The sequence below is a fragment of the Pollachius pollachius genome (genome assembly GCF_949987615.1).
Source record: "Pollachius pollachius genome assembly, chromosome: 4".
NCBI lineage: Eukaryota > Metazoa > Chordata > Actinopteri > Gadiformes > Gadidae > Pollachius > Pollachius pollachius.
This window is the reverse complement of record NC_136937.1, coordinates 26813335-26885423: the sequence shown is the minus strand read 5'-3', so window position 1 is coordinate 26885423 and position 72089 is coordinate 26813335. Positions and strand designations below refer to the sequence as shown.

Here is a 72089-nt window from a genome sequence, read left to right as displayed (position 1 = left end):
TTGGATCTCGCATTGACATGTTTACGTGACAACTTCATTTGACAAGCACTCAGCGGCCCCCCCTTCTCGACGCGTGCGCCTTCAAAAGAACTCCCCGCGAAACGCACACACGCGCGCACGCACACACGCACCCACACACACACACGGGCTCACGCACGCACACACACACACACACACACACAGACATACACACGGAAGCACGCACACACACACAAGGAAGCACACACACACACAAGCACACGCACACACACACACACACACACGTGCACACACACACACAAACACACACACACATACACGCACGCAAAAATGCACACACGCATACAAACAAACACACACACACACGAACATGCACACAAACACAGACAAATACATACACTTAAACACACACACACGCGTGCACGGATCTTCTGTCAAAGAAAAAACTAAACATATATAGGGGTTTCTTTATTTTCTCCCTGACACACAAAGCTGCGAGTTGGGGGAACAAACCCGTTTTGTGAAGGCTAAGAGACGGTAGCATTTGAATCATCGCAGACCTCCATTTTGTAGCGACGCTGCCGGAGAATGACAGCTGGTGGCGTAGTTTGAACCACGCAATGCCCAAATGTACGACCACAGCGGGCAGTGAGGACATACGATACAGCCATATATCAACACAAGAAACAGGAAGGAAATGAGCACAGACTGGATTAACGAATTGATCGCTGAGTAAAGTATGAAGAGGCCTTGACCAAATTTGCAGTCTTGGATGAGGAGTAAATTTGATCTAAAACCTCAGTGTTTCCATCTTGTTCTGTCTGTTGTTTGGTTTGTTCCATGTCTCCTCTAGGATTTCTGCTATTTTATCATCCAAAAATAAAACATCAGTCTCTGAGGCATGCACTGTGTTTTGCCTACTCACTCAACACAACACCAAAACCAAACAGAAATGGACACAATGGAATTCAGGGCTGGATGTATCATCTACCACTTGATATTGATATGAAGCTTCATATTGATATGAAGCTGTTACCGTCTACACCGACTGTTTATGCCATCTTTTTATACCAGATGCTCATACCTGATTGTATTTGGTGTTCCACTCGCACTTTGCTGTTTATCTATGATTGGCCACTTTGGCAATTGCTTGTGTTTGTAATGCTTTCAGTAAGTAGTTGTTAATGTTGTCTAATCATTTTGTCGCTCTTCCTTTGTTGTGTATTCACTCTGATGTATGTTGGGACCTCGCGAGAAGATACATCTCAATGGGTCTACCCTCACAAACACATTCGAAGATAACGGTAATCTTCACAGTTTTTATCAGTTAAGTGACAACTTCCCGGCCCTCTATGCGTTGTTTAAATATTTAACTGCCGGCCTTTTGTTTTTTTTCCTTAAAATAAATAAATAAATAAAGCAATTGCCCGTATCTCCGGCCTTAAAATCCACAGGCACACACGAGACTACTGCTCTCTCCTGCTACATTACCGCGGCGACCGGACTGTGTGTGTGTATGTGTGTGTGTGTGTGTGTGGGAGGAAGAGGGGGGGAGGGGTGTGGGGTTGGGGCGGGAGATATCCAATCTCCTGTGGGAGGCCAGAGTTCACGGGGGCCTTTCAGCCCCTCGTTGAATAGCGCCCCGCTGGGCAGCGTGCTGTAATGGCGAGCGCAGGGGAGGGGAATGAGAAAAACCACAGGCGCCTGAGTGGCTCTCGGCCTTCCGACCGGCCCCTCCCCCTTTTCTAGATGGGGGGGGGCCTTCATTGTGGCCCCGACTCAATGTGCAACAGGCCAGGAAACCGCGGCACTAAAAGACATGGCTCGTTCGGTACGATGACCCCGGCGCAGGGATGTGTTGTGTGGTGCATGCTGGGAGATAATTCCTTCCTCTGTAAACACGTATTGGATCCAAGCTGGCCCAAGAGGGGTTTCAGAAGGAAAACATTAATGACTGCTACAGAAAAAAATGAATGCATGTTGGGGGATTTACAAAACTATACAAACCGTTCCATAGAAAAGCCCGTCACAACGACCTCCCATTGGCGGGGCTGAATGTCCGCTGTCACACCTGGGGGAGAAATCTGAACCCTGCAAAAAAAAAAAAAGCCATGAAATGTGAAAGGAAGAGCGTTATTCAATTAAAAACTTCGGGAACTCTGGAGCTATTTAGAGAATGTGCCGTTCTTTTTGAGCAGATTGGTGCTTAATACCAGTGGCTGAAGGCTGTTCCTGCACACGGATCATTCTAGAAAGAGTGTTGCCAATGGGGAATATTTAACACAGGGAGATGGATTAATTCCATCGCGGGTCTCAGTTCAAATGAAAATTAGAGGGGATATTAGAAAAGACACACAACCTTTCATTGCAAATAAATACTAACTTACGATGTGTTACCCAACTCACAAAACATGTCTCTCTTGTCGGACAATAGCATGATCCACTGCACGTTGCTCGCAAAGACAAAATACGATTGAGTGCAAACTTTCGATTTCAAAAATCCGATGTCTAGTGGATGCATATGGCCTCACCATACAGCGTTGAGCCCGGCTGAGGAATTTTATCATTAGACCGCAAAAGTACTGATGGTATGTGTGCTTTTAAAATTAATGAGTGAAGCACTCTGACTTTTAGTCTGTCTAAAAATTTCATTAAGTTGCATTATTCACGCGTCTCGGTGGCCTTGAATTAATAAAACCGCAGGTATCATACTATGAATTCATATTACGGTCTGAGCGGAGGGTCGGGTTTGGTGCTATAGGTTTCTTTATACAATATCCTAAGAGACATGCAGCGGAAAAAGTTCACAGACGTCTTCATTTGAATCTGAACTTTTGTAGGTAAAGGGCTCGTCTTGTAAAAGAGTCGCACACATACACACACACAAACACACACACTTGCGCGCATATATGCATGCAAGCATACATCTCTCTCATGCCTCCTTTTACACAGACACACACAGACACACGCACATGCAAATACGATAGATCGATAGAGCGATAGATCACTGGAAAATAATATCTATGGGGACTATAGAGTCTGCTTTAACCAGTGGTACGCCTTTTTGGTAAAATCTCCAATATATTCATAATTCTAGATATTTTTGATTTAATATTTACTTTCTTTAACCTGGCAGTGTGCCAGTTGAAACTTCCTCCTTGACGGTCTGTATTTGCACTCAACATCTTAACACGCTGTGGTTGAACCCAAAAACAAACAAATCTGTTTATCTTAATACCTCATCTTCCAGATACTGTTATTTATTTTTTTGCCTGTGGAGACTAAGACGGTATTCAGTCGCCAGAAAACTGCCTGGCTCTCCCCCAATACATTCCACTCCCTTCAAGATAACATTACAAAATATCACTGATATATATATATATATATATTTGTTTTAGCTAGCTTGTTGCTACCGCGTTGAGAATGTCATGTCTGAAGCCCCCCGAGGTTAAACAAAAAGAATTTTACGACCATCACAGAACGAGAAGAAGAAGGTTCGAGCAGATAAAACAACTCCATGACCCACTGTATTTTTTTCAGTTTATTTCTTTCCATTTATTTACCTTTATTTTTCTCTGAAAAACAATATCTGTCAAACTCTTGGAAAGGTAAACAGCCTTTCTCCTGACAAAGAAGGGAATGCAAGATGACAGCTGTGTTTTTTGACTCAATGAGCTCAGAAGGGAAACATAGCATCTAGCGCCAGGATTCGATTAAATAAAATTAAGACGCAACAAATTAAATGTTGGGCATAGCCACGAGGTGGAAGAAAGTAAGTAAGGACAATAATCAAGACGATTTTATTTGTATAGCCCTTAATCACAGTTACAGTCTCAAGGGCGGCAGAAGCCCAACATTTGAGACGACCGCTATCCCTTAGCCCTATAAAGGGCAGAGGAAACCTACCTTAACCCAAAGGGAGAGAGGGAACCTGGAGAAGGAATACAGCCGGGGGTAACCGGGAACCGTAAGGACCGGGGGAAAAGTAAAGACAAAATAAAAGGCGGGAAAAGCAAACGGAAAATGCTAATAAATATATTTATGGGACCTATTCACTGCCTAGCTACGGGGCTTTGGCTAAAATAGAGACTAAGTTATAGGAGAATAGAGCTGATAGGCCGGAGCATAATGTCTATAAATATGACTGTTGTGCTAGTGATACAAGAAAGAGATATAAATGTAAAAATCAATGGGTAATGTCTGCCAGACACGGAGCAAGAAAACCATGGAGGAGAAACGTGGGCCTTTATTCCAATGTTTGATCCTTTATCATACTTTATTAAGTCAACTGTGTATGTTCACCTAAGTGTGTGCATTGGGTGTGTATATGTATGTGTGTGTGTGGGTAAAAAACATTCTATTTTTACAGATACACACACACACACACACACATTCTCTCTCTCTCTCTCTCTCTCTCTCTCTCTCTCTCTCTCTCTCTCCCTGTCTCTCTCATTAAACCCATGCACACACACACTATCTCTCTCTCACACACACTCTAATGGAAAGACCTCATAGTCGTGGACCTCAGAGTTGTGGACCCACCGCCATTAAAAACTAAAAACTAATCGTCACATGACCTCGGACCAGGGTGTGTACACGTGTTAGTGCGTGTGTGTGCGTGTGTGCATGTGCGTGTGTGTGTGGGGGGCTCATATGGGAGCCAATAATGGTGGCTAATTGCAGCTGGCATTGTCCTTCTCCTTCCTCTCCCTTGCCTTTGCTTGACGGCTGTGAAGTGAATGAGTCAGGGGCCCCGCGGTGGCGTAATGCAGGAGCAGCAGTTCAGATGCCCGCTCAGGGGCCCCTGGCCCCACGGCCGTGGGGGGGGAGGGGGCGACAGAGGGAGAGAGATTTAAGGCGAGTCAGCGGAGTCAATAGACACGGCGGTGAACAGAATTGGCACCACGTAGCCGACGTGTGTGTGTGTGTGTGTGCTTGTGTGTGTGTGTGTGTGTGTGTGTGTGTGTGTGTGTGTGTATCCTTAAATGTCACCCACATGCGCGCACCCATATGAGCGCACAAACACATACACACATGCGGGCACACACACACATACACACATGCGCGTACACACACACCCACACACACATGCGTGCACATGAGCGCACACACACACATACACACATGGGCGCACATGAGCACACATACACAAACACACACACACACACACACACACAAATGGGCCTTCACGCAAACACACACGCACAAACAGAACCCTAACCCTGAAAATACAGACGTCTTAATGTATCACACACACAGTAATGGCCATAATAAGCCTGAGTAAATTGCACTCACAAATTAGTCACGTAATCTTCCATTTGAGGAAGCTCTAATTCGTGTAATTGGGCTTTTATGACTTATATAAAACTCAATGTTCCTCTTTTGTCTTTCTAGTCTCTCTTTCTCTCTCTCTCTCTCCGTATATATTTTTTTCTTCTCTCCTTCCTCTCGGCGTTTGTTTTGTGACACCGCGTGGCTCCTGTCGGGGGGCCTCTGTATCGTCTCACTCCAGTGCACATCTCACTGTCCCCCCCCCCTTCCTCCCCCTCCAGACAATGAGCTTTTGACTGAATACATTATCTGAGCTGTTGTTCTGTTTGTTGTTGTTTTAGCATCGAGGAAAAGCGAATGAATTATTAATGGCAGGCAGACCAAAAAAAGAAAGAAAGAAAAACAATAGCCTACAACTCTGCTGTTGTTGTTATTATTATATTTATATTTTACTTTCTTTTCTTTTTTTTATGCACCGGAAACTTTTCGAGTCCACCAGCTCCATCCAGAGGCCTATTAGACCCAACACGCAGAACTGTTTGGTAATAAACAATCGTTTTGAAGGACCCTTTCTTGGAGACGACGGGAACATAACATGCTACAAAAGAAGTACGACGTTGATGGGAAATTGTGAGTGAATTGAATTGGATGTAAACATCTCAGATTAAACGAAAAAATGAAAGAGGCTACAAATTGAAGACAATGAACGGCGGACAGGCGCGGAGCAGCTCGCCCATTGGACCAGACGCACCTTATTGTTTTGTTTATGCAAATTACTCAAATAACCTCCTTGCATTGGAGAGATAACCGTGTGGAGTTACGTTTAGTAGGACTACGTGTGCTCGGCGAGAGTTGAGAGAGTTAACGGCGTTGTCACAAATAATTTTATAATAAATTAATATTTATTATGATTATTATGTAAATACATCAATGATATAATTTAAATAAAAAAAACGTGTGTCACGGAAATATGCATATATTACAAAAGAAATGTGGCCTATGCGTCCATATCAGATGGTTGAGAGTAAATTCTAGGCCAGGGAATCACACAGAGGGACTGATAGGTATGTCTAGACGACAGACAAAGCAAGTTGACATCTTTAAAATGCGACACACAGTTACAGCAACCGTTTCTGTCATGATGAACAATAACGTCACATTATTGTCACATCAAACATCTTTGTTTAATTCAACTTTATCCCCCCATTACGTGTGATGCGCCAATGAACGCCAATCTAAAGCAGTGATTGCTCTGCCCCCTCTTGGTTCTGAAGCGGTACTGCACCATAAACTCTAGAGTAACCTATGCATTTCTTTAAAAGGGAAGTCAACGTTTGATGGGGAGTTTATAAAAATAATTGGCTACCGTCAACAATTGAAGAGGAAAAATACGTGTTTTTTTCCATAATGAAACTGCAGTAGGTTAAAATGCAATTAAAATTTGATATTTTATTGTTGGTTGACATCACCAACATAACTTTTATTTCTTTGTCTGTTGAAGGGAAGATAAAACGAAATACTGCATCCATCTATCAATTGCCCATTCAAATACTCCCGTTGTGTTTTCTCCTTTGTTAAAAAACACACACACACACCACTTAAACCAAAACAAAACCAAAGTTGTACTGGTTGTCGTAGGTCAACCAGAACCACGGAAACAACCAGTCCTGGGAAAACGAAAAAACCAACATGAGTATCCTCCCAAGTCCCGCATCTTCCACTCTCCACCAGAGGTCACGTCTGCAAGGTTCAGAGACGGACCCTGAACGCCACTTCCCCCCTCGCGTTTGACCTGTGGACCGGAAGCAGCCCAGCGCTGCGCCACGTAGCGTATCGCTCTGTAGCATTCTGGCTCAGGCCGCGGTGGCGTTGGCACCGGCCGCGGCCTGCGCTGAATGTGGTTCCTCCCACTCCGCCCCAAACCGGCGCCAAAATAGGGAATCGTGTGAACGCGAGTGTGTTCGGAGGTCAAAGGTCAACCTCTCTCTCTCTCTCTCTCTCTCTCTCTCTCTCTGTGCGGTGATGGGGTTGGTGGAGGAAGTTGTTGAGGTGGTGGTGGAGGGAGATGTGCTTGAATGGGTAAGAATGGTGTGTGTGTGCGTGTGTGTGTGTGTAAGGGGGTTGGGGGGGGGGGGGATTCACGTATCGATTATTCCAGAGGAGCTGAGGCGCAGAGAGGTGTCATCATGTAAACAACAACCATACGTTAGCATGAGCCCCGCGGTTAACACACACACACACACACACACACACACACACGTAAACACACACGTTCCCCCAGGGGAACGTGTGCCTGCAGGCCTTCTGTGTGTGTGTGTGTTTGTCTGTGTGTGCGTGTGCTTTTGTGTTTCAGCGCGGTTCCTTACGACCTCAAGCATCCTGCGGGCAGGTCCCGGGCGCGTTAGCGTAGCGCCAGCTAGCGGTGGTGGATGGCGGGCCACATGAGTGCGCCGTCGGTGGGGAACAAGCAGGAATACATGCATGATTAACGGGCATTACCTCCGCCGCCGTGGGGGCCAGCTGGTGGTTAGCGAGCCTATGTGTGCGTGAGCGTGTCGGTGAATGTGTGTGTTTGTTCAGCGTGCGTGGGTGTTAGTGCGGGTAAGTGTGTGTGTTGTTGTGTAGTGTGGGTTTGTGTGTGTGTGCGTGTAGCATGCATGGGTGTTGGTGTGTAGTGTTGGTTGGTGTGGGTTGGTGTGTGTTAGTGTGCAGTTTAGGTTTGTGTGTGTGTATAGCGTGCGTGGGTGTGGGTTTGTGTGTGTTGGTGTGTAGTGTGGGTTTGTGTGTGTATGCAGGTTAGGTGTGTGTGTGTGTGGCGTGAGTGGGTGTTGGTGTGTAGTGTGGGTTTGCGTGTGTGTGATGGTGTTTAGCTTGGGTTTGTGTGCGTTGGTATGCAGGTTAGGTTTGTGTATGTGTGTGTTGCGTGCGTGTGATGGTGTTTAGCTTGGGTTTGTGTGCGTTGGTATGCAGGTTAGGTTTGTGTATGTGTGTGTTGCGTGCGTCGGTGTGTAGTGTGCGTTTGTGTGCGTGTTGAGGTTTAGCTTGGGCTTGTTTGTGTTGATATGCAGTTTAGGTTTGTGTGTCTTTCTTTGTCAGTGTGCATGTTTCTACAAGTCTCTCTCTCTCCATCTATAGGTCTCTCTATCTAACATCCGAGCCATGACATTGCGTTTGATTATCTAAATGTCGCACACGCTGCTCTACGGTTCATCACTCGGCCAATGATAATCTGATGTCCCACGAAAGAACGGAGGGTGAAAACACGCTACCTTTGCGCGTGTTGTGTTGAATCAGCATACAGTGGTGATCTCACACACACACAAACACACACGTAAGGCCAGAGTTGCCACTAACATTAAGATCATCTTTATCTCCCTTCTGGGCGTGCAAGCTTCCCTTCCAGCTCTCTCTCTCTCGGGAGCTCTCCTCCCTTCGGGACACTAATGGCATTCTCCATGACAACAGCCGCATGACACTGGCGTGCCCTTGAGGTCCAGGTGACCCCTCCTGGGGAGGGCTGCCGCCGTGGCAACCCAACAGCAGGGGTCGGAGGTCACGTCCTGTCATTCCATCGCATCACCCTTCCGAGATGGGGAGAGAGAGAGAGATAGAGAGACAAAGGATTGGAAAGAGAAAGAGAGAGGATTGGAGAGAGAGAGAGAGACAGAGACAGAGAGACAGAAAGGATTGGAAAGAGAGAGAGAGAGAGAGAGAGAGAGAGAGAGAGAGAGAGAGAGAGAGACAGAGAGAGAGAGAGAGAGAGAGAGACAGAGAGAGAGAGAGACTTGAAGCTTGCCCACCCGGGAAGCCGAGCAGGGTTTTAGCCAGGGGCGGTTTTGGCTCTGGACTCGCGTACCGGCGCTCCGCACCGTGGCTCCCAGGCCAGGGCCAGAAAATCAATACCTAGAAATAATACCGCAGATTTCTTTTGGCACCCTCGAATAGGCCAACTTCCCTAGCATCGCCTCAAGTGTTCCGGTCAGTTAGACGCACACCAGTGTGTGAAACAATATTATAAATAAAGAAGGAAAAGTGGAATTTATTCAGTGTTCAAATTCATGGACTAAACTTCAAACTTGGCTCATTGTTGTTATATTGGTATATTTATTTTTTTGCCATCATCACATTTATTCACGTCCACCATGAAGTTTATTAGTCTACATTTATATGTGAATATGTATATGTGTAATCTCTTTGCAATATTGCATGGACATGGAAAAGTGCTTTGAAAGGAAATTAGAGTGCATTTTTTACACATTGCATATAATGCTTTACTTAGGCCAACACTGAAAGACGCTGTAAATATATAAGGCCCTAACCAGTGTCTCTGGAAGCTTTCATACGACACATGATCCCCACATTCATCAGCAGCCAACACTGCCATCCAGTGGCTGAAAACACACTTGCATTATATCGCCTTGGATGTTAAACATAGGTTCACTTCCTTTCTATTTTACAGCATGAATAACAAAATGCAAATGCATTCTCGAAAGCAACATTTGACCTCAGGTCCACATTGTGTTTGTCTTGAAACACAAGAAATGCCCCCGAAACAAAACAAAATAAATACTTTCATGTCACGCATACATTCTCTTAAGAGAAACTGAAACAGGAAGTAAAAGGAGCAAACAGGAAGTGAGACTCTAACAGGAAGCTATGCGCTCAGCCTCTAGCGTGCCATGCCTTTGGTCATGTTGATAACAAAAAGTAATGTTTACGTTCCCCGTGTGAACAAGAGTCACAAACACGGGACGGGACATTCCATAGCGTGCCAAAATTAAAAAGGTTAAGAAAAGGAAAAACATTTCAATGATGACGGACATTTTGAATGAAGTCACCCGAGGCTACTCGGGTGAGGCTCTGTCTCCATGGCGACCTGTGGCCCACTTCAGGTCACCCTGGGCAGGAGCCGCTGTTGACCGAAGACTGGGGGAGCCAGGAGGGCACCTGAGAGAGAGTGAGAGAGAGATCTGTAACGCATATTAGAAAAAAAAAAATCGATGTAGGCTATGCATCTTTATATCCATCTCTATCGATACAATAGATATCTAGGCTAAATCATTCCAAATGAGTGGCGTTGTAGTCATGAAATTAAGATGTTTACTTATTGCATCAATATGAATTTTGACTCAAAGAGAAAATGCCCTAACAAGTTTTACTTACCCTACCTCAACATATACTACCACCAAACTATTAACGTAATGAAAAGTCAGTTGGACACTCAAAACATCATGTGCTTTATATCAATCTTAAAAAGTCTTCATATTTATTGCCATGAATACATTAAAAAAAACGTCCATAACCAACGATAAAATCAGAGGGCCCTTACTGGGTTGGCCCCGGAGCGGCTCCTGAACAGGCTCCCATAGCCACGCCCCTGGACCTGGGCCGAGCGCGTCCTCTGCACCGCCTGGGCCACTGCCTGGGCGAAGCGGGACGGGGCCGTGCTCACCCTCTTCAGGGGGGACGAGGCATCCTTCGCTGGGGTCCCCGGACCCTCAGGGGTCTGGGTGGAAGAGGATAGTGGGGGAGGGGGAGGAAGCGCGGAAGACGACTGGAGCAGGGCGGATCGTTCGTCTGGCACGCCGTCCTGGCCGTCGTAGGCAACGGGCGGAGGAGGCGGGGGGAACTGCTCGTCGTCTTCATCTGGGACTTCGTCGTAGTCCCCCTCCTCCTGGATCTCCTCCTTTTGGACCCCCTCGTCTTTCACCACCGCCTCCTCATGGGCCGACACCTTGGCCTCCGTGTCACGGATCTCCTCGTCCTCCTCCACCTCGCCCTCCTGGACAGCCCGTGTCTCAGGTTCAGGACTGGGCCGGTCCCCCTCCGCGCTCCCGTCTTGAGATCCAGAGTGCGGCGGGGAGGGACCGGCCGGCTCCGCCTGAGAGAGGTCTACCTCTCCCTGGACCCCGTCCGAGTCAGCGCTCAGCGAGGTCTGGGCCTCCCCGTCGGCCACGGGACCCCCAGCGGCCCCATCGGCTTGAGAAGAGGTCCGGGGCTCCGGGCTCCTTGGGGGGTCACCGTCGGCCCGACTCTCCCCGACCTCCGGGTCCCTTCTGGGGGTCGATATCCGGTCGTCCGGGACCACCAGGCCCTGATCCACCTCGTAGAGGCAGTGCTTCTTTGCGGGCACCACCTTGAACGTGGTCATCCCCTTCCTCTGCAACGCATCCCCCCACACCTCTGGGTGTGGGGGTACCTCGCCACCTCGCCCACCAACCAGACACCTGGGCCCCAGCAATGGCTCATGGTTAAGGGAGTCATCCTCGTCGCCTTCATTGCCGGGTGATCTAGAGAAGGAAGCGTCGCCACGACGTCGGTTCGGGAGCTTCCCATTGGACAGGGAGGAGTGGATGATCTGGGAGAGGACGGAGTGACCCTGAGAGAACTCTTTGCCCGCACGCTGGAGTTCGGGCAAAGAGCTTCGGCCTGAGACGCAGCCGTCATCCTGGGGTGGTGGCAGGAGCCGGGTGGAAGAGGAGGAGATGGTCGAAGAGGAGGAGGTCGATGAAAGGGAGGGGAGAGGGGAGCCCGTTCTGCTGCTGTTGGCGGAGTCTCCCTGCGTCCTCAACTCCCAAGTGCAATTGGAGTTAGAAAGCCCTGAAAGGCAAGGGACAGTTTCAAAACATAATAGGGATACAGTGAGTGTTGTGTTGTTAATGTCGCTTGAGAATTGGTTGGATAACCATACCACCTTGACAGTTTTGTTTCATTAAGTCAGTTTAGATGAGATTTTCATTCATGAAACATTAAGACAGATAAACCTTCATCATAGTACTCAGAAAAGACATGCAATTGATCACGATATCTATATCCTATAATTCAAATTCGATTTTTTTACTTGCTAAATTACTTCCGATTTATCAATTTACTTCCCAATTTATCAATTCAGTTAAGTTAAAAAAAAACATTTTTTTTAACTTCATCCAACTCAAGGCAATTAAAATATTCATCATTATGGTTCTGTAGGCGTGCCAGTGCCAATAATTAACACATCATCCTATTCCAGTGGAAACACGTTTCAGTGCCATTAGGCTGATTCATAGTCAACTCAGCACCTGAATAGGAAAATGTAAAATGTAGTCTCTTTTAATGAAGACATCAGCTGAATGACTAAACTTAAATTAATTAATGTTTTAAACATGATCGCCTCGATTTCCAGTCTCTTCTTGTGGTCGTACAAGAGAGCCTGGAGGAGGAACCTAACAGTGAGGGCTGGCCTATCACTACTTGTGATTGGGCGGATTGTTCTAGACAATGGTGGAAGGGAGGAACGGGCAGCTGGATGGACCAATGACTGGCTGACACCATGGGTCTGAAGGGCAATGACAGTCAGAGGCTGAACGGTAAAAGCCACACATCGGGTCAGGCGAGAAACTTGACAAGTTGGGATCTGGTTTGTGAAGTCTTGATCTCTTTTTATTAACATTAGATCACCTTAGGGTACATGATTCTAACACTCTTTAAAAAGAACAAATGGTCAAATGCACAATGTTCCCTTGGATGTAAGAAAAGGCAAAAAGAAAGAAAAGCTGTTCTATTGTTTTCCATCTTGATCCAAAAAAAGGCAACAGTCCACCAGAGTGAGAAATGTCGAAGAACTTTTACAAAATAATAAGCAAGCAAAATACATTGAGGAAAAGCAGTTGCAAATCAGTTAGACAAACAATAAAAACTAACAAAAAGCAAGGGGCGCTGACAGTACACCACACAATGGTAGAAGCCTCAAAATAAACCACAAAAAGAAATCAACCTAAACCACACACACACACAGACACACACACACACGACGGCATGAGAAGGACAAAGCAGACACAGGAGGAGACCACAGCAGCATGCGAGTGAAGACCGAGAGGAGAGGAGGAGGAGGAGGAGGAGGAGGAGGAGGTGCTGGAGGAGGAGGAGGAGGCGGTGCTTGGACAGGAGCATCAGAGGAGGTTGGAGGAGGAGAAAAAAGGAGACAGCAGGAGCAACCCCCCGCCCCTCCTCATTCAACCCCCCCTTAGGGATACATCTGAGTCTGGAAGGAGAAAAACACCCGATTATGGACGGACACCACCACCTCCCCACAACCACCACAGCAGTCAAGAATGTCTGTGGTTATTGCTGCTGTATGTTCGGCCCTTGTAATTACCTCAATGTTTGTTTTTCTATACTTAATACTTTACTTCTAAAATGTACCGTTTGTTTGGAAGGGTTCATGTGCAGTGAAAATGGCCCTTGGTCATCGCCGTTGATTCAACTCGATACTTTTCATGATTTAATAATTTAGTAATGCAATAAGAGCGGTTAAGAACGTTAGCTTGTGGCTAAAGCCGACGCGCCAAGAAGGTCCGCAAAAATGTTGCGTTTCCCGCCAGAGCAGAAGCGAGTTCACAAAGCCAGGTCACGCTTGTTGGCTACGGTACATAGCTGAACCCCGCTTTAATGAAGAAGGCATCCATGGTGGACCGCTAGCCAAAGTATTCAACAGTGTGTACTCCCAGTCTCAGCGGCTGGTCACACATGTGTAGGAGTACGAGCTTGTAGGAGAGCTAGGTGGAAGAGTGATCAACAAGTAGGGAGATGGGAGTCACATTTTCACAATGGATTTGTGCCAACGCAATGGTTTGACGATGTCACACGCACGCACACACACGCACGCACGCACGCACGCACGCACGCACGCACGCACGCACGCACAATTGCTGTGGCAATTAGAACAAGCGATTGCTGTAGCAATTATAACGAACTCTATAGGAGAACCAAAAAAAAAACAGATCTAGCTAATTATATTTAACCCAATGGCAAACGGCCCTGCCTTGAGCAGCACGAGGCTATGAATCAATGAATAAAACAGTCAAACGAACAAGAGCGGGGTAAAGAAAAGGCACATCAGATTTAGTTAGGCATGAGGATTTACAGCCTCAGACAAAAGACAGATTAATCTTGACCTCGGCTTGGACCTCAAACATTTCATGAACCGCCCTCGGGTGGGGGGGGGGGGGCTCAATGTGATGGGGTTAAAGGGGTCACCTGACAGAATGCCATGCAGTCAAGTGGATTTAAACTCCTTACTCTGCAATTTGGTGCCATTTGGCATGACATTTTAATCTTTATTAAACTTCTGCCCCTCCGCCTTCATGACCTCATGTAACTCTAGTGTGAGTTGGGGGGGGGGGGGATGAGCTTTGAAACGCACCACTCCAAATAGACCTTTCCTCAGATTACTGTTAAAACGATCTATGCCGATTAGGCGTTGGCTGCATTTCATCTGCAATGTTCCCCCCCACCACCAGGGGGCGTGTGGTAAGTGGCAGGCTGCTTGTGTAATAAAACCACACCGTATTTACCATCAAGTCCTTTAGCAGTTTCACTCATCCATATAACTTTACGCATATTGCCGAAAGATGCCTACAGGCGGGCTGCAGGGCAGACATTGGAGCTCCGAGAACCTTTCTGGGACTGGGTCCAACACTCCCACTCCCAACATTAATTTAGACTTTGCTTTACCGAACCTTGTGATTAAAACATATACTTATTGTCGAAACATACACACTCACACGCACACACACACACACACACACACAAAATGGTCACATACAAGACGCCCTCGTGGATGTAAGAAAATAGAAAAAAAATAAGCTATTCTATTGTTTTCTAAAAAAAAGGCAACATTCCACCAGAGTGAGAAATGTTAAAGGGGACATCTCATACCACCAGGTGTGAGTGTGATTAGCCATTACAAGCAGGTTTGAAAATGTGCGGCATTGTGACATCACAGGTTGGCGTGTCCATCTATCCGTCACACATCTAGATGGACACGCCCACCTGTGATGTCACAATGCTGCACATTTTGAAAACGGCTTGTACTGGCTAATCACACTCACACCTGGTGGTATGAGATGTCCCCTTTAACCAACTTCTACAACATAATAAATTTGTTATTACAACTTGGGTACAGCATGTTCTGCGGAGCTTAAACCAACACAAGGCCCCTTTAGAGAAGGCTCCTCCATGGCCACGGTCGACGGTTTGTTTACCTTCACTCCCTTCAGTGTCGGCAGGCAGGCTGGCATGGGAATTGGCACAGGGGGGTAGCGGTGCTTTCCTCTTAATCCTCCTCAAGGTCGTGTTGGCTGAGCTCTGGACGCACAGTAGACAGACAGACAGTCGGAGCGTCACCAACACTGGTTTCGTAGCAGTAACAATCTATTTTAATGTCTTTCAGTTCGGATTGCTAACGTGACATTAATCGCCGCCTTTCGGTGGGGTGTTGAGATCTTGGCTGATATTTACAGAAACACTCATTTTAATACTGGTACTGTAGGTGCCATTTTATATGCATGAGACAAATGTCATATTCTAAATGTACAAATATTTGAGTACAGTTCAAACACAAAGTTATTATCCAAAGATACATGCTGTTCTCACCATGGCAACTACAAGGTATGAACCCTAACTTGAAGCGATGCATCAAAAAACCCTGCCAAAAACCCTTAGCACCTCTAAAACAATATTTAAAACACAAAAACAATGTCTCATTCATTTGAAACTTAACATCTCATGAAAACCATTGGAAACTACAAGACGAGTCACAACCAGCATTAATCCAATACCTACATTTAACCATTACAAATGCATTATTGGAAGTGTACACCCTTAACCATTTAAACTGTAATGACTACATTTAATCGCCTAATCCTAACAACCCATCATCCAACACCTAAACCTAAACCTTTCAAATGAATCATGTGAAATGGACACTTAATTAAGTGTTTTGTTTAACACACACACACTTATGTCCTACAATGTTGTCCAATGCCAAAATGTACCAAACTTGCCCAATGAGCCAACCCAGTTACCTGGAGCTCTGTGACCCGGAGGCTGCTGATGTTGTCAGGCACGCTCTGGGACGCCATGACTGGTGGCCGCGGGGCGGGCCTCTTCTTGGTGGTGCAGGGCGTGGACGGGTCAGCGGAGCAGAGCCCCAGGGTGCTGGCCCTGACTGACGGAGCTTCCTGGAGATCCTGAGCTACAGGCATGTACACCCGGCCGTCCTACAGAGCAGGGAGAGCATAGCGCTTAGTCCTGCAGGTAAAACCAATTTACCATTCAGGTTGCCATGTTGGAGAGATGCTAGCAGGCAAGCCTTGTTGTGAAGTGTTATTATTCTACTGATCACAAGAGCAAGACAGAGTCAAATATAGTTTGGGTCGACTTGGAGATAACTGCGGTGGGGTTTGTTGTTATTGTTTGTGAATATCCCGACATAAAAGGGGAACACAAGTAAAATGATATGTTTTGAATATTATCAAAGGAAAAATTTGCATTCGGTCTGAATTCGGTCGCCTACCTTGTCCTTCTTTCTCCGGAACAAACTGAGGAATCCGATGTTTCCCCCCCTTTTCTTCTCGTCTCGGGAAGGCTGCTGGCCCTCCCCACACCCTGTGTCAAACACGTCAACGACTACTAAACGTTTATCCAGCAGCCTTTAAAGACGTATCACTCAATAAAACACGCTCACATCAACATGCCCTCACACTACAACACATCTGGCAAAATATGGCAAGTGTGTGGTACCTGTTGGTGGATGCGTCTTGGGGTTCTCGGTTGCGTGGAGGACCTCGATTGACGCTTCTGCTGCTGCCGTTTCAGAGCAGAAGGACAACTTGATTAGTATTCAGGTGTGTGTGTTTGCATAGTGCTATACACTTGTGTGGAAATATTTCCAAGGCGTTGCATCAACTGCATTGTCCCCAAAAAAGGAAGGCTATGTGTTTTTTTGGCAACATCCATAAAATGAAAATACTTTTTGTAAAAAAATAGGTGTATTCTATTTTTTCAACTAGTTGAGAGGTTAAGAAGGAACTGTTTGAAATAGATGCTTTCAGAGGACATCACCGCCAGCATACACCATCACAAGCCGGTATTCTACACACACACACACACATATATATACACACACACACACATATATATATACACACACACATATATATATATATATACATACATACATACATACATATATATACACATACATATATATACACACACACACACACACACACACACACACACACACACACACACACACACACACACACACACACACACACACACACACACACACACACACACACACACACACACACATATACATAAACAACAGGGCTTGTAAATCAGAATTCAACAAAGGGGTTTAGTTAGTGATCTTCCACCATTTTGAGAGCACTCAAGAGAGCTGCATTACTGTAAAAACGTAAATATACCTAAATATACACAATAACCCAGGCTAATGAAAATGTAATTGTGCTACCTCTAGCATGAGAAAGGTTTTGGCAGTCCACACAACATTGTCTCTCCATAATGACAAATAATTTATGATTTAATACTAAACAATGCCCAACATTTTTTAATACCAAAACAATAACTAACATTCAAATGCTCTTATGCTTCCAAGATGGAGGCGGTCCTCGTACAAGCCCTGTACTTCTTAGTGGGCAACATTAGTGTTCAAACAGCTCACCGGCTGTATCTTTGGCAAACAGTTCCCTGATCCCCAGGTCATTAAGGGACTTGCTCAGGTCCAAAGGCTCCTGGGTCAGGGAGTCTCTCAGCAGAGCTGTCGACGCCGGCCGGAACTCGCACTTCTGGCTGATGGCCGACACCAGGTCCTCTAGCGGCACGCGGGGACTCACACGCACCACCGTCTTATGGGACTTCCTGTAGTTCACCAGGAGACGGACCGTCGCCTGTGAACAGTTAGAACTACTTTAGACTTTCAGTTGCACAGGTAAACTCGCTTATAATCATAAAACTATAACTGTATTTATATAAAGATTTACATTATTCTGACACTTCACTTTGTGTGGAACACTAGCTAAAACTATAAATATATTATGAAAATTAAGACTTATTTACTAATGAAAGTTACTGGAAAAGTTCAGGGAATTTGCATACACTGTATTAATGATTGAATTAGCTTACTGGAAATATGTCTTTAATCAATTTATATATATCTATATAGAAACATATATACATACATATATCTACAGAAATGCGCGCACACACACACACACACACAGTATTCCTTATTATAAGGTATTTTGGGGTAAAAAGGTTACGGTTGGTTGACCTCCGGCGTGTAAGGCCTCCTGGCCTTGTCCTCGGACACTTTAGGTTTCAGCACGATGGTGTCTGCCTCCAGCGAGCCAATGAGAGAGCTGGGTTTGAAGCAGACGTTGTTCTTGTTGTGCGACAGGATCTCCACGGTGTGGTCGGAGGGGTTGAGGTGGTACTTTGCACACAGCGTGACTAGCAGGTCTATCACGGGTTTACTGTGGACACACGATTCATGTCGTCACCTAGCTATTAGCAACGGAGCATTAATGTTGTAACCTGCATGGCTAAAGCAACACGCAAATACAGTCAGCTATAGTAGTAGCAAGGCAGATGAACAACTGATCTTTATCTGGATGATAAGTTGTATGATAACGTTTGCTAAATGTAATTTAGGTCTATAGGTCTAATGTTGAAATGTAAGGCAGGGTCTTATTACAATTGTGTGAAATAATAACTCATAGTCCATCTTAGGATATTGATGAATTTAGAAATTATATTAGAAAAACAGTAACAGACGTATGCAACGTTTTCACTACTGTTGGCCTAATGTCAGGCCATGTAGCCTATAATTGTAAACGACTAAACAAAATACTACCCTGCATATCTTACAACAATGACAACCATTATACAATTCATCCTCACACTAAATGGGCACTAAACAACAGATATTAGCACATTTTGTGTACAATCATTAACATAACATTAACAAAGAGGCGTTGGGCAGCCGAAAAAGCCGGCTCTGGTGAACAGAGGCCAATGAGACGACTCACTGAAGAGAGCCAGACCGCCCATCAGTGAGACAAAAAAGGTGAGTTCCGAACTTCCGCTCCAACACGTGTTGCTGCCTGCTGGCCGGACCTAATTGCTTAACACATTGCAGTCGTACTACTACCGAACTTACCGGACAGCCTATCATTACGAGAGAGTACAAAACAACAATTACGCGAGCAATTATTATCGTTTCTCTCTACCGGAGCAGAGGTATGCCTACCTGCCGTGCACCGTGACGGTCCTCTCCAGCCCCGAGGGCAGCACCACGGACAGACCGTGGTCCCTCTCCACGGGATCCCCCTGGTCCTCCATAGCGACATGCAGATCGGGCTGCTACCGTCGCGGCCTATCTGGTACACCTGACGGCAGGGGAGTGAGAGGGTCGTCGTGAGCTTACTATGTGTTTTGTTTATACTATTTATGTACCCGTCCGCTTTAGTAGCGTGATAGAAAGGTCCGACCCAGCTGGTCTGTGCCGGGTGTGAACGTCAGTGTGAGATGCCTTTTATCAACTTCCGACACTGATTTTGAAGGAGCAAGGCCTGCTCTTTATGGGCTTGTACAACATCAATGCATCATGGGAGTTAACGTTAGAACCGGGAGTTGTAATATCAACGCGTAAATCGACGTGAATATACCGTCACCAAGGCTACTACGAACTCTGTTTTGCCATGTCTCCCATGAGAAACGCTTTGACCGATCATTTCACATTAATAACTAAACTAAATTAGCAAAATAAACATGATTACAATCACAATAACTGCCTATGCTTCCAAAATGAAGGCCGCCATTGCGATGTGACGTCATGCTGTACAAGCTCTTTTTATCTTGTTTGGAGTTTCTCACTATGGAATAATTCCTGGCTTACTGCAGAGAGACAGTGCCACCCGTTTATATTTATCAATTTGTACCTTGTTTGTTGCTTCCCTTAAGGCGTTAACTAGAACTGTGCGAACCAGTCGGACTGAACCAGTTGGACTGATTGCAATGCCCAACATTTAATGTCAATGTGGAAGCCAAGGCTTCCTGGGCGAATGCCAATTACCTAGATTACCAGAAGCAACTTCAATTCAACGTTTTACCCCAAAAAGTAAGCAAATTGTGTGTGTGTGTGTGTGTATGTATATATGTATATGTATGTGTGTGTGTGTGTGTATATATATATATATATATATATATATATATATATATATATATATATATATATATATATATATATATATATATATATATATATATATTAATACTTTGAGGCTTTGACATTATGAAAATGTATAAATGGGATGTGATTCTTACTATGTGGGCCATCCCACATGGTAAGATATAACAATTAACTGATCAAATCACTCATCGCTGCTGCCTATGTGACCGCACCCCGGTCAGGTTCACTAGAGCATGTTTTCACAGTCAGCTGTTCAAATTAAATCATGTGTTCATGGCCTAACACCCTGCTGCCAAGGTGCAGGCATGGCTGAACGCACGCCACTGATAACCCACAACCTGGGGAACTAGAATTGCACCTCCCGTTTGAAATGGGTTGAACAGTTGAATAGGTAGAAAATCCTGTTAACACTTGTTAAAAAGGAAAGTCAAACGTTAACGCTTTAGAAGCGATTGTTATTTAATGACTGTAATTAAATATCACATGTTACAACCAGAAGTCACAATAAACACTTAACTAACTAACTTTAACCATCCACTGACCATTGCCAAATAGTCTAGAAGAGAGCCATGTTGTCTTCAACCATGCTGGTCGAGGACTGTCTAACTCAGGACTCTAGACAAGATTATGGTTCCTCGAGTAAGAAGGATTAGTGTTTTCCTTTTTTTAAGTTCACACATGTCTCTTTGGTTTAGTGTTGTATAGACAATACATTTTAGCCTACTTAAAGCGCCGTAAATTAAAAATATAAGTCTTACATGCTTACCTGTATGAGGCGATGTTTTCCATTTTCAGTTGACAGCTGTTGGGTGTTACCAAAGTGGTCGGGGCCGGAGAGAAAGAGAGCAAGTGTTCCTTCCCACTAATCCTTGTTTATCCATGCCTTCCACATAGTCTGCCTCCTCCCACTCAAGGGATGACATCACTGACTCAATGTGATTTGCGTGTCTCACACACACACACACACACACACACACACACACACAGAAGATAACATGCTGTTATCTACTCCCTTTTGACAATGCCCATTGTAATTTGCCACGATGTATTTAAAGTTGGGCTCTTCTGTGATAATCTTAAGCATTTTATAAATACAAGTGGATAAATGGTTTACTAAGTTTGTGCAAATAATTGAATGAATCATGAAATGACTTATTTCAGATGAGAGAACGATGATTCAAATTTTTTGCTTACATTCAATTTATTCACATTTATGTTTTTTATTTTGTTTGGAGGGTTTTCAATACATTTTGGGATGGGCAATGGTCGAACGATAAATAGTTACAATACCAGATGAATAAGCCCTAAGCTTTGAAGATGGCTGACCTGAGGGGGAACAGCCATATATTTGATTAATATTTGTTTGTTCAATGGTATATGTACTTTTCCCAATTCCGCTAAAGATAGTGAGTTGTAACATAATATATGGGGTACTTAATAATTGCAAATGCTTACGTGCCAATGGCAGTAAATATTTGACACGTGGCTGTGTCCTTCATAAAAATACATTACAGAGCTGGTGGCCCCCCGAGTGAGCACTACATTAGGTTTTAATCATGTTAAGCATACGGAGCACAGGTTCACAAGGTATTTTGATCATATAATCCTATTTCTGTGAGTGTACAGAGCTAGTCAGGCTAAGATAACAGATTGCAACGACTGACCAGCTGGTCTCACTAAATACTTAGGTTTAGCCCTACCTATACTAAATCATCAACACTTAACACTTTAGTTATGATTCAAGTGCTCTATTTCTGGTGTTTAGGAAATCAAAGTGGCAGCCAAAGGCCCTTGGTATGTAATATTATTATCCACTAAAAACCTGCTATTGTCTGACAAGGCTCATGTTTACATTAATCTGCGTCATTCCAGTGCGAGTTCTGCCACCCACATGCAAACTCCGGAAAGATGTTTCCATTCATCTTGAACTGTGTGTCCACTCAGGCACACGCCTGTTTGCATCTACAGAAACAACATGGGGTTGTGAGTAGAAGGAGAACATATAGCCACTTACGTTGGCCTTTAGATGTCTGGTGGAAGACTGTGGTGGTTTGATTTTTAATGTAGAGTATATTGGCCTTTAGAAAATGGATAAAATATTTCTGTATGTCAATAAATGAGCTCACGAAAAGGACAGTGTAGTCAATGACCTAGCCGAAGGTTCAAATCCTAATGTCCGCACCCCAAATGAAGTCACCCTTGAGCAAATTAAATTATAAGTCACTTGGGATAAAATCGTGTGCCAAAATAACATCTAATGGAATAGAGCAGTTTAATTTCAGTTCGTATTGTCTTTTAAAATTGTACAGAGTGATTGAATGAGCGCGGGTGTAGTAGCTCCTCTAAATAGCAATAGCAGTGTATAATGTTGGGCTGCACGCCCTAAACCTGGTTGGCAAATTCCCCACTCCACTTCTAATTAAACCCTTGCTGGTCACAAGCAGGAGCAAAGAGTGTGGAGGACACATGAATACATAGATGGAATAGTTTGCTTCAACTTAGCGCATATATTATATATGGAGGGTTATTTTGTGTACTTTATAATAATGTTAATAGTTTTTCAAACTGCTTTGTTATAAAGCTTTAGAGATCTATTGCAATGTTGTATGCAACTATGAACTCAACCCCTTATTAAGATCTGTTTGGCGGATAGATATTGATGTTTACTTTTTACTTTTTTATACTTTTTTCTTTTTTAGATATAGGCTATATGTTTATGTACACCACCGAAACATAATGTAGGCCTACGATAGGCTATTGTTTACATATAAATTGTACTAATAGAATGCCCGAAGTATTTTCAAATGCTCACTAAAGTAGGTATTTTTGGAGGATTTCTTTTTGTTTATTGGAGTCAATGAAACTCGACAGAACAGTTATTTATTATGTGACGCAAATGAAAACAACTGAGTGATGAATCTCTTCAGTGTATCCACTAGTGGGCGTGTGTTGCGCGTGTAATTGAACAACCCCACCACCAGATGGCGTAGTTTACAAAAAGTAAAACAAGCTCAAGGACGCGCTGGGGCGTGGGCGCGCTCCATCACCTTTTTCTAACTGCTTGCCTTCCGAATTCACCCTGGGTTTTCGCATAGCCTATGCCAATAATTTTGAAATTGCACACGTTTTAATATTCAGTTTTTATTAAAAACATGTATGCTCTCAATCCCCGTATAACGCAACAAGTGTGTGAACATGTGATATTGGAAAACAACACTCCGTTCAGCTTTTTATTGAGGCAATTTTAGTAATAAGGCCTACCTAAGACTAGTAATATATTGGTGTGTCAATTTCAATAAACGTATTATAGCCAACGACTATAAGACCCTTTGTTTTAACTTGTGTTGTTCTGAAGTTAGTTGCCATCTTAATTTCGTTGGCATTTCAGTTGTAAATGGCTGCAACCTGGTTTGTCATCGTTTTGTCGTTTAACTCCTAGTGTCCTTCTGCAAGAACAAAAACGATGATAACACATAAGGAGTTTATTCATTGCTTTGATTTCAAAGCATGAACTTTAGGTCTGAAGAAGAGATGAGATTAATTTTCAGCAGAGGATCCATGGAGGTAATATGCGGTGGGAGGGCCTGGACATCAAGGGGGAGGACCTGGCCATCTTGAACCGGGGCTGTGACATCCCCACCCTGCGTGCGACGCCTTCACAACCGGAAACGCGGATCGATTTTTTTCTCTGTTGCTGCCGCTGTATGCATGGGCATTGTGTTGACCAAACAACACGAGTGCACTCGGATGTCGCTGTCATCCGTCCAGTGATAAGTGGAGAGAACCTATTCAAACACCTGATCCGTGGCTCTGAAGGGATTTGTTCTCCCCCCGGGATGGGGTCTACATTGAGGACCGACCTGTTGGGCACCGTGAGGCGGGTGAGTCACCGGGAACACGACGCTCCCCACCATTCAGGGTTTATTTCATGGGGACTGAAGCCTTTTTTATTTTTTAGTAAGGATGTCATTTAACGAGGACAAACGTCGAGTACACATACACATACACACACACACACACACCACATCCAGCACCATCATGTCAGGGGTTTCTCGATTGTTCTTCGCAGTTTATAACCTGTAGCGATTCAATCCAGTAGTTTAATATTTTATTTTGTTTTTGTCTGTTAGGTTATAAGATCAACTGACACGTGTTGATGGTGACAACTAGGTCCATGTTTATAACCAGCCTATATTTTAATATGGGAGGAGCTGATTGCCAAACCGAGATTTTAACCGACCCAGAGAATAAAAAAATAATTACTTTTAACAGTCGACCTGCTTTACACACATGTTGCCCCCTTACAACATGCAAATGTTACTGATGTTACAGCACCCAGGCTGTTATAGATTGAGAACAAACAATCCCAGGCTAGCCATTAGCCCAACACACACACACACACACACACACACACACACACACACACACACACAGGAGAAAGAAGCCCACAGCCATTTCATTTTATTGGTTTTGTTTCGGGGATAACTATTGGATTTGTCACTCGTGGACACTCACTCACTCAGACAGACAGACAGACACACACACACACACACAGACACACACACACACACACACACACACACACACACACACACACACACACACACACACACATCTGGGACCAGGTCACGCCCAGACGGGCCCATCATTAGGGTCCATTTAGGGGGCTTCAGGAATGACTGGGAGCGGCTGCTGACGCGGTCCCCACCTTCAGTGCCTTCGGTTGGCTACTTTGTGCGATCATCACTGGAGATCGCAACGTTTGCTTCTCTTATCAGTACATCTGATCATACTCGGAAGGGTGGCGCTTGTTGTTGTGGTGGAGTAGGAGGGGTGAGAGGGTGGTGGAGACGCTGGGAAAACGCGGAGACATCAACATGGCGACCGCCTGCTGCCCCCCGGCACGGCTCCGTTTGAACACAGCGACCATTAAGGTATTCTTTTTCCCCTCAACCCGACTGTCGTCACGCCGTGGATGGGGGTCGTTTTCCCCCCCGATGTCCCTCGAGGGTTTATCGTTTCTTTCTGATTTCGCGACGATCGCATCCTCATCAAGTTTTTGCCGCCACCTTTTGTCCCCCAGCCATGCGTGAATGACCGATTCGATGTACTGCTTGGCCGGCGGTGTTCCGGCTAGACTGCGAGGCGCTGTTCCGGTCTTTGAGGGAAAAGGGATTGATCCCACAGAACCGGTTTTGCAACGCTCTCCTCTTTCAGCACCACGGACAGCGGAGCTGAGGTCTTTCCGGTGCTTTCTCTGTCCACAGCACGACGATGAGTGCTGCCAATCATTAGTCAGGAGGAACCAGGATAAACGTCGTTCAGGAAATAGAGTGGTAGCCATCTCGCACGTCTCATGTTGACCCACCCCACCCTACCACCTCCACCACCCAGAGGGGAACACTCTTGAGTTGGGTACCCATGCAGTCAGTGTATGGAGGCTGTTGCTGCAGGCCCAGAGTGGAGTCGATGAGACACACTTCGTGTACACTAGCCCCCCCTCCCCCCTCGCCTCTCCTCCTGCTCCACCGCCTCCATCTATGACCCTAAATATCATGCCAGACACACCGTTGCACCACGCACGTCTAAACACTGTGTCCGGGGGCAGGGTGCAGGGATGTAACAGCAGATGCCTGTGTGTCTGTGTGTTCTGTTAATAGAGCGGCTCCGTCCAATGAAATGAGGGCATTAACTCACTGATTGAGCATTGATTGTTTATAGGGAGACTTTGTGGTTTACGGTGTCCAGTGCCTGGCGGTCTTGGTGGTGGAATGATGGATTTGTGGCCGTTTAAATGATGATAATGATGGAAGATGGATATGATAAAATGTAGCACTTTTAGTGTTTAGTGTTTTATACAGAACAGGTTTTAGTTGTTTACTTTTTCAAGCGTAGCAACCAGCAATGTACCGGTTACTAGTGTTTGAACACAGAACGTGTTGACAGGTAGTTAAACACCCTTTCCTGCCTGTTTGTCATTGAATAATATTATGTATTTGAGTATAATGGAACTCATGCGTCACAGAGATACCTAACGGAACTTAGTATAAATTCTTCACAAATTTTACAGTGCCACTTTTGAAGTAGTTCTAGTGTCAACTTTGTCAGCCGAATGAAAACTAGTACTTACTAGTACAGCTAAGATCGAAACGAAATACGAAACGAAAAAACAAAGTTGTGATGACATGAAGCCTGTTTTGTATCATGGACAACAGGTGTCCCTCGTCTCCAACGGAAAAGCAACAGTAACTCAGCAGGACACAGCAGGACACTCGAATGAAACGTCACCATATCATTCGAGGGTCCTGTGTAACTGTTGCTTTTTCGATTGTGAGCAGAGACAACCTGTTGCCATCGGTTGAAATTTTTCAACCGATTTCAGTGGTTCCCTGTATCCGCCACCCAATCAGAGCCTATTACCTTGCTAAAGCAAGCGACGACGTCATCCGCCAATTGTGGTCTAGCATTGATGTCATCGTCGGAGGGGGCGGGGGTTGTATTGATGTCATCATAATAAGACTGGTCACCATCCAGCCTGCGTTAAACAAATAAGGAGAGACCGACCCAGCCATGAGATGTGGGAGATATCGCTGGCCCAGGGGGACAGATTGCATCCTAAGGAGCAGCAGCAACAGGGAAAGCGAGAGAGCAGTGGAATGAGAGAACGAGGAGGAGAGAGAGAGAGAGAGAGAGCGTTAATAATAGGTCTCCGGGGAATGCTTTTTGTTTTTTGGCGGATTAGTGATCTTGTTTGTGTCTTCAGCCGTCTATTGGTGGAACATGCTAGGCCTTTTGGAAGAGAGACACAGACAGACATGGAAAGAGAGGGCTGTGTTTATGGTGGCGAGGGGAGGCAAGCCGTGCGTCGTGGCGGGGTCACTTGAGACGTGAATCGATGTTCAATGCGGCGTATGTCTTCACAAAGACCGCTAATGTGTGCTAATTTACTGCAGACTAGAGTGGAGTAACTACGTAGTGTAAATGTTGTTCACCAAATCCCATCATCGTCGAATTAGGATGGGACTCCATGCAACACTGTGTGTGTGTGTGTGTGTGTGTGTGTGTGTGTCTGTCTGTGGGGTGATTGCATTGAATCAATTTTAAATGTAATGTAGTTTAAATCTCAGAGTTTAAAAATTGTGTCATTTGATGCAGTTTAATCATCCTGGTGTTGAAACATCTTGAAGTTGAACAATCCTGTCCTTCAAATGTCCTATAGGTCAAATCTCCTGGCACTTGTATACAAATGTACTTAGCATTGTGTAGCATCTTATCCTAGCTATCCTATTGTATACGGGGAATGGGTAAACCTATCAATTGCAAATACACTTGTTGTATGAATATCTTTACTGTACAGACAGCAATACATTGTTTCACTTTCTTCTGACAAATGTTCTTACTGTAAGCCACTTTGGATGGAAGCTTCTGCTAAATGCCCTTCATGTAATTGTTATATGTGATGTTTTGTACCAAAGTGCCCTGTACTTGAAGAGTCCTGTAGTAGAAATAGCCTGTCGTGAAAACATTGTGTTGACTGTTTTCCCTCGCTGGTTAGGTTTCCTGTCCCCTGCGGTCATGGCTAATTCGTGTTATCGGAGTTCCTCAGTTTCTGTCCCTAGTCCTTCGTTCTATTTTTGTATTTGTGTATTCTCTTCCTGGCGTTCTCTGTGAAGAACTCTAGCGTTTGCCTTGTGTAGCTTTATATCATCTAAACTCCCAGCAAAGTTCTGTTCATTTTGGTCTAGTATTAGCCCTGATATTGCTAAGTGTAAACATTGTTTCATTTCACAGACCTGTAGTTGAAAAGCATTGTGTGGTTGGGAAGAAAATAACATACTTTCTGTCCTTGGGCCTTCAACAGCTTCTCCTCCATAAACATTGTGAGGCCTGTGCATGTTCTGGAACAGGCTCTGCTTGCTTGGCTTGAGGGTGCCGGGTCCCCAGCTTTCTGGTCAGGGTTGGACTGGGAGAAACAGCCTATGCTATGGGACATGGTCCACGATTAGGCTATTCATTTCAGTGATCAGTTGTGTAATCCTTAATACTTCCTTTGTTGTGCTTTGTTGTTAGTTGAGGATGCTCATCGGTCTGTTTTTGTGTTGGCAGAAATAATTTGGATTGTGCATTATGTAGATACGATTTTTGACTTCTTGCGTAAGAAGAGCATTTATTATCTGAAGTGTTTGGTTTTTAACCACTGGTATTGGAGGTTGTTCTTTGTACATCAGATAATGATGTTCCGTGTCATCCATTGCAAGCTCACTTCATTCCAGTTCTTCGGTTGAACACTATTCCTTCAATGGGTGGAGTCTATTGTCTTTCTAGGCTACGGTGCCAAGCGGGTGACCATTTACCGTAGACACGTAGACATGATGTTTCGGGCTTTGAGGAAGAAAACTGCACAAACCAGCAAGGGGGGGCTGGGGAGGTTCAGACCACACCCATACTATCCTGAGTCTCTCTGTGACTGAGTTCATAAGCTGACTTTGAAATGTTTATTTATTTGTCATTCTGATATTTGTCATGCTCTGTAGTGGATACATCCCTCAGTGATATGTAATGGGGGGGTTTTATGTTTTGAGACCCTGTTGCCAAGCACTTTAAATACCTACGCTAATTTGGCTAGCCTACTCTGATTGACCTACTTATCTCTTTTCAACTTGACCTCCCTTACCTTTTTCCTTCCTTCCTTCCTCCCTTCCCTTCCCTTCGTGACGTCATCATCACTGCCCCCCTCCCTCCCTCCTTCAGCTCTCCACCTCCTGCTAAACCCACATCACACCACCCTCGACCTCCTGCACCCCCGACCCCCAACACGCCCGCTCCTCCACCCCGTCTACACCCTCCCCCTTCTCCCCCGCCCGCCGCCCCAAAGCCAAGCAGCAGGATGTCAAGATGGCCCAGCTGCTTGTACCGACGGGTCCCGACAGCTTCCGCCCCTTCTTACCCGAGTCGCTGGCCGCCATCGAGAGGCACATCGCCGAGGAGCTGGCCCGCCGGCCGCGGGCGGAGCGCCGCGGGGCCGACGGCGCCGGTGGAGACGAGGACGACGAGCCGCGGCCAAACGGCGACCTGGAGGCGGGGAAGTCCCTGCCCTTCATCTACGGGGACGTGCCCCCGCGCCTGGTGTCCACGCCGCTGGAGGACCTCGACTCCTTCTACTGCAACCAGAAGGTGGGCGGGCTGACGCGCACACACATGCGTGAGCACATGCACACGCACACGCACACGTACGCACTGCACAAAGTCCTATTGATCACGCCTGGCCCATCAGAGAACTAGCTCCTCCCACTGAGTACTTTTCTATATGTGTGGGTTGTAATGGCGCCCTGTGTGTCTCTTCTTGTTTCTCTGGCCCTCCCCCTCCCTCTCTCTCTCTCTCTCTCTCTCTCCCTCCCTCTCTCTCTCTCTCTCTCTCTCTCTCTCTCTCTCTCTCTCTCTCTCTCTCTCTCTCTCTCTCTCTCTCTCTCTCTCTCTCTCTCTCTCTCTCTCTCTCTCTCTCTCTCTCTCTCTCTCTCTCTCTCTCTCTCTCTCTCTCTCTCTCTCTCTCCCCGGCCTCCAGACCTTTATAGTATTGAACCGTGGGAAGGCCCTCTTCCGCTTCAACGCCACGCCTGCCTTGTACATCCTCAGCCCCTTCAACCCTCTGCGGCGGATCTCCATCAGAGTCCTGGTTCACTCATATCCTTCCACCGGCAGAGGGGCGGGCCTGGGGAGACAGGGGGCGGGGCTTACGATACACATGGGGAAAAAGAGGGCGGAGCTGGCACGCCTGGGGAAACAGGGGGCGGGCCAATGTGCTTTGGGGTTGGGGGGGCGGGGCCTACACACCTGGGGAGGCACAGGGGATGGGCATCAACACGGGTGGAGCAGATACACCTGATGAGACACCTGGCAGGAGGTCTATGGGGATTACTATAATATTTCATTTTTATTTCTTTTGCCTAAGAAGTCTGGTAATTGATTAACACACTGTGGGGCACAGTGACTCAGCATTTCTTAGTGTGTGTGTGTGTGTGTGTGTGTGTGTGTGTGTGTGTGTGTGTGTGTGTGTGTGTTCACATGCATCTGTGTGTGTGCTTTGTACATTCCTTTAGCGATTATAATGATTGTGTGTTGATCATGTGTTATACTTCCTTGACCTGTCGGCCGTGCACGATGTTCAGCGTGTTGATCATGTTCACCATCCTGACCAACTGTGCGTTCATGACCCTTAGCAACCCCCCCGACTGGGCCAAGAATGTGGAGTAAGTTCTCTGCCCTCTCTTCTGCTCTTTTATCTCCGAGTTGCTAACACCAAAGCCCTCAGCCTTATATACAGTTTACATACATTTGTATGTAAATTTATAATCTCACACTGTATGCTTTTGAGTTAAGGCTGTTTACATGGCATGTCATTCCCAAATGTCCTGTCTAGAATTATTTCAGGTTCCTCTTCAGGTTTTTAGGATTATGATTATTAAGGTTTTTCATACTTTATCAGGCAGAGGTGACACCAAAACAGAATTTTGCCTGTACTTCGCAGTGTGAACACCGTGCACACCTTTTAAAAAATGGGATAGATTCACACTTTGCCTATTCATATCATGTTGAATGTAGTACTGAAGTCAAAGATTAGGCCAAATGGTTTATTAAGATGGGATTTAAGCTTAGCCCGCCAAAAAAAAGCTAAAGTAGACTACTCACTGATAGCCTATTGTATATGATTGGCCATTTCTGCTTATGGTATATAGTCAGAAATAGGCACTGTACCTGGAAAGCAGGGGTGTGTAGTCACCCTAATATATAATATATATAATATAAAGGAATCAAGTTAATGGTGACTGTGTCTTCCTGTTTTCTCCAAGTGTCTGGTAGAGTGTCTGGGTCAAAGCTGACTCACACTCCTCTTCTCTCTGTCTCTCGTCTTCTCGCTTCTTAACCTCTCACTCTCGCTCTCTCTCTTGCCCTTCTCCGTCAGATACACTTTCACAGGGATCTACACCTTTGAGTCACTCATCAAGATCCTGGCCAGGGGCTTCTGTGTGGGCAAGTTTACGTTCTTACGCGACCCCTGGAACTGGCTGGACTTCAGTGTTATCCTCATGGCGTAAGTATCGCACGCCACCTTAGCACCCTGCTTGCGTCCACGTTAGTATCTTAGCTCACCCCTATGCGTCTGCTCGTACCTGCGTTAGCAGCTGTTAGCTTTTGAATTCCTTATTAGCACCCTGCTAGGGTCCACGTTAGAATCCTGCTAGCCCCTATGCACCTGCTTGTGCCAGCAATAGCACCTGTTTGCTTTTGTAAAACTTATTAGCATCCTGCTAGCATCCACGTTAGCATCCTGCTAGCCCTTATGCGTCTGCTCGTGCCCGCGTTATCATCTGCCAGCACTCATCAGCATCCTGCCCGTGCCCATGGGTGAAGCAACCACTGGCGCCTGTGTTAGCATTTGTTAGCATCCACTCGCATCTGCACTGTCATCCGTTAGCTTCCACAAGCACTTATTAGCATCCTGCTTGTGTCCATGGGTGTAGCATCCACTAGTTGGTATCCGTTAGCATTCAAACATTAGTGCCTTCTAGCGCTCAATTGCATCCCGTTTGCACCGTGGTAGCGTACTGCTAGCACCGTATTGGCAGCTGTATCCTCTGAGATATCTCTCAGATAAATTGCCTCCAAGTAAGGGATAACATACAGTGAGATCATTATTGCATAATAATAATCATACAATAATACATGTAATGATTACATGACATAATCTCCTGTATTGGACCCCAAACCCATATATGGGTTGGTTGCTGTCAACGTGTACACCCTCCGGTCATCACTTTATTCAAAGGTATTAGGAAAATATGATATGTAAAATGTGAGCATCTCTAAACACAAGAATATCTGACTCTGCAGGTATATATACTGTATACTGTACACTATTTGATGTATTGTGTGTCTGACACTGCATATATATATATATATATATATATATATATATATATATATATATATATATATATATACAAACACACCCATAAAATTCTGTTGTGTTTGATGTATATATACTATATGTACTTTGTGTATCTGCCCCTGCATGTATACATATACAATGTGTGTTTACCGTATTTCATATATTGATGGTATATATACAGTATATGATGACACTATTTGATGTACTGTGAGTACCTGACCCTGCAGTATACCACGTGGGCATTTAATGTATTGACAGTATATATACTGTATATAATGACAGTATTTGATGTACTGTTTGTATCTGACCCTGCAGGTATATATACTGTATACAATGACAGTATTTGATTTAATGTGTGTGTCTGACCCTGCAGGTATACGTATATACAGTATATAAAGTGTGTGTTTACCGTATTTAACCTATTGATGGTATATATACTGTACATAATGATGCACTATATATATATTGATGTCCTGTGTGTATCTGACCCTGCAGGTATGTAACAGAGTTTGTAAACCTAGGCAATGTTTCCGCTCTGCGTACGTTCAGAGTGTTGCGAGCTTTGAAAACTATCTCAGTCATCCCAGGTAAGGCCGTCCTCCGAGACCTCCGCTCGCCCTCCTGTTCGTTTGTGACGGTTTGTCGTTCCCTCCTCTCCCTCCCCCCTCCCTCCCCCCCCTCCCTCCCCCCTCTCTGTCTCGTCCCTGCCTGTGTGTGTGTGTGTGTGTGTGTGTGTGTGTGTGTGTGTGTGTGTGTGCGTGCCCCAACCCCACCCACGCCCCGCCTACCGGACAATTACCTCTTCCTCCCACCCACTTGCTACCTTACCCTTTCGTCCGAATCCCCCCTCTGACTCCCTCACCCTGCTACCTCACCCAAACCCCTCCCATACCTGTCCCCCCTCCCCCTGCTACCTCACCCATACACCCCCCCTCCCCCCCCCCCTCCCCCCCCCCCCCCCCTCCCCTCCCCCCTACCCCCTGCAGATATGTCACAGAGTTTGTGGACCTGGGCAATGTCTCAGCACTGCGAACCTTCAGGGTTCTGAGGGCCCTGAAAACTATTTCTGTCATCCCAGGTGAGAGGGAGCTTGACCGAGCCCACCCCCCCCCATTACCAGGGGTCAAAAGGGCTCATGAAATGCTAACGGCTAACCGCTAGCATTTTGGTGTTTCGCTAACATCCGAGCAAAACCACCTTTGCCCCCCCCCCCCCCCCAAACCACCTCCATCTACTCCTGCCTCCTCCTATCTCTCTGCCTCCTCCTATCTCTCTGCCTCCTCCTATCTCTCTGCCTCCTCCTATCTCTCTGCCTCCTCCTATCTCTCTGTCTCCTCCTATCTCTCTGCCTCCTCCTATCTCTCTGTCTCCTCCTATCTCTCTGCCTCCTCCTATCTCTCTGCCTCCTCCTATCTCTCTGCCTCCTCCTATCTCTCTGCCTCCTCCTATCTCTCTGCCTCCTCCTATCTCTCTGCCTCCTCCTATCTCTCTGCCTCCTCCTATCTCTCTGTCTCCTCCTATCTCTCTGCCTCCTCCTATCTCTCTGTCTCCTCCTATCTCTCTGCCTCCTCCTATCTCTCTGCGTCCTCCTATCTCTCTGTCTCCTCCTATCTCTCTGCCTCCTCCTATCTCTCTGCCTCCTCCTATCTCTCTGCCTCCTCCTATCTCTCTGTCTCCTCCTATCTCTCTGTCTCAATCTTGCAAACCTCTCTCTCTCTCTCTCTCTCTCTGTCTCTCTCTCTCTCTCTCTCTCTCTCTCTCTCTCTCCTCTATCCCAAGGTCAGTAAAAGCTGGAATCTAGCTCTAATCTACACGGATTGGCTGATTCGTAGCTTTTAGATTTACATTCGCTACCAACCAAATTCCCTGTAGAGGAAATCTGCTCTTGCCTTGGGACTCTCACTTAGAGTTGTAGTTTAAAGTTTTATTTTGCGTCCATTTTCTGCATGAGACATTGCAAAAGGCTATCATCTGTTGGCAAACGCTCCTCCTCTCCTCGTTTCCATGTGGCCGTTTCCTTGAATGTCGTGTGGTTGTGTGTGTTTTTGGGGACATTTGGGTGGTGACATGACAACACATTGTAAACATCAACGAATCATTTACCTAACTGCTATCTAACTGTTTGTTCGTTTAAAAGTGTAACTGGACAGAAATTGGATCCGTATCATTATTTCTTTATTTTCACCATTGATAAATATATATGTGGAAAATAAGACCAACATGCTGTATATATATATATATATATATATATATATATATATATATATATATATATGTGTGTTGAAAAGCACAATGTACCACTATAATGAAAAGGAAATGTATTTATATCTATAATAGATGTAAGTATAGATATAGGTGTATCTAGATATATTGAATTGAATTGAACTTTGATTGTCATTGCAGCAGAAAATTACAATTTAAGATACAATCTGTATCTGTATTAGAAAATAAGCTTTAGCAATGTTACCATCAACACATTTAATATCAGCAAATTTTGCATTAGCAAATTGTTGATTACCAAATTTTGCATTAGCAAAAGGCAAAATGTATCTTGTGCCAACACACATCTGGCAATGTTTCATCAGTGCTAGCATTTGGCTAGTGCTAGCCACCAACAGCAGTACTAAGCAGCCAGTAATGTCCCTGTGTTCCCATCCTTTCACCCCCCGGCCCCAGGCCTGAAGACCATCGTGGGGGCTCTTATACAGTCGGTCAAGAAGCTGTCGGACGTCATGATCCTCACTGTCTTCTGCCTCAGTGTGTTCGCCCTCATCGGCCTGCAGCTCTTCATGGGCAACCTGCGCCAGAAGTGCGTGCGTTTCCCGGTCTGGTACAACTCCTCTGACAGCGACACCCTCGACAGCCTGAGCGATAGCCTGCTGCTGAACCACAGCCTAGCGCTCACCGATAGCCTAGCGCTCAACGATAGCCTAGCACTGAACGGGACCTTCAACTGGACCAAGTACATGAACGACGACAGTGAGTAGGAAAAGCTTTCGGTGCGCGTCCCTCCACTTGACCCCTCCTTATTATTCCCCCCCCCCCCCGGGCGGTGTTAGGGCGCTGAGGCCCCGGGCAAGGGGGATGGAGGAGGAGGGGAAGGAGAGGGGGAAGGGGTCTTGGTACTTGGCCGTCGCAGCTGACCTGTTATAGGGAGTGACGGCGGCCGCCCGGAGCTGTGGGTCATCGCTCGCTAGTGAAGGGCTGGTTGGTAATGTGGTAAATGTGGCGGATAATCGCCCGCACAGATTATCCGCTAGTCGCCGTGTGTGTGTGTGTGTGTGTGTGTGTGTGTGTGTGTGTGTGTGTGTGTGTGTGTGTGTGTGTGTGTGCGTGTCAGAGAGAGATGAAGAGGAGGTGATGAGGAGAGAGTGATGAAGGAGGAGAGAAGGAGAAGAGAGTGATGAAGGAGGAGAGACTGATGAAGGAGAAGATAGGGAGGAGGAGAGAGTGGTGAGGGAGCGAGTGATGAAGGAGGCGAGGGTGATGAGGAGAAGAGGTGAGAGTGAAGGAGGAGAAGAGGAGAGAGTGAGGGAGGATAAAAGGAGAGAGGGAGAAGTTCAGACTGATTCTAAAACATAAACTCTTTTGGTAATCCTTTCCGTGACATAGCAACAGTGTGTCAGCTGATAAGTCCAGAAATCCCAGTGAGGCGAGATCTTGAGAAACGCCCTAGGTGGCCATTAATCCATATCCTCATCAAAGCATCATCATAACGAGCATAATCGCAAAATACTGTACCAGCCCCAAGTGGCGTTGCCGTGATCTCAACTGACACTCCGTTTCTATGGCAACGAAGGGGAGGGGGGTCACCAGGCACCTGTTGAGGCTGACGTTAAGAGCCTACAGCGCAATAGCCATAAAAAGACCCTCCATGTTGCTTATTCCGCTGTTGGTGTTAACAACCAGAAGGAGTGACTCACAACCACAGCTAATGCTAAGAGAGCCCGACCTGCCACAACACCCCACCATTATAACCACGATCAGTTTTTTCTTTGTTTGGGTCTGTCCGTCTACTCCACCGCCTACTCCCCCATCCCACACACAGGTTTTTAAAGCTTAAACCTTTTCAAAGGACTGCCGGGGAACACCTGCAAATTACCTGCACTGAAATCTGCCTTTCTGTATTGTTTGGATAAATATTATCAGAAAATCTGGTAGCACTTAAGTCGGCCGACAATCTACGCTTTAGATATTAGCCGTAGGCTTAGTGGAAAAATGGAGTTGCTTTATCGTTGCCAGTCGCACGCATTATGACCTAGCAAAAACATGTCTCGTTTGGTGGACCACAATGTCACTGTTGCCAGATCTGGCGAGTAAAAAACAAGTTTTGTCATCTCCCGAAAAAGATCGTAATTTTCCGTAGCTTGTTCCAAAAAACATAACTCCTCTCTTTTTCTTTTTTCTTTCCCTCTTTGTCTCCTCTGTCTGTCTGTCCGTCCGTCCGTCCGTCTGTCCGTGATTCCCTGTCTAGGTAATTACTACAGCCTCCCCAACCGCCGGGACCCGCTACTCTGCGGAAACGGCACTGGCGCCGGGTAAGCCTCAGCGTCCTTTATCTGACCGCTCAGACACAACCTCAGATCTCTCAGGCGCCATGAAGAGATTAAAAAAAAACATAAAACGCCTTTGAATTCAAAATGGCGGATTAAAGATTTCCATTACGGCCGTGTGCTACTTTGTCTTTGTTCTTGCTTTATAGCCAAGTAAGGGATTTATTTGCTCTTATTTTCCACTTGACGTTATTGTAACTGTTTACTTACGCCCCAACCCCACCTAATGGGTCCAAACCGGTTATGGCCGGCTTAATGTGGTTATTCAGAGAGGAGGGTATCAAGTGGGCCACTCGTGGCAGCACTAGAAAGATTTTGACTGAGCCATAATGAGCATGGTCTTTACACCGCGAGCAGCACTGCACGCTCAACAACAACTTCATCACTCAGTCCTGAGGACTAAAACAGAAACGCATCACATACAACGATTACATTTCCCACCACAGATCTTGCCTACAGACTCAAATAACATTATAACATTAAAGAATGTGATCTATTGATGATATTGCAATAAACGTGTGTCATTTGGGCCACTTTATTTATTGGTAATGGCACTGGGCCACTTTCCAATTTATACCGTTTAGAATGTTTGCCCTGTTCGTTCTGTTTGTCCTTACTTTTGCATTTACTTTAGCACTACTTATTTACTTATTTATTTATAGTATTTTTATTGTATTGTATGATAGCCTGTGTCTTCCACTGCTGCTGTGCTGTAACACAGGAATTTATTCATAAAGTTTGATCTGATCTTATCTTATTTCCCCCTGCCAGGGTATGTCCGGAGGGCTACATTTGCCTGAAGGTGGGCCGTAACCCAGACTACGGCTACACCAGCTTCGACTCCTTCAGCTGGGCCTTCCTTTCATTGTTCCGCCTGATGACCCAGGACTACTGGGAGAACCTGTACCAGCAGGTAGGCAGGGACCCCCCCAGACTGGGCCCCCCCGATCCCCCGACCCACAGCCTGGGCTCACTGATCAGACCTCATTTGTATCTTAAAGGTGACATATCATGCCACCAGGTGTGAGTGTGATTAGCCGTTTTGAAAATCTGCCTCTACTGACATGTGCCAACCTAGATGTGTGCTGCATAGATCAGTCTACCAGCCTACCAACTGGACTGTAGCAAACGTTGCTCATCTATCTGTCATACATCTAGGTGGACACACCCACTTCTGAGGTCACTAGAGGCCGATTTTCAAAACGGCTTGTAACTGCTAATCACACTCACCTGGTGGTATAAACCATCGTGGGGGCTCTGATCCAGTAGGTCAAGAAGCTATAATCACCTTTAAGTTGACAGCAGACGCAGGGAATTTCTTTAGTTTTTTCATATTTGTTCTGACAAATCTTGTTGCTGGAGGTGTCTAGGATCTGTATCTGTATCCTTAGTTGTATCTGTATCTGTATCTATCTGTATCTGGAATCCTATCTGTGTCTGTGTCTGTATCTGTAACTATCTGTGTCTGTATATGCATCTGTAACTATCTGTATCTGTATTCCTATCTGTAATTATCTGTGTCAGTATCTGCATCTGTATCCCTATCTGTATTCCTATCCTAATCTGTATCTGTATCCTTAGTTGTATCTGTATCTGTATCTATCTGTATCTGGAATCCTATCTGTCTGTGTCTGTATCTGTAACTATCTGTGTCTGTATTCCTATCTGTAACTATCTGTGTCTGTATCTGCATCTGTAACTATCTGTATCTGTATTCCTGTCTGTATTCCTATCCTAATCTGTATCTTTATCCCTATCTGTATCTGTAGCGCGTCATCATCTTCTCTTCTCTTCTTTTTTTTAATCCTTTATTTAACCAGTCCGATCATTAAGAACAAGTCCTTATTTACAGTGATGGCCTGACAAAAAGCCTGTCTCCTCTTCCCCCCCCCCCCCCCCACAGACGCTGCGGGCGGCCGGTAAGCCCTACATGATCTTCTTCGTGCTGGTCATCTTCCTGGGCTCCTTCTACCTGGTCAACCTGATCCTGGCCGTGGTGGCCATGGCCTACGACGAGCAGAACCAGGCCACCATCGAGGAGAACCAGCAGAAGGAGGACGAGTTCCAGGCCATGCTGGAGCAGCTGAAGAGACAGCAGGAGGAGGCACAGGTAAGGAACCCCCCGAGTCACGTCTCTCTGCTCCGTCCGCGCGTCGAATCTCTGGCCTCTCACTCAATGTCCTACCCTGGAAACGTAGTGTCTTTTTTTTTTTGGGAGCTAATTTTGGACCTTTTTATGTGCACCATGCTTAAATATTTTACACCTTTTCTAAAGTACCTGTCCTACTCTAGCCTGGGGTTTCATTCATTATCACCGCTGTGCGTGTTTTCCTTTTCACTATGTAGTCGACTCTCATGTTCCCATGAGAATTCATTTGCATTCATATTTACATTTAAGGCATTTAGCAGACGCTTTCATCCAAAGCGACCTTCAACGGTTAATGCACACGTTCACACACCGACGGCGGAGTCACCCACGCAGGGGACAGCCTGCTCATCAGGAGCAGTTAGGGTGAGGCGTCTTTGCTAAGGGACACCTCAACACTCAGCTAGGAGGAGCCGGGGATCCAACTAGCAACCTTTCCCGTTACCAGCCTACCCGCTCTACCTCCTGAGCTGAGCCGCCCCAATACCAGAATACCAGCCAGAAAGACCACGTAATACCGCACATTATTTGACTGGAAAACGCTTAATAACGGCCTCCATGTTTTAGCCCTTGAATCCACGGTGGGTCTTAAGTCTGCGGCCCCTAATCCGTCTCCGCCGGAGCCCTCCTCCTACAACTCTTTAACGAGACCCTCCGGCCCCGAGTGCGTCTCGATGACAGTGTGCGTCCCGATTGGCCAGCAGGTTGCCGCGGCAGCAGTGGCAGGGCCGGAGGAGGAGAGCGGGGAGTACAGCGAGCGAGGGGAAGGGGGAGGAGGAGGAGGAGGAGGAGGAGGGAGAGGAGGAGCCGCCGTCACCTCAGAGTCCTCGTCCCTGGCGTCCAAGCTCAGCTCCAAGAGCGCCAAGGAGCGGCGGAACCGGCGCAAGAAGCGCCGTCAGCGGGAGGAGGAGGAGGAGAGGGGCCGGCGGGGCACAGTCCGCAAGTCCGAGTCTGAGGACAGCATCAAGAGGTCAAGCTTCCGCTTCTCCATCGACGCGAACCGCCTCTCCTACGAGAAGAGGTGCTCCTCGCCCAATCAGGTACGGAACAACAATAACCCTAGCAAAGCCGGTGTCGGCGGAGAACTGGTTAAAGCCGTTGAGGCTGATGTTGTTGTTGTAGTTGTTTTGATGTTGACTTTCACATGTCTTAAAAAAAACCTGACCATCTAGTTATTCTCCTGATTCGGGTATTTACGTTGCAAAGTTCTCTCTCTCTCTCTCTCTCTCTCTCTCACTCACTCACTCACTCACTCACTCACTCACTCACTCACTCACTCTTTTACAACCTCCCCACCCTTTCTGTGTTTCTCTCCCCCACCCACCACCATCACCACTTCCACCGCCCACAGTCCCTGCTCAGCATCCGGGGCTCGGTCTTCTCGCCGCGCCGCAACAGCCGCGCCAGCCTCTTCAGCTTCCGGGGCCGGGCCCGCGACGCCGGCTCGGAGAACGACTTCGCCGACGACGAGCACAGCACGCTGGAGGAGGGGCCGTGCGGCGGCGACGACAGCCGGCGCGGATCGCTTTTCGTGCCGCGGCGGGCCGAGCGCCGCTACAGCACAGCCAGCCAGGGGAGCATGTGCAGCGGCACCGCGCCGCGCGACAGGCGTCTGCCCGCCAACGGGAAGATGCACTGCGCCGTCGACTGCAACGGCGTGGTGACGCTGGTGGCCGGCGCCGCGGGGGGGCTGCCGCTGCCTCTGCCACCGCCCACCCCCCCGACCGGCCGTCTCCTGCTCCCCCATGAGGTGATGACTCTCCCCCCCCCCCCCCCCCCCCCCCCTCGCGTTCTGGAGCTCTCACTGTGGCAGTTTCCCCCAACATGAGGTGTAGAGAGACAGATAGTGGGAGTGGCTTGGATGTTTGACTCCACCCCCGTCCCCACTCCCTGTTCCCTGTGCTGCTTGGAGGTTGGAGAGCTCAAAATGGCCGCCCTCGTTGGTTAACGATGTCAAAATACGACTCTCAAATACAATATTTGTTGAGATGTAGGCAGCCCTAGTGCTCTCTCAATTTATTATGTAATATCAGGCTGGATAGTTTCTTAAATCGTCAATATCAACCAAATCAAATAGCTGCAAAATGGACCCAATTGAACTTCAATGGGCCAATTTTTCGGCTATTTCACTTGGTTGATTTTGTGATTGAAGCTTAACCTTTTTATTCCCAACAAAAAGGGTCAATCAGTCTCGGTCTCTGGTCCTGAACTTGTCCTATCTCTTCAGGGGACCACGACGATGGACACGGAGCTCAAGAAGAGGTGCTCCAGCTTCCGCAAGGCGTCCATGGACTACCTGGAGGAGCCGGGCGCCCGGCAGAGAGCCCTGAGCATCGCCAGCATCCTCACCAACACCATGGAGGGTAAGGGAGGACTCAGGTGCTCTTCTCCTTCTCAGGACAAGAATTGGTATAAAGGATAATAGGATATTTAACAATTATTCGCAAAAGGCAAAGTGAATAGAGGGGAATAGCCCCCTCTTCGGTCTCGGGGGCTATTCCCCTCTTTTCACTTCACCTTCTGCGAAGGGTAAGTGAGCCCCCATCTATTCACGGAGCCTGAGGTGAATAATTGGTTTAATATACTACACGTGAACGCTCCAAAAATAAACAAGATAACACATTTTGCCGGGATTTATTGGTTTTTAGTAGCGGTTTATTTGTTTTTATTAGTGTGAGGAGACGACCGTCACTCAATATCCCGACTTTGAGGTCTCAATCATGTCAGATAGCGAACCAATCACATGGCGCCATCTTAGGAGGTTCACGTGTAGCATATACTAATAGGATTTATACGTCCAGGCAATTAATGTAAGCACTTAGTGTCTGTTGTACGTCCTGGCACTAGCATCTTATCCTAGCTATCTTTGTTGTATACGTGGAATGGGTTAACCTCGCAATTGTAAGTGCTTGGCACTTGTTTCTATGAACATCTTTACTGTACCGACAGCAATATATTGACAAATGTACTTATTGTAAGTCGCTTTGGATAAAAGCATCTGCTAAATGCCCTAAATGTAAATGTAAATGTGAAAGCATAAAGTGGGTTTCTTATTGGTGTTCCTTACATCCCCTCATGAAATATTGAGCTAAACAACAAGTGTTTTACTTGCCTTTAAGGCCATGTTTAGAGTTTCCGCATGAGTTTCATTGTACAGAATCACCATGTTTGACTGCACCTTTATTAGTGGATAGACCTTGAATTCCTTGGTTGTTTCAAAGAGCTGTAGCATTTCAACACAACTCACTCACTCAATCACTCACTCATCCTCGTTGCACCGGCCGGGGCATAGGGCATTCAACAACAACACACAACGTCCCAATTTCGGCACAATACATTTTGAAACATATATTTATTATCCAATATATAATATTATCAGATGAATACTATATATTGATACATGTTGTATTATTTATATTTACGTCTATCCTCCTCTTTACCCAGAACTGGAAGAGTCCAGGCAGAATTGCCCACCCTGCTGGTACAAGTTCGCCAACTCCTACCTGATCTGGGACTGCCACCCCGCCTGGCTGTGGTTCAAGGAGGTGGTGAACATGGTGGTGATGGACCCCTTCGTGGACCTGGCCATCACCATCTGCATCGTCCTCAACACGCTCTTCATGGCCATGGAGCACTACCCCATGACCACCGAGTTCGACAACGTGCTGTCGGTGGGGAACCTGGTAAGTCGAGGGCCGACGCCAAATGACAAACGATCGCAGAGCTTCAAAGGTGAAATATTACACCAACAGGTGTGAGCGTGATTAGCCGTTACAAGCCGTTTTGAAAATCTGCCTCTTCTGACATCACAAATGGGCGTGTCCACCTAGATGTGTGCTGGATAGATTAGTCTACCAGCCTACCCAGTGGACTGTAGAAAACGTTGCTCATCTATCCGTCATACATCAAGGTGGACATGCCCACTTGTGATATCAGAAGAGACAGATTTTCAAAACAGCTAATCAAACTCGCACCTGGTGGTATAAAAATAAATATCGACCACCGTTAATGCTTGTTTATTTTCCGATGTTCAAAGAAACGGTTTGTGGCACTTCCTGTGGAGTGTCGTAACCGGTAGTTTGCGTGACGCTGATGGCGACGTGACGTTTGAAGCAGAGCCTCGGGGTTCGTCCTTTAGCACAGCGGTTTTCAAATTGTGGGGGCGCCAATCATGGATTGGTCGCACCAGGGGAGCGAGTGAGACTCGGGTCCGGCACAGTAAACGTTTTGTAAAGTCTGGGTGAGCAACAGGGAAACTAGGACTCAAAAGCACGACTCGGAGGCAAAAGTCTGTGTAGAAAGAATGGTATTCATTAGAAGATAGGTTATCAGTTGTTCATCAGGCAAACAATCCGGGAGAAGGCAAAGGTGTAGGCGGGGTAAACGGGCAGGAATCAGAAAAATGGGAATTGTAATAATCACTTGGAAAATGCTGGGACGCTTGAAACAAAGAACAAAGACAAACTGGCACAGAGGAAGGGAAACACGCTGATACGCTTTGAGGGGAATGTTAATGAGGGACGGGTGAAAACAATCAAGGTGAGTGAGGACAATCACAGGTGCGGGAAACACAAGGACAGGGCGAGATATAATACATTTAAACATTTAAAAAAGACATAGAACATACCAGAAACAAACATGCATGCCTGCATCATTACTTCTGTTTATTTTACATTTAATTTGAATGTTTGAGCACCGAAAAGAGGAGAAACAATACAAAATTATTTTGATACGGCAATGACGGATCCCTTTAATGTACTGCCCGAGATATGTGGCGGGTCCTGGGCCTGCTGTACATCCATAGCTGGGTCAGGGCATGAACATGTTTGGAAACCCCTTAATTAATGAGCAGATTGGGGGTAAGGGCATCTTGATGAAGGATGTATTCAGGATAAGCTGTGGAAGAAAAAAAACAGTGCCTTGCTTTAAAAAACTCTTGCCTTCCATTTTGATGTATGGGCCTTTTGAGACTTGAGCCAAACGTCTGCGATGAAGCCAAGTATATTTCTTTTAATTTCCCTTCGATCTACTTCCCTTTCTAGGTTTTCTAGTTCCCCCCCTGCGGTCCATCAATCGTTACAAATCAATCAATACTTATTTTCTCCCTCTGTGGTTGGTGTCAAAAACTCCTTCTCAAGATTGGTTTGTCACCACATGGTGCAGACACTTTCTTTTCCAACCCATTCTTTTTTCATTTTCACTCTCTCTTTGTAATTACCGGTTTGCAAAGCACATCCTCCTTCAGTCGATGTTTCCTTCATCTCTGTACACCAATTAGGTCTGTGGAAGGGGGAAAAAAAGTGCGAAAAATCCACATTGTTAACAAAAGGGTCGACTTCAGCCAATGAAAAAGAGGCGAGGTTTTAAACAAGCGCTGGATTTGAAACCTGACACAAGTGGGGAGGCTGATGGCTTCCTGTCCCCTCGCTCTCGGCAGGTGTTCACGGTCATCTTCACCGCCGAAATGTGCTTCAAGATCATCGCTCTGGACCCCTACTACTACTTCCAGCAAGGCTGGAACATCTTCGACAGCATCATCGTCAGCCTCAGTCTGATGGAGCTCGGCCTGGCCAACGTGGAGGGGCTGTCTGTGCTGAGGTCCTTCCGATTGGTGAGTCTGAACCCGACACTTTAATGATTAATAGAAATCAAATCGGTGTATCAAATTGCGGTGTAAAACAACGCGATTTGCAAATCGCTATGGCTGCAATTAAAACAAATATAATGGGGGGGGGGGGGGGGAGATTTGTTACTGTTACTGTCTGGGGATCAGTAAGATTTGTATTTATTTTATCTTTTACAATTCAATAGTTAAATAAAGTTGTTATAATATGAATTCATGCATCAATTCTTGTCAAAACATAGGCCTGGCCTAAAGGAAAGAGCAGTTTATATGTTGAATACTTCCAATGTTGTGTTGGTCATGCTTTAGAACGATTTATTGCTTGTTTAGTGAATAATACAGAACATAAGGAACATAAGAACATACATTTTCAAAATAAAAATATCATGTTAAATCGTAATCGCAATATTGGTCGAAATAATCACAATTTGATTATTTCCCCGAATCATTCAGCCCTACCGACACTTGTAATCAATGTTGATCGGGAAAAGTTTGAAAAATATTGTATCGGGGAAATATCCGAATGTCTGACACCAAGGACATACGTTGAAAATGGCTGATGTTGAAGGTCCCATGGCATGCTACTTTATGGATGCTTTAGTATAGATATTAGTGGGCCCTTTGCACAGTATTTGAAGCCGTTCCCATTTAGCTTTCCCCAAACGCGCTGTTTTGGTGTCTGTAGCTTTAATGCAAATGAGGAGGAGAGAGGCGGGTCAAGGAGGCGGGTGGGGGTGTGGCCTTGAGCAGCTTGCCATGCGCCCTGTTTACAGTAGATGTATCACAATGGCGAGGCGCACACAGCCTTTGGCCGTGTTCTGTAAACATTCTAGAACACTCCGGGTGCTCCGGCGGGAGTCCTGGAGCTCTATATCAAAATAATATCATATTATGCATAGATATCTATATTGTATCACGGCCAAAAGTTGTGTGCGCCTCCAGACGATATTATGAATCTCAAATGACTACGTCGGAGAACGTTCTCCGACGTCTCTGGTTTTCCACGTCCACATCAATCTGAAGTAGACTGAACCACGATATGGAGGAGAAAGGGATTGTTGACCGCGATTGTCTCCCGCCGGAGCCTCGCTGCCGAGGCACCACCGCCTCAGAAGCGGGCAGCAGGGCTTCAGCGGGAGACAATCGCGGGCAACAATCCCTTTCTCCTCCATGTCGCGGTTCATGTACTTCAGGGAGTAAAAGCCAAAGTTCCTTTCCCCCAATTCCTTCTCAACCATGGCTGAGATAACCCCCACTACAGACTCGTTCCGAAAATACCAGAGACATGTTATGTGCCATAACACCAACAGCAAAATGGTTATCCAAATAACAAAGAAGTGTACAACACTTGCGTTACAGTGTGTGTATTCACACACACACACACACACACGTGGCCATGCAAGGTCTTAGCTCATTGGGCAAAGCAGAGAAAGGGGAGGTCACATTTCCTCGTATGACGACATATGGGGAAATATTCCAAATCAGCGTGTCTGAGCTTTGTTTTTTCAAAGGCAGAGCAATATAGCTAGTGCTCGTTTTGCACCTCACGCCATTTCTAGCTACTGGGGGACCATAGACAGGCTACGGGAACTCATATTAAGGTCAGAAAACCTCATAAAGTGAGGTGGGACCTTTAAAGAGTAACTACTTGAGACCTTTTGGATGTGTTAAATGGACGAGATGTATTATAACTTAGTAAATGTGTTAGTTAAGGTGGTGGGGTTTGCCGTCACACCGGGGGTGGGGGGGGCTAGGGGCTTGTTTGCGCGATAGTTTAGACTCTGTAGTACATTCAACAATTATTTATTAAACACTAAATATTGAATGATATATAATTAATAAATAGGCAACTTTTCAAAATAACACCTGAAACAAGAACAGACAAAGAATTTGAAAAATATTTAAAAAATGAAAGATTTTTATTTTTACTTTGTATTATTATTTAAAAAAATTGCAACGTAGTTAATGCGGCAGACATGTATTGCCTAGCTGTAAAGTTCTGTGGGAAACCCGGACCCCAAACCAGTATGCTGAGCTGTAAAAGTCACACATGTTTAGTTCAGACACCCGAATCTGAATCCAACTAGGCTTTCCCTGAAGCTGTCATTTAGCCACAGTCTACTGTTCAAGCAAAGAAGAATGCATCACGAAAAACTGAAGGCGTCTAATTGCTCGATAAGGTTGCTTTTATTTATTGCCCGTGGGGTGTCATTGGGCTATTTTTACATGGACTGCTGAGTAGTTGCTATGGGCCACTTAGCTCTGCCCCTCCATTGTTTGGTCCTTTGAAACCAGAGGCATTCATCCGGGTGAAGAGAAACATACTGCATTGCAACATACGTACAAATGAAACATTTGACACGTTAACACTCATTTAACACTTATTTAATGTAGTAGTTGTGTGACGTCGTTGTTTTCACAAACTTTTGGACTGTGTTAATGACCATGATAATGATATTGACAAAAATGTAACTCATATACCGATAGTCAGTACAGTCAGTAATATTGGTTTTACATTGGGCAGTGAAAGCCCTTATTTAGCGGCGCCATTAAAGTTTATCGGTTTACATTAAACACTCTCCCCAGTTTAGCCCTAGCCCATATTGTTGAACTCATGGGTAACACTACAAAAAGAGTTCATTATAAGCCTTCAATTAAAATAAGTTAAGCATTAATATAGAGATGAGGTTACAGACGAAATACATTTGGACACGGACGTGAATCGTCATGAAGGCGGGACACAGCAGGACTTTTTACAGACCTCGTCTTTATTATTATTATTATTATTATTATTATTATTATTATTATTATTATTATTATTATTATTATTATTATATCCTTTATTTAACCAGGTTAGTCTCATTGAGTTTCAAATCTATTTTACAAGAGAGACCTGGCCAAGATGTACAGCAGTACACAGTTACAACATAAAACACAAGACAAAATACAAAATACAAGTTCAATACTAAGTGCAATTGTGAAAATACATTACGATTATTGACTAAAACATTTGCATTTCCAATGGAGTCCAATGCGGTCTTTATGTAAAGTGTAAAGCGTTACCAAAGCATGTTGATCCGATGTCCAAACACATCTTTGACTCTCTTTCGTCCAATCACAGCTGAGGGTGTTCAAGCTGGCCAAGTCGTGGCCCACCCTCAACATGCTGATCAAGATCATCGGCAACTCGGTGGGTGCCTTGGGCAACCTTACGCTGGTCCTCGCCATCATCGTCTTCATCTTCGCGGTGGTGGGCATGCAGCTCTTCGGCAAGAGCTACAAGGAGTGCGTGTGCAAGATCCACGCCGACTGCAAGCTGCCGCGCTGGCACATGCACGACTTCTTCCACTCGTTCCTCATCGTGTTCCGCGTGCTGTGCGGCGAGTGGATCGAGACCATGTGGGACTGCATGGAGGTGGACGGCCAGAGCGTGTGCCTCATCGTCTTTATGATGGTCATGGTCATCGGCAACCTGGTGGTAGGTCTCCGGTTCGTTGGTCCCTCCATCGGTAAGACAAACGGAAGAACCGAGCCCAGCCCGGCCGCGGGCAGGGCAGAGCTGCCGGGCTGCGGCGACCGCGGCCGGGCTATGGAAACTCCGATATAAGCGAACGGAGCCGCACTGTACCGCGACGAACAGTAGCGCACCGCTCGGTGGAAACGAGGCACGCGACTGAGCGTGTTCGTTCCTCGTAGCCTAGACTTGAGGGGATAACCCCTCCCTCCAGGCTGCCCCACAGCCAGGGCTCCTGCTTATTGGTTCATAGCGCAGCCATGCGCTATGAACAGACGTAGGCGGTATCCAGATCCCTTAGCTAGTCACACCCAGTCAGTAGAGGACTTTCCTCCTCTCTCCCATTGAATCCCATGTTATTCACCGGCCGCCAACACTTTCGGGGAAATGAATGGGAGTCAATTGAGGCTGAGGGAGGAAAGTCTTCCCTGAAGTAATTGCCAATAGGCAATAGGGGGTGGTAATATCCCTTTAGCGAGGGAAACGAACATTACATAATCAAAGGCATTAAAGTAGTCATATTTAAGGGCATTCATTCATTACAGTAGTATGGGCAATCTACATTTTTTATTCTCAACAATGTCAGGGAGGATCTTCCTCCCTCTCCTCACTGGAGAAGCCTCCACTGCACTACACTTCAAGGAGCCAGATAGCCAAGGAGAATCTGAAAAATGGCACCCGTTTGGAGAAAAGCCTGAAAGACTTGACTTTCACAACACTTGTCTTTGAGACTTTTGGTCAAACGAATGCCCTCCTTCAATTCTACTTGGTTTGTTGTTTGGATCTGGAGTAGGGCTAAACGGTTAATCGAATTCAAACTGACATTGCGATGTAATAGAACGCGATTTGCAAATCGCAACGGCTGCAATCAAAAATATACAATTCAGTAGTTAAATAAAGATGTTATGTTCCCGTCCCCCAGGTTCTGAACCTCTTCCTGGCCCTGCTGCTGAGCTCCTTCAGCGCCGATAACCTGGCCGCCACGGACGAGGACAGCGAGATGAACAACCTGCAGATTGCCGTGGGCCGCATCCAGCGCGGCTTCGCCTTCTTCAAGGCCGCCATGCGCAAGTTCCTGCGGAGGATCTGCTTCGACGGGGTCGTCGGCAGCGGCAAGGACCAGGCCATGCCCCTGGAGAACAAGACCGTGGAGGAGTTGCAGAGCAACGGCAAGGGCAACTGCATCTCCTCCAACCACACGGCGGTGGAGGTCATCACCAAGGAGCCCAGCCCGGCGGGGGAGTACCTGAAGGAGGGCAATGGGCGCCCGGGCTGGGGTGGGGTCCTGGGGGTGGGGGTGGGCGACGGCGGGGACAACAGCCCGATGGAGAAATACCCTGTGGAGGACTGCGACTACATGTCCTTCATTCACAACCCCGTCCTGACGGTCACGGTGCCGATCGCCGTGGGCGAGTCGGACTTTGAGAACCCCAACACGGAGGAGTTCAGCAGCGACTCGTCGGATGTGGAAGGCAGCAATGAGGTAGGAGCAGGGTGGGCTTTGTGTGATGGCTGCGTTATTTCTGGTCACACTCTTGTGAAATGTGTAATTGCTGACATTTAACGCAAGCCAGCCTACGTACGACAGGCGACTCGCATAAATGATATGAAAGGGCAGGGACGTTTTTGCACGATTTCAGTCCCAACAGTTTACTCTTGATATATGTTGATGAATTCCTTGACCTATATCCTGAAGCAATTTGAAGCACTTTTTTTTTATAATATATGTATGTTTTTCCAACATTTGGCAGCAAAAAGCACATTTTGAAATCTAAATCAAACAAAAAAGGCAATTCTGTAAGCAACGCATTTCATAACATGCGGTAGGAAATATTTGTCAATATCCAACCACTTTTCTTTGTGCTGATTGCCAGCTCCATGCTAGCCAGAACACGATAAGACTTACAGGGCATGGGGGAGCAAGCTACCGCAACGATATGAACCGGCCTCTGGGTAGCCTCAGTTAAAAACCAACGCCCCAGAGACTCATTGTAGCGATAGCCCCACATGCTCAGAATACCACTCAGTGCTTTCAACAATTTAGTCCAGCATTCGTTGTAGCACTGAGCATTATGATAAATGCACTGGATGTTCTTTTTTGTTGCGTATCCGTGCTAGTGCTGTCGTGCATCAAATTAACCGTAACATACACAAACTTCAGTGGTAGCGTACAACGCTACACGCGCTGTTTTCTTTGTATTTGATCCAAATATCTTTACTATGCTGCCAGGATTTCTACCTTATGATTTGTGGTCCTATGTGTGTAGCTAACCCCTCCTCACCCCCACCCCTTTTTCCTCCCCCCCCCCCCCCCCCCCACCCCCTATTCTGTGGCTCTCTTGATAAAAGTGAAAGTGAAAGCAGGAAACAAATCAGGTTGTATGCTGGCTTTCAGTGTGTCTGACTTACCCTGTTTAACCCCCCCTCCCCCCTCCTCGTTTGTTATTGCAGCAGTTTCACAGACGCTCTCAAGGTTTTCAATGAGAGGACGATTGTAAGAGCACCTTATTGCACCTTGCCATAAACTATGAGGACTGCCTATGCCTATTTATCACAGACAACCGTCTGACTTATCGATTTTTGTTTTAGTACCCATTTTTTTTCCCGTCCTTTGCCTGGTCTGCCCTCCGACAATCTCTCTCCCTCCTACATCCTCTTGCTTATGACTTTCCCCCACCCCCTTCCCATCCAACCCTTCCGTTCACAGCAGCACACCCAGTGCTGTGCTCTTCTACACTTCATGGTTGAGCATCAGACTGCATAACGGTTCTGGACCGTAGGAATGAGCAACCACCTCTCTCTCTCTCTCTCTCTCTCTCTCTCCCCCTCTCTCCCTTTCTCTCCATGTCCATGTTTTTATTATTTATTTCAGTTCCTTTTTGAGTCCATTGCTCGTTTTTATGAATCGGTTTTGGTTCATGATTGGCATCCAGTACTGAGGTTGAGTTCAGATGGGAGTAACGTTGAGGAGAATGAAGGGGAATTAAACTAAGGGGACGTAATTGACGGAAGAGGAATGAATTTGGCTGTAATCAGACAAATTCTTTGTTCTGGTACCATGGGCAATGGATATATATTGTACTCATACTGTTTCTGTGATACTTAAGACATAATGGAATGAAGAAGGATTCTGATGAAAGAGATAAATGATTCCCGATTTGGTATGTCGAAAGGACAAACAAGGTTTTATGGCATTTTATCTTCTGATAATGTTGGTACTTTTAAAGGATGGGCATTTTTATAAAGAGGACATTTCGATATTATTTGGAAATAAATGGAAATAAAATTTACACAATAAGGCTTTGATTTTATACTTTGTTTTAATCATATAATCATCTGTATTTCTAAGCCTGTGTTATCCATTTTGTGTTGTTCAAACTGAAATTAAGTTTGCATTTTTTAAAGTTTAATTCACCAAAACACAGCTGCAACAATGTATTATACCTGACCATCTGTTTTTATGATGTGATATGTGGATAGGTAGCTAAGAAGCCGTTTAAAGTACTGACACAGAGCCAAAGATTAAAGGGGTACCATCACACTCATATTTTCTAATACAAGGGAGTACTGCTTCATTTGCTGATTTTTTTGCAGTTAAAACAGAGTTGATATTGCAAGGCAGTACGGTCTAATATTAAGAAAATTGCTGAGTGTGACAGTTTCCCTTAAAGAGAAGGAGAGTTGGTAGTGGTGGTAGATGGAGTATTTATTGCTGAGTAGCATGCTTCCATCATCCTCATGCCGTATTAGCTGGGTCCCACCGCAATCAGGGCTGCTGCACTGTCTAGGATGACATGTTCCACAACTTTGCCTGCTAGCATAATAACCCCATAGTTTAGCATTGTGAGGATGTTTATTTTTGGAAATAACTTTGGAAACACTCAAACAGACTAGATACAGGTATTGATAAGTATAGATTTTGGTGTTACCATATGCTGATGATGGCATAATGTACCCAAAAATATTATTCTGATAGATGAGTTGTGAGTGATGTCAGTTAAATTTCAGAGATTGCAATGAAGCTCTTTGCGCCCAAAAAGCTGTTTTTAGTTTTTTTAAATTATCCATACTCTTGAGGAAATAGTACAGCGCTTTGATTTCTTTCAAGTTTATGTATTAACAAGTGCTAATCAAGCATATTTTACCCACGAGGCAAAATAGCGCCAGATCACATGCGGTCTTATTAACAGTGCACAGAACTGTTTTTTGCTGGTAAGCTAATGTGGTCACCGTCCAAGTAAACACAAAAGGATGAAGCCTGTAAAATGCTTTGAGGAATGTAAAAAAGGAACACGTGTTTTCATGTCATTGTGGAGAATGTTCAGTGTGTATTTCTTCTGGCGGGAAGGGTCATAGGTTATGTTGACTGGAATGATTCGTTGTGATCACAAATTTGGAAACAGGCTCAATTCTGGAAAAACCTGGGTAATTTCTCCATGGACATGAAAAGACTTGGGCACATGTTATGCTTTGTACTATTTCAGCCTTGGATTGTTAATGCATTGGAAAACTGCATGCAACTCCTCAAATAGAGTTCTCCTCAGAAGTACCAACAGCGCTTTATCTGCAAGGCCTGCATCCCCATCACGCATGACCACAGAGGTAGCACCTTAATCCGATTTGACCCAGAAAAACCAAACTAAATTACCATCAAAGCCTGTAGGTACTTTTGAATGATGCTGCATGTGATTAAGATGAAACATGAGAATAATGATGAGAATCCTACCGAAGAGACCAACTCTATGAGCTAGTGCTGTTTCTAACATGCAGATTAACATGTCGAGTGGCACTGTAAATGACGGGACATGGCATAAATGACCAGTGACACTTAAGCTCAGAAGGTTGGCTCCGATGTGGCCTGGATTTATGATTTTGTGTTTTTTTTTGTGTTTTCCTTCCCTCTTCCCTTCCTCTTTACCCCCCCGGCCCGGATCAGAAAATAGACATCGAGCCCAGACCCCCGAGCTCCTCTGAGGGGAGCACGGTGGACATCCGACCCCCCGGGGAGGGGTGCGAGTCGGAGGAGATGGAGTCGGAGGAGTCCATGGACCCGACGGCCTGCTTCACCGATGGTGAGGTGGAAGGGGAGACGAGGGGGGAGGTGGATGGTTGGGAGTGTGGGTGTACTGCAAAGAGGAACACTGCGGATGATTCATCTCACTCACGGCTACATACTTTGTTTATTTCCCTTACTGAAGTTGATTCAACGCAACTCATTGCCTTGTTGTTTAAATGTATACATCTAGAGTAAATATAGATTTGAAGGAGACTATACAATGAAGGCAGCGGTGTACAGAATTTCATACACTGTGTTCAATATAATAGAATGTTTTTTGGCCAAAAAATTAAAATTATCAGTTGAGACTATGCAAGAATTTTGGGTTATATTTGTTGAAATTCTCTTAACATCTTGACAGTAATAAATATTCAAATTCTCTTACAAAAAGGGAAAGAAAATCTCTATCAGTGGCTGTCGCATGCCGGTAATAAACCCATCACTCATTGCGCAAGACCAGAGACGTCCACTATTGCTTAAACTAGAGAGCTAATAGCTAACCTGTTTTGGGGGCATGGCTTTAGAGGAAGGCATGAAGGGAGGGCTTGGATTTCTTTTTGGTTAGATACTCTAAAAACCTAGCTCACTCAGGCCGGTTTCTCGAAATTGCCCTTCCTAGATTTAAGAACCTGTAGTTTTATAGTTGTTATTTTTCTCACCAACAGGTTGCGTGCGCAGGTTCCAGTGTTGCCAGGTGAGTGTGGAGGAAGGCTGGTGGAAGAGCTGGTGGACGCTGAGGAAGACCTGCTTCATCATAGTGGAGCACAACTGGTTTGAGTCATTCATCATCTTCATGATCCTGCTCAGCAGTGGAGCCCTGGTAAGCTGGTGTGCATGTTCGAGTGTCTTTGATTTGTGTACATTTCCAATGGCTATTCGTCCACACGTATCTGTACCGATATCTGGAAAGTTGACGGTGGTAATTGTCTCCTTTTAGGACAACTTACTTCCTTAACTCCTATTGTGTCATTCATAGTGAATTCAGGTGCATGTCTTTTATTATTTATGCCCATAAACCATCCTTTAGACTGCGGACATTGGGGTGTTTAAATTCAATCTGAGGGTTCTGGGTTCAAACACCAAAGTAATCCCTTCTGACTGAAGACTGCTTGTTTGGCAGGCCTTTGAGGACATTTACATTGAGCAGCGGAGGACAGTGAAGACAATGCTGGAGTATGCAGACAAGGTGTTCACGTACGTCTTCATCCTGGAGATGCTGTTGAAGTGGGTGGCGTATGGTTTCGTCAAGTACTTCACCAACGCCTGGTGCTGGCTGGACTTTCTTATCGTTGATGTATGTATTCAGCCGACCAATCACATTTGATTTTGCCTGTTAGCCCGTTTTATTATTATTAGAATGCATTTAATGCCAATTGTATGTTCAGTTATTCTTTGTGTGATCATTTATTGCCCTGATTTCCCCTCTTGGATCAAAAAAGTATTATCACGTATCATTTAAGTTAAGCTTATATTATCTTAGCAGAGCTTAGCTACATTGGTTTTGGTCAAATTTAATGCTGGAATAGTTTATTTTTAGCTTAGCTCAATTGTTCATCTCTGTAGTTTAGCTTGGCTTATTTTAGCTTAACTTAGCTACAAACAATTGTAGCTGACTGAATCTGAGCATCGGCAGTTTGCTAATATCGCTAAAATGAATGTCCTTGATGAAGTACACTATCATCTTAAGTTGTGTTGATTGAATTTCCTCTACTCTATGGGCTGCAGGTGTGTTAAAGGCTGGTTTATACTTACCAAAGCCGTAATACCCCATAGCTATGAACTTCTGGTAAAATAAGCAAAAAAAACATATGTTGTCTGTTTTCATAAAGGTCCCTTGATCCGTTTGGCTAAAAAACGCTCTGTTTACACTCGGTTGGTGCTGTTATGAACATAAACATTTTTAGACTTTAAACTATATTGGAACACTATAGGACCGTACTTTATATCAGGTTCTATTCAGTCTCCCCTTGCACATCTCCCCTGTCTTCAAACAGGTCTCTCTTGTTAGCTTGGTGGCTAATGCGCTGGGCTATTCTGAGCTGAGCGCCATTAAATCTCTGCGAACACTGCGGGCCCTTCGACCCCTGAGGGCCCTTTCCCGCTTCGAGGGCATGAGGGTGAGTACCAAAGCGGGAGGTACGGGGAGGATGGCCTACTAGCTAAACAAAACGGCCTCTATACGAGTAGAGATGCATCAGTTCCAATGTTGATAAGAATTCAGTGTAAATGCTTTTAGTGGACGCAAATGATCTGCGGTAACAATTCATTAACCCTGTAGATTGAGACCATTGATTTGGCGTTATTAGAGCATATTGTTTGACATAAACATTTATCTTTTTATATTTGCTATATATATATTAATAGTTAATAGATACTTTAAGGATTGATAGGATTAATTATATTAATGAGTCTATTAAACAGAAGCAGCTATTTAGTCGATTTACTCATGCAGGTTTAATATCTAGTCGAGGGCTCCGAAAACATTTATTTGCATATTCTGAGGAGAATCCTACGGTGGCCCTGAGAGCTCAACGCACTGCAAAAATAATACATGCAATATGCAAAACACAGGCAAATCTAGCCAACTTCTTCATCAATTTGACAACACAACAAATTACAGAAACGCGTGCAAATACCCCCAAAAATACGAAATATGTCCAGAGGACACTGAAAGTGTTGAACACAACAGGCTTACTCAGTCAGCCACGCTTTGTGACTCATGACGTTATTGAAGTCGGCTATCCGTCAGTGGTGTTGGAAATGAGCTCAAATGTAAGTGTTTTTTCGTTTATTTTAACACTGTGATCGCATGATTCAGATAGATTGCAGGGTCCAGACGTGTTCATCACTTAAGTGTCCTCTGGAAGCACCTCCGCTATTGTTCGGTGTAATTGCACGAGTTTCTGTAATGTGTGTCTGAATTGGGTTGCATTCGTCTGAATTTGCAGTGCGCCTTCTAAATGCTGCAAATGTGTTGTCGAACATATGAAGATGTTCGCTTCATGTTCGATTGTTTGATCTATTTGCACGTTTTCTTAAGTTGCAATGACTTGTCTAATTAATTAAGTTATTTCTTTATTTGCTTGTTTGGTTTATTTGCATCTTTTCTTAGGTTGTAGTGTGTTGTGGTCAAAATAATTAAAATGTTTTCCTTTTGTGCATTTGCATGTTTCCTAAGATGCAGTGCTGTGAGCCTTGAAGGCTCCTCTAGGATACCTAGATCGCATGCCTTGTAGCTCTGTCAATTATTCTTCCCTCTGGTTTAAATGCTTTGTTCCCTCTCTCTGCATGCGTTTCTCCACATTGTGTCGGAATAATTTATGACTGTATATAGTTGTTGTAGTTTTTTCTAACTCTGCTTTTGTGGTGCTCTTGGATCTGTAATTGATTTCTTTGTTGTTCTGTCTTCTTTCATTTACAGTCAAACAAAATGTTGTGACTTCATCCCGCCTCTAAGGTTTTTTTCTGTTTTTGCTTTTTTATCTCTCAAATGTGATGTCATCTTTCTTTCCGACTGTCTCTTTTTATTGAACTCTCCTTATTTAGGAACACATTAATGCTAAGACCTTGTTTAAGTGTATGCAATCTAATTAGGACAGACAGAACGAATAACAATAGATTTTCTAAAGCCTCACCAGGCTTACACTTTTAAGTAGGTGAAAATGTAACTGTAATTCAGAACACAAAAACTATTAACATAACCCCTTAGTTTAAGTAGTATTTTCAACTTCAACAGAAATTCTGGTTGTGAAAAAATGTAATTTAATATAATCTAAACCAGAATTTGGGGAAAAATATCAACCAATTCAAAGCTATCAAACCATGGCAGCTGAAGAAGGTTTGAGAGGACGACGACGACGTCACATGACCACTAAACTGCTGTTTCCCTGCGTGGGGGCGGACCCTCTCCCAGGTGGTGGTGAACGCTCTGCTGGGCGCCATCCCGTCCATCATGAACGTGCTGCTGGTGTGCCTCATCTTCTGGCTCATCTTCAGCATCATGGGCGTCAACCTGTTCGCCGGCAAGTACTACTACTGCGTCAACACCACCGACAACGAGGTGTTCCCCGTTGACGTGGTCAACAACCGCAGCGAGTGCCTGGCGCTGGCCAACGACAGCGCGCGCTGGAAGAACGTCAAGATCAACTTCGACAACGTGGGCGCAGGCTATCTGGCGCTGCTGCAGGTGGTGAGTCTCCGTTGCGGTGTGCACGAGCGTAACATGCTATATATATTGTTTTTTAGTATTATATAGCATTAGCATAGGGGTTAGCTTTAGGGGTAGTGGGTAGGGTTAAGGCGTTACACCTAAATAATGTATTATGAAGCTAAATAATGTATAAATGAATACCGTAGTTACCATGAACACTATCACCTAAGTCAACATGAACACCATTAGTAATCATGAACAACAGTTGTTAATGTTTGCAAGACAATTAGTATGTAACTCTTAATGAAATGTTCATCAATGCTTATTACTGCATTAACTTATGTTCATTGACAGTTCATTTATGAACCCTTCTTGTAAAGTTCAACCAGAGGTTTCTCCAAAGTGATATTCCCAAGAAAATTCAATTTTCTTGGGAATAGAATCCGTAGCCCCCTAATGGGTTGAGTTGAGGTCGGCAAGAACAATTCTGCTAAATGAAGAAGGATAAAGTCTCTGAAGGTAATCACTAGAGAACAAACCACTCTTTCCCGCTCACCTCCCTCCCTCTCTCTCCCCCCTTATTCTTCTCTCTGCTCCTAGGCAACGTTTAAGGGTTGGATGGACATCATGTATGCTGCCGTGGACTCTCGCAACGTAAGCTCTCTCTCTCTCTCTCTCTCTCTCTCGCTCTCTGAGATTTGGTGAGGGAAACAAAAGGCATGAAGCGGACTCTGCTTCTGCTCAGAGGCATGAAGAGCGATATCACACTTGACCTCTCAGTAGATTATCAGCTCCTCTGTGACATTGGCTCAATGGCCTGTTGCTTGGACAATCAATTATTAAATGGACCTTCATGGTGTTAATAATACTTAAGCAATGTGATATGTTGACATTTGTTGAACGAATTGTCATTTTTCAACGTGTATCTCTAAATTAAACTTAAAAAAATAGTAAATTAAACTAATTTACATTTGAAATTATTTCTGAATAAAATGTATAATTTCAGTTAATTTCAACATTTGCCCCGGCTGTAGTTGGAGGAACAACCGGAGTATGAGGTGAACCTCTACATGTACCTCTATTTCGTCATCTTCATCATCTTCGGCTCCTTCTTCACCCTCAACCTCTTCATCGGTGTCATCATCGACAACTTCAACCAGCAGAAGAAAAAGATGAGTTTATTTGAAAGATATATTTAAAAAAAATAATAAACGCCACAGATGTCACACTTCGGTCGGTTTTTGAGTCTGAAATCAAAAGTTTCAGTTAATATACATTTGGGCTTTGCCAAAATAAAAAATGAAAGTGTGTGTCACCGAAAATTAAAATCCAGCCGCTGTCGACAACGACGCCTTTCAGGGCAGTTGTTGGTGAAACCGAGCGGGTGACAAAGGTCTGGTCATTATATATAATCACACAGTACATGAAGTACACATCATATATATGGCATAAGGGCTAGCGCCGGGCTAGAACAAAGTGGGCCCCCCCGCTGTTGGCCGTGAGGGGAACACGTCAGCCTTCTTCAGGAGCCATCATTATTTCTTTCCTAGAGGAGAAAAACTGCGGTTGCCACAGACGTTTTAGAACACTGCCGCCATATGAGTCACCGGCACAAAGTTTGACACACACACACACATACAGGCACGCACACACACATGCGCGCACATTCACTCAGCCGTACGCACGCACACACACACACATTCTGTGTGCACATGCACTCAAGACACACGCACGAGTACACACACGCACACACACACACACACACACACACACACACACACACACACACACACACACACAAGAGTACACAACACACACACAAACAAGTACAGAACCCAAAAACGAGTACACACACACACACACACACACACACACACACACAGTGTCACAGCGGTTACTAACAATGATGAAGGGGAGGAAATGGGGTCCAAACGAGGAGACTGTAAGACGGGCTGTGTGTGGGTGGTTGTGTGTGTGGGTGTGTGTGGAGCACTGAGGGGCCTACTGACACCGGTTTACTCATAGTGTGAGAGTGCACATATAGTTGTGGGTTCCTGTCATGTCTTTCTGGACTATTTTCTACCTTTTTTCAAAGATCCTTTCACTGATGAAATGTTCCTAATGGCTAAGAGGGATGTTGTTTTTGTCTTCTTCAAAGTAAAGTCTGTATATTTCGTAATGGATCGTTCGCATTATTAAGCGAGTCTGTGGTTTCCTGCGGCGTATCTACTCCAAAGTCCCAACGGTCTATGTCTAATCTCAGCCACATCAGAATCAAATTAAAACTGTTCATACATAGAGGGCTTCAATACTTTACTGTTAACAGCATCTCAGAGGTTTTGGGTTAATGGTTCTGACCAGACTGTGTTTTCTTTTCCCGCCTTTACTTTGGAGGTCAGGATATCTTCATGACGGAGGAGCAGAAGAAATACTACAACGCCATGAAGAAGCTGGGATCCAAGAAGCCCCAGAAGCCCATACCCAGACCTACGGTAAACTTGGAAGACTCCAACAATGCTGAATGGTGTATTAAAGGTGACATATTATACCCCCAGGTGTGAGTGTGGTTAGCCATTACAAGCCGTTTGGAAAATCTGCCTCTCCTGACATCACAAGTGGGCGTTTCCACCTAGATGAAGGTTTGTATGATAGTTTGCTGGAGTCCACTGGGTAGGCTGGTAGCCTGATCTATCCAGCACACATCTAGGTGGACACACCCACTTGTGATGTCAGAAGAGGCTGATTTTCAAAATGGCTTGTAATGTCTAATCACACTCACACCTAGTGGTATAATATGTCACCTTTAACCTAAAGTGTATTTGTTGCACAACTCGCATCTTGAAAAGTATGTAATTTTACATGTTTGTTGCACTCAGTTGATTCTTACAAACACGCTTCCCTATAGTCTCAGAAATTACATATCGAAAGTCTTTAGATTCATATCTCTAGTAGGATGGCAGATGAGCTGTAATCTGGGCGAACGGGGCGTTTCACTTTGTCATTTCATATTTGTTTCGACCAATCAAGTCGCTGGAGGCAGGGATCTGTGAGCGTGTGCTGGCGAACACAAACTCGGCCAGGGGAAGTACACTGTAAAAGTGTCTGTCAAGGTTTCAAATCAACACCGTGTAGAAATACACTGGGCAGAATACTCTTCTGCAAGCCTCATCCACACTGCTGTAACATAGTTGGTCTGCTGAGATGACTTCGACTATAACTACTAGTTGGATGGCTAATTTACATGTCTTTGAAATTACACGGTCATTGTAAGTACATTGCTTGTATCGTTGCTAAAATGCAGTTCACTACTTTGGCATTTAGCAAAAATAGGCTTTCCTCCAAAGCAGTGTGGTTTTATTCATACATTTCGAGATTGAGACGATATAGAGCATCTTGCTCAAGGTTGTAATAGTTTGGCTACAACGGGGTTTGCCCCCAGTACCTTTTAGGCCAAAAACACACAGAGCTCATATTTGTAGCGCCATCCAAGGCCAGTATTTTTCTGCTTGCTTTGAAATAGACTCAAGAATCTCCATTACATCATCCCATCAAAAAAATAATTTTGGGCCAATCGCGTAACACCTCAAACCGCTCTTTATCCCCCATCCTGAGCTACCGCCGACTATCTCAGGAGGTAGAGCGGGTTGCCTGGAAAACCGCATGGTTGCTAGTTCGATCCCCGGCTGAGCAAGCCACCCAAACCTTACTGCCCCCCAATTTCTTTGGGCCGATAACATAACCCTTCAACCCTCTCTTTCCCTGCCCTCCCCGCCCCCCCCCCCCCCTTCAGAACGCGTTCCAGGGCTTTGTGTTCGACTGCATCACCAGGCAGGCCTTCGACATCGTCATCATGATCCTCATCTGCCTCAACATGGTCACCATGATGGTGGAGACGGACGACCAGGGCGAGGACATGGACTGCGTGCTGTACTGGATCAATCTGGTGTTCATCGTGCTGTTCACGGGCGAGTGCGTGCTCAAGATGGTCTCCCTGCGCCACTACTACTTCACCATCGGCTGGAACGTCTTCGACTTCGTGGTGGTCATCCTGTCCATTGTTGGTGAGCGGGAGGAGGGGGCCATTTTGTTTTGGCCTGTGAAGGGGAAAGTCTTGAACATACCCCATAATCTCTACTTTAGTCTACATTTTATTCATTTATTATATTTAAATTTTCAGTATATATATATAAATTCTTTTTGTATGTGCAAATTATTTTTTGGGCGTTTGAATGCTTTATGATGGAGTAAGATAGACAGGAAGATATATGAGAGAGGGAAGGACATGCAGCAAAGAACAGGGGCAGGAATCAAACCCTGGACGCTGCGGTCAGGACTGAGCCTTAATGGTACAATAAGGTGCATTTTGAAAGAATTAAGTTGAAAAAAACCTAGCCTATACGCTGGTTAAAGGATAGCTTACTGCTTAGAGACTGCAAAATATTTGCTGGTATGGTCATTCTTTTCTTTGTCTACTAGCTTCTAGGGTGGCTTATTGCATTGCTGTTGACTATTGATTTAGTCGTTCAGCTGATCCTTTTATCCTGAGTGACTTTCCAGCTCATGGATGGATAGAGGCTGTGAAATGGGAGATTGATCTAATTACCTTTTTGCAGGGAGTCAAACAACACTATTTGTTCATTGAAACAGTGGCCTCGAAGTGAATGGTCAGAGCTAGGGATGGCTTGGCTTTTAGATAATCATAAGGTATCTAAACTAATATTAACATATAAATGAGGTTAAATATAATTATCGTAAGTACACCCTGTTAGTTTAATGTCGGTCTCGGTCAAACTTGCCAATTCTCTCACTGGACGGCAGGCATCAAGTGCTAGCCAAGCATTCGAATAGTGTTTATATATCCAAATGCACAACTAGCGGAGGAAATGTCCAGTAATCGACTATTGTGGACCAGCCATAGTGACAGAGACCTCTGGTGCTGTTTGAACAGGCTCATCCTGTCGTTGAACTGCTGCATTTGATTCCTCCGCAGGTATGTTTCTGTCCAAAGTCTTCGAGAAGTACTTGGTCTCTCCGACGCTGTTCCGCGTCATCCGCCTGGCGCGAATCGGCCGCATCCTACGCCTGATCAAGGGCGCCAAGGGCATCCGCACGCTCCTCTTCGCCCTGATGATGTCCCTGCCGGCCCTCTTCAACATCGGGCTCCTCCTCTTCCTCGTCATGTTCATCTACGCCATCTTCGGCATGTCCAACTTCGCCTACGTCAAGCACGAGTCGGGCATCGACGACATGTTCAACTTTGAGACCTTCGGCAACAGCATGATCTGCCTGTTCCAGATCACCACCTCGGGCGGGTGGGACGGCCTGCTGGCGCCCATCCTGAACAAGCGCGAGCCCGACTGCGACAGCCAACTGGAGCACCCGGGCAACCCCAACAAGGGCAACTGCGGCAACCCCTCGGTGGGCATCCTGTTCTTCGTCAGCTACGTCATCATCTGCTTCCTGATCGTGGTCAACATGTACATCGCCGTCATCCTGGAGAACTTCAGCGTGGCCACGGAGGAGAGCGGCGAGCCGCTGAGCGAGGACGACTTCGAGATGTTCTACGAGGTGTGGGAGCGCTTCGACCCCGACGCCACCCAGTTCATCGAGTACGCCCGGCTGTCGGAGTTCGCCGACGCCCTGGACCCGCCGCTGCGCATGCCCAAGCCCAACAAGATCCAGCTGATCGGCATGGACCTGCCCATGGTGAGCGGCGAACGCATCCACTGCCTGGACATCCTCTTCGCGTTCACCAAGCGTGTGCTGGGCGAGGGCGGCGAGATGGACGCGCTGCGCGGGCAGATGGAGGAGCGCTTCATGGCGTCCAACCCGTCCAAGGTGTCCTACGAGCCCATCACCTCCACGCTGCGGCGCAAGCAGGAGGACACATCGGCGCGTGTGATCCAGCGGGCGTTCCGGTGCCACCGCGTCCGCCTGGCCGTGAAGCGGGCGTCCAAGCTGCACAAGGAGCAGCCGGCGGTGGGCGTGCGGGACCCGGACAAGGACGTGGTGGTCATCGGCTTGCCCGAGGAGAGCTCGGAGAGGTCGGACAGAACGGAGCTCACGCTGTCGACGGCGTCGCCTCCCTCCTACAACAGCGTGACCAAGTCGGCTCAGTACGAGCAGGGGGACTCGGAGAAGGACGTGGGAATGGACTCACGGGGCAGGAGGCAGTAGACAGTGTATCCGCCTGGGGGGGGAAACTAATGAGGATAACTTTTATGAAGGGGGGTGAGTTTGTTTACGTTGCTTGGAAAGACTATCGACTATCAACTGAAATCTGGACGTTTCGGTTTGAATCCGTGACACCGACGGACATGCGGCGCCTCGTAAACGATGGAAACTTTGACGGTGAATCGACATGAAAGGAAAGACCACCAGACAGAGTGGGATTATTATGGGGGTATCAGGGGTTGCTGGGAAGGGCTTTGTCTGCAAAACACTTGTAATCTTTCTCCTTCTGGTTGATGTTCATATTTCAGACACCTGAGTGTGCTACAGTTAAGTTGTCTATAGCTAGTGCCGCTGCTACTAATCTAGAAATCCAGTGTCTTGAATCTAACAATCTCTTTTTTTCTGTTATTTTTTTGTTATTTTAAGAGTATGAATATTTTTTGGAATCACTGTTGCGCAATTGTGAGAATGTGAGCATACTTTGCATTGTAATCACATCCCCAAGGGAAGAAATCAGCCAGTTATTGTCTGAATTTTAACATCATGAGAAACTGGGACAACCACCTCAACGAATGCTTTCGTGGTTTCTCTTTCGTTTCGTTACTTGTCTTGTTTTTATTTTAATATATTCAATATATATATAAATATAAAAGCAACGTCAGAATCACAAGCGCCATTCTGAAGTACCATGGATATGTACCGTGTGTTGGGTCAGCAAGCCTTCCGTTGATTGTGCGTGAATATCTCTGCTGTACTCTCGTTGTCGCCCGGTCACCTCCCGCTCAAAGCCACCGAGTGTCAGAGAAAGAGAAGGTGAACGGACGACCCGAGTTTGGAATCAGTAGGACGCCATTTTTTTTATTACCTCAATCTTTACGTCGACTTCTCCCGCCATACACACGCCTACAACAGTTGTACTGAAGTCTCCTCTTCCTCTTGAAAAAAAGAGAAGAAAAACGTTGTGTCTCTCTCTTTCTCTCTCGCGCGCTTTTTTTCGTACGCACTCGTGACTATAACACTCATTCTGGGGCAATTGACATATGTGCGGAAAAGGAATTGCCGAATGTTGATATTTGTAACATGCTGGCCAATTATAAACACACCATATGACACATTGGGTATTTGGAGTTTTTGAAAATGTCTGTAAGCCATCATCACTGTTGTTCTCGGTTTGCACTTGCACTTGCATTTGACTTACCGGCACTCATACACTCGATCACATGGATCCATGAGCGGCGGCGGTGGTGATGGTGGTGCGTTTGCGTGTGTAAGGTTTTTTTCTGTGTGTCCATGTGAGTGTCAGGTCTTCATATGTCTGTTCCTTGTCTTTGTAAAAAATGTACAAGTGTGTGTTGAAGTGTGACTGAGAGAATGTAAAGTTACTATATTATCGTTTCTCTCTTTAGGGAGTGTGTATTCCTGCGTGTGTGTGCGTGTGAGTTATGTGCAAACTGGACACTGTTCAGATTGCAGACTGATTGATTATAAATAAAATTTATACCGTAGATAAGAGTGAGTTCCCATTTAGACTTTCCTTTTTCTAGAACAGGTTTTTGATTCCTCTTTCCTTTTCCTCAAGCTCTTTTCCACCACACCCCAGTCCGACTCACATGTTCTTCGGTCGTTACTGTACACAGGATCCCTGAGGCCAGCCGTGGACACGTGCGTCAGCCCGCTTGCTCTATCTTGGTGAACTGAATGCACCATGATGTGACCACTCCCTGACCCCCTGGTAGGCCTGTTGTCATCTAATAAGGAGAAAAAGGAGAAAAAACTAATAAGGAGCATTTTCTTTTTTTGCAAATACATGGTTCATTTTCCGCTTTGGTTTTCTGTTGCATACATTTTTTTTTTTAAACTTAATTAACTGTTGTATTTATTGCTTTAACGTGGAGGAAGAGACTCGCTAAAATGATCATTCAATTGCTCCATACATTACAATGTAGGCTACTATCAGTTTGATAAACGTGTGACCAGTTAGGTTTGTTTTTGTTATAACCAAAGACGTGGTAACTAAACACAAAATATAGACTCCCCCAAATAAAACCTATTCTGGGAACGCGTCGGCCCGGTCCCTCATAACGCCTTTAACAGGTATTTTGTCGTTGTCATCATTGGGAAACCAGCGTTTTTGTGTGCTGCTTTGCGTTTGCGTCTCGCTTCTTTATGCCCTGAGCACCTCACTTTTTTCTTTGCAACAGTTCTATGTGTGGTTATTGAATATGTTACTTTAGGCAACACACACACACACACACACACACACACACACACACACACACACACACACACACACACACACACACACACACACACACACACACGTCAATCCGGCAGATCAAGAAATACTAATTAAGAAATAACAAAAAGGTTATTTCTGTGGCCCTTCCTTGAGCCTGTGCTTTGTTTGCTCCGTCGGCTCACTGCTGTAGACCAGGCATTCCAGCTCAAACCACAGGACGTGGACGCCATTGACCCCCGGCTGTAGCCCAGTATAGTGGTGGATGAGATTAGATTACATTTCAGGCTAAATCAAATCACGTACAATGCAACAATTTATGTCTTGTGTTTAACTCCCACAGTATAATACTAGCCATGCACAATATAGTGCTGCTATCCATTATACATTATGGGATATATTCATTACGGGGGGGGGGGGGGGATTTCTCTTGAGTGAGCAGGTACACAGTGAAGTCTTTGAAGAGAAAAGGCAACCAGCACATGACCATGAGAAATAACAATAAATAAAACATACATATCGCCTACCTGTGGTGGTGGCTTATTGTTGTTTTATAAACCATAAATATTGAAATGGAAAGTGTCTCAAATAGTATCCAACTAAATGTACTGTGTACATAGGCCAGCGATGTGTCTTTAAAATTATATTCTAAATGACCAAGTACCACAGGCAATCAGGCCGAAGCAACAAATACCGAATTCCACCAAGTCTTCACCTTTTGCTGATCGCTGGAGGCTGGGATAACATTCTATTCAACCTCGTCTGTAAGTAGGACCTAAAGTCACGTAATTAAAAATAAATTACGTAAAAATAAATTACGTGACTTTTTACGCGACAAATATGTAAATAGGCAAATAACGGAGTTAATGTCAAGTAAATAAAAAAAATTGAAATATTTCGATTCTTATCTGATTATTATTATTTATACATGTTTATTATATTTATGTAGGCCTATTCCCGAATGTTTTGGTTGGCTCAAAGGGAACTGCTTCTAGAACGTCCGTCCGTCCGTTGACTGATCCCCATAGACTTTGAATGGGGACGGACGCGCAATGCATTGTGGATCCGTGCGCTCCGTTGGAGCCTTCGGCGCCGTCAAAAAGCTGAAAAATGTTAAACTTTTTCGTCAGCGACGGATCCGTCATCCAATCAGATCGCGTATGCAAATGTAAGCACTGTGACACTACTCGGGCTCTGACGACCCTGGAAAGCTCCCCCATCCGTCAGCCACGCCTTCCGACGTCCTTTGACTGACGGTGCAGTGGGCACGAGGCGGAGAAGGTTCATGGTCAGCTCCACAGACACACACACACGTAAGGCAGTCTAATAATTGCATTTCCCCCCCCCCCCCCGACATTGAACTGCATAGCTCAATTGACGCATAGGGGTGTCGAGGCATGTACCTTCAGACACCCTTATGCGTACATATATAGACATTAAAATGCTATTAAGAGGCCAAGTAACCAAAACAAGTAAACCGAGTAGCGGCGATTTAAGAGATAAAAAGCAATATAAGGCTTCCCTTTCTGAACCGATTTGACGTTCATATTCAAACCGATTGTTTAAAATAGTTTTTTTTTTTTAATTCTGTGGTATGTTGGTCGGCGAAAATATCGCGACCGTCTGGTATCGCGAGACTTACTCAAAACATCGCGCGCTTACAAAAACAATGCAACGACACATTTAGGCCCATATATATATAAATACTATCATCATTTTTGATACATATATGAATAAAGTCTACCAGAGACGGTTTGTTTATGTGTTTCTATTTAAATCATCATATTTGCCTCGCAGAAGAATTTTTCCAATGCATGTAAAATGGTAATGCTATCAAACTTTCTGATCGTCATTTCTCTTTTATTGAACTAGCTATGTGCCACATAGCTAGAACGTGTAGTATTCACTATACGTTCTTTTTCATTTGTAGTTAATGTCAAAGGCCAGATATGACACAAACTTATTGTTAATAATATTTTATTAATAACAACATGCGGTTCTGGAGCCTCTGAGAGCAGTATTTACTAAAGGGATTTACATTAAAATTCCACCGATCACTAAGCTAATGAAAACATGTGAAACAAAGTGTTATTTGCCTTGTGTAAAACGCATTTGATACATTTATTCATTTGTTAATGTACATTTGAGACCTTTATTCATTTATTTTAGTTTTCATTATGTCCTCCTACATAGGTCCATCGTTGCAGTCATCATCGTCCTAGCCAAGAAGAAGGTTGGTGGTTTAAATTCCAGTTCATGCTTCAAGATGCAATTACTCAAACATTTAATGTGAATATACTGTAGTGTTGCTGAATACTTGGATCTTGATAGTTTAATAACATTTTGAGGGGGCATATTTGTTTTCAATAGACTAACCAGACACCTCTCTTTTAATAGTTGCTAAATAAATTCACTACAAATCCAACATTAAAAACAACAGTCAAATATTGTGGATAAGATGTTTGCTTGACAATAGAAAAACAATATGTTCATATCATAGTAGAAGAATACTACATTTTCAGCTGGTTAAGTCGATACAACCGATATATATTAATATATCAACGTGAACTTGCCATGTTAATGAAGGGGAAATTATTCTAGGTGCCGCCAGCACGTACAGTAAATATGAGAAACAATACATACGTTTTAATTGTGGTGGCTTCCCCAGGCTGCCATGGCTTGCTTCAGAGTCCTGAGTGAGTTTGAAAGCCGTAAACCAAGTTAATTAAGTCATTAACTCATAATAGCTGAAGATATTTCCAGAAGAATATACATTTGGTCAATAGCCCAGGCTTTTATTTGTTTCAAAGATGGGAAATACTATAACATTTATTATTTAAACCAGTATGAATATTCCTACTGTCCGTAGGCCTATACACATTACCAGGCTATCGAATAACGCCTACACACTCACACACACACACACTGCGGCGTGCTTGTTGTTTTGTTTCCGGTGTAGATCCGGTATGGTGTTGTAGTATTTCTAACGTGACAAGTTGTTGCTAGACAGCAGGTGAAAAAACGACAACGTTTGCCAAGCCAAAAGAGCGTTAGTCGCGCGATAAAAAAATTAACGCTGTTAAAATTGGTTTGTGTTAACGCCGTTCATAACGCTGTTAATATATCAAAGTATAATCTCCCCTTGTTATAAGTATATCTTATATATATATATATATATATATATATATATATATATATATATATATATATTTCAACAAAACCCTGATTGTTTGCTGTCCTGGCTCTGAAAAGCTGTCTACTTTCTAATTTTTTCAGACTGCATCTTGCCCAAAAGATACATAAAAAGGTCTGTATTTTTTTCTATAAAGTAGCCCTCAAAGCTGCTTGCCTATTTTTTTGATTGTTTTTAGCTTGCACCTTAATTGTAGAATGCACTTATTCTAAGCTGCCTTGGCAAAAGCGTCAGCTAAATAAATGTAATGCAGCGCAATATATAGCGCATAGCTTTTCATAGCACGTAAACGCACAAACCATGTTAATATTAGCTATATTAACGATAATGGTACGCTGGATTTTATTGTTAGAACATAAGAGAATAAGGTTTATCATAAATACTTTATTACCTGTGGTGGAACGGGGTAACAGCACCCAATCGGTAGCCCGTAGATTGCGCTCTTTGGCAGATAGCGGCAGCGAGGGCATAAGTAATACGCTTTGTTCCATATCAAGTTATTGATCGTCCGACCGTCCAGCTTGTCTTGGCGAACGCCAAGTTGCGAGTTCGACTCCATTTTCTCCAGCCTCTTTTGGAAACCTTCACTTTTCAAATCGACCTGTATTTCCGACTCTAATGCCGTCCAGCGCTATAAACTTTTAAAAAATGCTGTTGGCCTCAGAGTTCTGGGAAGGAGTCGTTATCCTCATGGTTACGGCCTCAGGGCAACTTTGTGAGGATTTCTTTTAAACTGGTACATGTCGTTGAGTTAGTTGGTTTTGACTGAATAAAATTAATAATTACAAACAAAGACAAATCATTTTTAGATCAATGAGATAAACAAATGGAAATAATGATGAAACCATCTCAGTTCTAGTCCAGACAGTGGTCAGCTGAGTCCCAGTTCTCCTTAGATCCATGACCATCTCTTTAGTCTCCTTTAAATAATAGCTCTTGGTTAAACGTACCTACAGCAGCTTTAAAACAAATCTTTGTCCACCCCACGCAGTTGTGTGAAAGCGAAAAAACAAACGCAATTGTTTTTTTGTTTCTCCGGTGTTAATGAGAAAAAAGATTGAAACAAAGGTACACAGATTGAACACACAACGCTTTCAATCATAAATAGTCGTAAGTGACTCGTGCACTAATTAGGTAGGATGTGTTTCCCACTTAACATTTTGAAATCAATTGAATTCTCTGTCCCACCTGCTAAAATATGTAACGCATATTTATACAAAAAACAGCTATATAACAAACTAATGTCCGCCCTTATGGCAAATATATTACATTTTTGTAATGATGGGTAATCTTTAACTCTGCACCAAATTGAAATATATACATTTATATCTAGGCCTAATTAAATTAAACCATATATTTACATATGTGAGCCTCCCCCACCTTGGTTCACTGACCATACTTCTATATAATTCACAATTTGCATGGGTTTGGATGAGTTTTTATTTATTTGATGGTCACTGCTGGAGAGCAATGCAAAGGAAATACACAAGTGAGGAAGGTAACCACCGCGTTGTGTGGTGCAAATTACACAGTGAAGATTTTAAGGCCCTCTCGCTGCCATTAGATATATAAATAACTGGAGACTGGAATACATGTTCCAGTCCAGAACAAATGTTCCTCCTTGTAACATGGTAATGGTCTTATAAATAATGAAAATAATTAATAATAATGACATATAAAAATGTAATGAGAACCGAAAGGAAGTGAGTATTTCTGTCACACCGTCTCCGTCTCTATCATTTTTTCTTTCTTTATCTCTATCCATCTATATGTCTGTCTATCTATCACTATGCTATACATCTACATATCTATTCATCACTATGTATACATCCATCTATCTATCTCAATATACATAGAATTATAAATATACTGCAGGCTATTTCTGCCTGTGTTTAACAGTCAGTGTATACGACAGCACCCTGGCAAGACTCCATGATGCGTCTGTCTTTAGCTGTCTCCATTGTAAGAAGAGGTTTACCCTCTCACCCTCCCCATATGGTCGTTCCCAGTTTGCGTCTGGCCCCGCTCTCTCTGTTGCCTGGCAACCTGACATCACAGCTCTTGTGCCTGTGATGGATCAGCAGTCTCTCTCTCTCTCCCTCTCTCTCTGTCTCTCTCTCTCTCTCTCTCTCTCTCTCTCTCTCTCTCTCTCTCTCTCTCTCTCTCTCTCTCTCTCTTTCTCTCTCTCTCTCTCTCTCTGTGCTGCCTACCGCCATACCTTGTGGGAAAACACAAGCAGGCTTTCTCTCTCCCCTTGATTCAAATCAAGACAAAGTATGAAAAAATCCAGACAACATAAATAACTGATCCCCCCTTTTTGCATCAAGGTTCACAGATGTTGTAGATGAATATATGAGTCGATTAAAATATTGGAATAAGAATATGACAAATCATGGCAGTTTGTCATCCTTCAATCTAAAATAACAGTTTTCTGTTGTGTATAACCTTTACGCCTACAATGTTGTATAATTGTCCACTATTTCTACATTGAAACAGATTTCAGATTTAAAACAATGTAATCTTAGCTGTAATCGGTGCCTGACATTGTCAAACACCATCATTTCTCACTGTTTATTTTGTTTATATATATATTATTTGTTTATTATATATTTTTTCCAACAGTTGTGTAATTTTTCATTAGAAAATGCACAAATACTTTGTCCTGATATCTAATGTATGTCCTTTAGTCCTTCACTAAAACACTATTAAGTTAGCAAATTCTGCCACCTTCTGGCAATACATAGAATTCAATATATTACAGGATCTTTTACAGATCCTGTAATATATCTATTTCTCTAAGTGCTGCTTTATATTTTACACCATGCCCATCTGTCAGAAACAAACCAGGAATGTCCCATAATTATTTCTTTGCTTACCTTCAGATGATAAAAAATCCATAAATATTAACCACACCAGAGAGATACAAAAAATATTAACTTTATTGATGCGTGGGGAATTTTTATTTTTAAAAAGCAAACATGAAATACATTTGGCTCCCATGTCTTGGCAGTTTCGATTTATTTAATAGTCTCTGGAACAGACTGCCATTTTGTCTAAAATCTAAGAGTGTTTGTTTTTACAATGCACCTCAACACTATAAAATGACTCCTCAACTGAAATACTTATTTTTACACATTTGTTATGTGTCCACTGTTTGGTTGAGTTTAAGTTTACAAAGAAACGGTTGGCAATACTATCGAACGAGAT

The 72089-nt window shown here is 44.8% G+C and overlaps 1 protein-coding gene across 1 annotated transcript; it reads left to right on the top strand.

The window, feature by feature from the left end:
* Positions 1-29185: 29185 nt before the first annotated feature.
* Positions 29186-63456, top strand: LOC307074431 (sodium channel protein type 2 subunit alpha-like; the record flags this gene model as incomplete). The annotated part of the gene is made up of 26 exons (XM_079734592.1): positions 29186-29464; positions 29853-29971; positions 30457-30537; positions 31251-31379; positions 33224-33315; positions 34914-35216; positions 36712-36775; positions 37562-37703; positions 38694-38900; positions 39641-39976; positions 40288-40686; positions 41164-41299; positions 42381-42619; positions 44374-44547; positions 47681-48037; positions 48996-49556; positions 53010-53145; positions 53795-53949; positions 54250-54423; positions 55124-55246; positions 57043-57318; positions 57880-57933; positions 58314-58455; positions 59641-59771; positions 61070-61340; positions 62270-63456. The coding sequence occupies 26 exons, from the start codon at positions 29186-29188 to the stop codon at positions 63454-63456; spliced, it is 6267 nt and encodes a 2088-aa protein (XP_079590718.1).
* Positions 63457-72089: the final 8633 nt, after the last annotated feature.